The 72,089-nt window shown below is 34.0% G+C and overlaps 3 protein-coding genes and 2 pseudogenes across 6 annotated transcripts; 3 read left to right on the forward strand and 2 right to left on the reverse strand.

Moving 5' to 3' along the window:
- Positions 1 to 4,713: 4,713 nt before the first annotated feature.
- LOC114412460 (subtilisin-like protease SBT1.7) lies at positions 4,714 to 7,774 on the reverse strand. Of its 3 annotated transcripts, none has more exons than XM_028376366.1 (2): positions 5,125 to 7,774; positions 4,714 to 5,007 (listed from the first exon to the last, which is right to left on the reverse strand). In XM_028376366.1, exon 1 carries the CDS (start codon positions 7,396 to 7,398, stop codon positions 5,131 to 5,133), a length of 2,268 nt encoding a protein of 755 aa, XP_028232167.1. In that variant the 5' UTR covers positions 7,399 to 7,774; the 3' UTR covers positions 4,714 to 5,007; positions 5,125 to 5,130. The 3 variants fall into 3 exon arrangements, with proteins under 3 accessions (XP_028232167.1, XP_028232166.1, XP_028232165.1); XM_028376365.1 differs by having other exon boundaries at positions 5,101 to 7,774; XM_028376364.1 differs by having other exon boundaries at positions 5,087 to 7,774.
- An 8,239-nt stretch (positions 7,775 to 16,013) lies between these two features.
- On the forward strand, positions 16,014 to 37,207 carry LOC114412461. 2 transcript variants are annotated; one of them, XM_028376369.1, is made up of 13 exons: positions 16,014 to 17,081; positions 17,171 to 17,306; positions 21,639 to 21,698; positions 22,294 to 22,451; positions 25,316 to 25,428; positions 34,638 to 34,957; positions 35,052 to 35,727; positions 35,825 to 36,032; positions 36,165 to 36,306; positions 36,403 to 36,507; positions 36,602 to 36,633; positions 36,765 to 36,861; positions 36,956 to 37,207. In XM_028376369.1, the coding sequence occupies exons 7-12, from the start codon at positions 35,485 to 35,487 to the stop codon at positions 36,827 to 36,829; spliced, it is 795 nt and encodes a 264-aa protein (XP_028232170.1). In that variant the 5' UTR covers positions 16,014 to 17,081; positions 17,171 to 17,306; positions 21,639 to 21,698; positions 22,294 to 22,451; positions 25,316 to 25,428; positions 34,638 to 34,957; positions 35,052 to 35,484; the 3' UTR covers positions 36,830 to 36,861; positions 36,956 to 37,207. The 2 variants fall into 2 exon arrangements, with proteins under 2 accessions (XP_028232170.1, XP_028232169.1); XM_028376368.1 differs by lacking the exon at positions 25,316 to 25,428 and adding an exon at positions 19,158 to 19,256 and having other exon boundaries at positions 16,015 to 17,081.
- Positions 26,712 to 29,295, reverse strand: LOC114411267 (annotated as a pseudogene).
- Positions 37,208 to 56,133: 18,926 nt separating the features above from the next.
- Positions 56,134 to 62,422, forward strand: LOC114411268 (annotated as a pseudogene).
- A 5,544-nt stretch (positions 62,423 to 67,966) lies between these two features.
- LOC114412462 (LOB domain-containing protein 38-like) lies at positions 67,967 to 69,473 on the forward strand. The gene is made up of 2 exons (XM_028376370.1): positions 67,967 to 68,395; positions 68,651 to 69,473. Exons 1-2 carry the CDS (start codon positions 68,212 to 68,214, stop codon positions 69,148 to 69,150), a joined length of 684 nt encoding a protein of 227 aa, XP_028232171.1. The 5' UTR covers positions 67,967 to 68,211; the 3' UTR covers positions 69,151 to 69,473.
- The last annotated feature ends 2,616 nt before the right edge of the window (positions 69,474 to 72,089 follow it).

Raw genomic sequence — 72,089 nt, forward strand, 5'->3', positions numbered from 1 at the left:
TCAAAAAGAGATTACGTGAATTGTAAAACATCAAAAGAAAATAAAAAAGCATTGTTTAAGAATCTACAACCAATGAAGATTTAGCATATCGAATAAAATGACTCTGTTTCAATTCATTAAAGGCATCGATCCATGTAGATAAGGCATTCATAGACTCCTTTTGAGCAAACTCGAGGTGTCTGCACTTCTTGAGAGGGCCCCTTTAGCTCTTACACTATGTCTTTAGCAGATGAGTACAAAAAATCTTTATTCTTCTCATTAGTTTCTTTGGTAGATCAAAGTTCTTCAAGCTTAAGGCAAGTGGAATGAAGTTCTTCCTGAATAGGTCTAAGTTTCTCCAAAAGATTTTCTTCTTTCTTGACTAATTCTGCCTCAAATCTATCTATTTTCTTAGTTGGCCCTTGTATTAGCATAAGATTCTATTTGGCATTCTAAGGACCTTCTCGAGCTTGAATTAAGTTATTTCAATCCTGCTCTATAAGAGACTTAATTTATCTCAACAATATCAGCAATGTGTTGACTATATAATTGATGATCTTTGAAGGCATTGTTGAAGATATTAAGGAGATACTCTATTTCCTTTCGAATCTCATCAACCACTAAGTCGTTAAACTTAAAGACCTCATTTATTTACTACTGAAGTTGAGGCTTGTAATCTGGATTAGAAAGAGAGTCTTTAAGAGGTTGATCAAACACCAGCCTTCGAAATTTTGCCACAACTTCATCAAAATATGTAAATGTTCTATTATAGCTAGATTCAAAAGCTTTAGATGGCATTGAATCAAAATACCAAACGTCTATGAAGGAAAGGGGATCAACATCCAATGGATCTGTTTCCCCTTGAGGATTTCCTACATCCACAATGGGAGATTCTTTGACAATAGCTGTAACCAAAACAAAGTAGAGTTTAATTCGATCATCAAAATAAAATAAAGGAATGTTAGTATTCTCGATGGTTACATACTTTGATCAATTAGAGGCTCATTGGTTTTGACAACTAAAATAGAAACAAAAACATCAACAGGATCTATGAACCCAAGTCCCTCTTCTGCAAGTAGGGTGTGTTGTTCAACGTCATGATTCAAAAAATGATCAATATTTGAATCCACCTTGACGGTGTTTTGTTCAACCATTGGCTCTGAGAGTGACACTGATTTCGATGGGGGAGGATTCACCGTGGCTTTGAGCATCCTCTTGTTCTTCTAGATCTTCTGACGCTTCAACATTGCTTGCATCCGTTGTCGAAACGTGTATATCTGAATCCTTTGGAGAAGAAAACATATTTATTAATGCAGATTTTTGAGATCTAAATTAAAGTATTGGAAAATAATAAGGGATCAAAATATATACCAAGTGTTTCCTTGTTTACATTTTTCGCACTAGAGTTGACTGTTGGGGTATCTTCAATTTCTTTTTTCCAATCAAAAGTTAATACGTTAGGTCTATGGTTCTTAATAGAATTTGGTAGCGGGAAAAGGATTCATAATTGCTTAAGAAATTCACTATGCCATCACGAACTTAAGAAGGATCTTGAGAGGAAGAGAGGTCCATTATTTTGTCATCCTACAATGTAGAAAGCTATGATTTATCCTTTAATATTCCATTCCAAAGATATGTCTCAAGAAATTCTCTAAATCAAGATCATGTGAAATAAATTTCCCTCAATTTCTTGGAATACCTTTCGCTTGGTCTTAGCAAAAGAGGTCAGTTTAAAGGAAGAATTGGTAGGCATGTCTTCATCATAATCATCTAATCCCTTTGAAACTTTGGACTTTGAAGGTTGAGAGGAAGTAGACTGGAATAATAGTAAAATTGGCAAGTTGTGTGAATCAAAGAAATAAGTTATGTTGAAATGGAAAGGATTGAACCTTTAATGGTTGTTGGAATTTGGGTGATCTTGGTGGAAACTTTACTCTATCATCACTCTTGGTCTTGGTAGCTTTCTTCGATTCTTGAAAGAAAGTTAATTCTGTTAACAGAAGATTACTAATAATAAAAGCTAGTTGATTAGAAATTTGGTATACCTTGTCATCAGTATTGCTGGAAGAAAGAGTTTTCCTCTTTCTAGAAGATTTTTTCAAAGTCCTCTGATCCTCATCCTCCTAATCCTCATTATCTCCTTGATGGGGAATCTTGATAGGGATAGCTAAAAATTGAAATCGAAAGCATTAAAACATTAAGTGAGAATTGTTTTGAAAACTTTAATATGACATAAAATGAAATTTACCATTTATTTGTTTAGTTTTGATTTCTACCCATTCTTGTGGTATAATTCCTTTTGGATAACAAAGGTAATCTCCAAGATAATTTTGATAAAGGTAGCTTTTTGAGAAGAAGGAGCGTTTTCAAGTTTGTACATGTTTGAAAAAGGTAATAGTTCTCAAACCCAAGTAGGATTTCAAAGACTTTTGCTTAAAACAAAATAGGCTTTTGGGAAAAGATGAAGATTTTTAGGACAGTATCGAGAAAATTTGGTGTCTCCTTTCGAATTAATCATTCTACCATTGATTTTATTTTTCTCTATTTTTTCTCTAAGGGAAAATATGACTTCTCGAAAAGTGGCTTTGGGACAACTTGGATGATAACAAATATGATATAAATTTTCGAAGCGAGTAATTTCAACAAAGAGTTCGTGTTTACCTTTACTCTTTTTGATAGTGTCCTGCACATAACCATGAAATTTAATTAGTTTCTCTGAGCAAGTCATGATGGAAATAGGTCTTTGAGAATAATAATTTGTCCACCATGAATGGAAATCTTATGTGCTTAGAAAACAGTTCTGGAGAGAGGATGGTTGGAATTGCAACTTCACTTTGGGGATTTTGTTTCTGATGACTTTAGGAATTAACACTCCTTCGATTTTAATATCAAAATGGTCAGGAATGTCCATTTTTTGGGAGTTAGGTGATTGGCTAAGATGGCATTTAACCATAATTGCACAATCCATAAAGGCCCAACAATGTGTTGCCTCTTCCTTGGAGTGTCCATGATTTCGATAGCTTCTTCCATTACCTTATAAATAGAAGCAAGTAGAAATTCGCTAAGGCAGATGTCTTCTTCGAAATGAAGGGCTTGAGCTAAATTGTAGTTGTACATGGGAATTTGAAGGGAACAAGTACAAATAAGATGCAAGGACACCCAATACATTAAAAATGTTATATGCTCTTCATCAAAAATTTCTTTAGTGTATTTTGCATTTTTCTCAATGAAAGCCCCATAAGACTTAGCACTAAAGTCTATATCTATCCCACTCCTTTCTATTTGATCCTCAATACATAGGTTTTACCTAAAGGTTTAAGACCAGTAATTGCAGCTATATCCATTAAGGTTAAAGTGATTGGACAACAAGGAAGTTCCAAAGCATGTAAGCTTCTATTCCAGATTAAGAAAGAAGCCATCAACATAGGCATATCTAAACTAACAACATCGTAATCAAATCAAGGCCCTTGTTTGATGTCGTCATCGTTACTATCAGTATCAGAATTGGAATGCTTCTCTCAGAGTTAGCAGAAGCATCTTGGTCTGTGGAGGTATTGAGTTGAGAAGGAGCCGTCATTGGCAAGAGTAACGAGGAATGTGAGGGAGAATGCTCAAGAAAGGGAAGAGCAAAGGCTTGTGAGCTAGGGATTGCAAAGAAGAAACAATGGAAGTATAGCTGACATTTGGGTTATATATAGGGTTTAAAAGATTTCAAAATTTGAATAAATTAAATATCTTTTAAACCAATGATGTGATCTTAATGTGACACATTAATAGGATAGGTAATCATATCCCTAAAAAGGGTAACCATGCTCATATTGGTTAGCATGAAAATTGCAACCATGATTGGATTATGTTTCCAACATATTTGATGAGGCTTAGAGTGTTAATTGATTAAGATATTAAAGCAATATCTAAATATTTGCTACAAAAATATTGTATTCTCGAAAGATGGTACTCGAACACAATATTTTTGGGGGGCATTTGTGACCTTCGTTATGTAAAATTTGTCTAACTAATGAAACTTATATATAATTTTGATGAACTTGTCTAAAGAGGAATCAAAAAGTCCATTCAAAAGCGATCAAAATGTGGACTAAAATTTGAGAAATTGAATGGCCCATCAAAGAAAGTTTATTTTGATTGGAATTGACAATTTCGATAACTTCATTAAGACATGCAAGATTGGAAAGCGCTCAAAAGCACGATCTTCGAAATTCGAAATACCAATTGAAGCAATTACAAAGAAGTTATAAGAAAACATTTAATAACACTAGATCTATGTATTCAAGAATATCATTGTACATGTGTCGAAATCATATAATACAACCGTTAGTATTAAAAGTCCATAAATAAGACCTCTACCAGCAAATTTTGTGGAAGTTAAAATACTATCACCTAATTCCTCAAACACCAACAATGCTTACCATCAAAATTGATTACAAGTTCTACCGTTCATCATGTATATATTTAATTTCCACCTTTTACGAATTCATGTCATTTTACTTTATTACATCTTTTTAAACCCTTTCCTTTTTCAATCTACATTTTTATATACTTCTAAAATTGATATTTCTACATTTGATGATTTCAGAACTTGCACTGTTGCAGCACTGGCTTCATTTCTCCAAAAACCATCAACGTCAATTTTTTAGTCCACAGCGCAATTGCAACCGTTTATTGATATAGACATAAAAAGTTCATTAATGAAACTAACATCAGCTACTTTGAAAATACCATTAATGTAGATCTATATAGCGTACGAGAATGGTTACAACTACTAGTGGCTTTGATGCAAACATTAAATTAAAATGGAAAGTTAAATGAATTCACTTTAAAGTAGTTGAACATAAACTTTAATGTCAAGATGGTCGACGAAAAATATTCATCAATGATTAGAACGCTGTACACCGGGAAGAAAAGAAACACATGAGCCAAACATTTTTTCCCCTTTGCAACATTTCTCCCAGGGAACAAACAGAACCAACACCAATCAAGCACGAGGTCCCCGCTATCATCAATGTCAACCTGGATAAACCCAACATTTTTGTTTGCAAAAAAAGTTAAATAATAATAATAGTAACATATAAATACTATAATCACTAACCAATCAAGACACACCCCCTATTCGAGTGAGTGATGAACCTTGCATCAACCCCAATTAATCGAAATTGGGGTTCCAACCACGTGCTTCCCATCGGACCATTCTACCCTTCCAAAAGCGTTCACTCTTTGCTGTGGCGAACCCGAGGATGAAAATGTGACCGTGAATGATTTTTTTTCATTTTCCTTGAAACTCAGCACTTGCGGTTCAACCGAGATTTTCACGGAAGCCATATCTGACGTTACTGAAGCTTTGTAAGTTCCCGCGGGCCCCACGTTCGTGAGAGTCCGCGTGTGCTTAACCACGCCCCCAGATTCAAACAACACCGCAAACGAAGGGTAGTTGAGGTCGGTCACACTGTACTGCTTGCCCGCGTCGCACTGGAATTTTCTCTTGGCCAATGTGTTGATCTCGGAAGCTGAGTAGTTTAACGCGCAGAGAAAACCTAAATAATCATCCACCGTTAGATCGTAGACGAGTCCTGGATTGAGGGCAGCGACGGGGTCCACGTGTCCGGAACCGTGATCGAACGGCGTGGAGGGCTTTCCCGTTGCGCTGTCTTGCAGCTTCTCACCGGTTTTGTAAACTGTGTAAGCCGTTGTCATAAGAGCCGATCGGACCGCGGCTGGGCTCCAATCAGGGTGAGCCGACTTGATCAGCGCGGCTAAGCCGCTCACGTGAGGGCACGACATGGACGTGCCAGAAATGATGTTGAAATCCACGCGCCTGTTATCAACGGGTAACCCGGTGGGTCCCACCGCCTTGGACCACCCGGCTAGGATGTTGACACCTGGCGCGATAAGATCTGGCTTAAGGATCTGCGGGGTGATCGAGTTGGGTCCTCTAGAGCTAAACGCTGCCACCACAGGAGATGGCTGAATCCCCAACTTTGTGCCTTCAAACAAAATCTTCACCGTCGGTTTCGCATCAGAAAACAAATACTTCTTAATAGCGTCACCGGCTTTCTGCCCAACCGCGGTGGCAGGTAACAAATGAGCATCCGCCACCAGCTCCTCGCCGTTGGCAGCGGTGTTGCTGAGCACCATGCCCAACGCTCCGGCGGATTTCACCACGGAGCCTTTCTGAACCCTAGCAGTTAACCCACGGTCACACAAAACAATCTTCCCAGCAACTTTCTCAGGAGACAACGTTCCCGTGATACACAAGTTCCCATTCATAGCGCCGTTACTCACATTACCCGCATAAACAAAAGGCAGAGGAGAATCCGGCACAGCGTTACCGCGATAGAGCGAAACGCCGGAGAAGTTAAGGCCATTCCCGAGCGCAACGTAAGCGGGGAAGTCACGATCCAGTGTACCAGCGCCCACGGTAGTTATCCATGGAGCCACATTGGAGAGACTGTAGGGACTGGGGCCCGCGTTCCCAGCGGAGCATGAAACTAAAATCCCATTCTCCATAGCGGAAAAAGCTCCAATAGCGACACTGTCTCTGTAATAATCCGACATGCCACCACCGAGCGACAGAGACAGAACGTTTACGTTGTCCAATATTGCCCTCTCGATAGCGGCAAGAATGTCGGAGCTGAAGCATCCTCCCTTCCAGCACACCTTGTATGCAGCAACTCTAGCGCGCGTGGCCATCCCACGTGCTGTCCCGGACGCGTAGCCGAAGAGGCTCGCGTCGGATACCACCGACCCCGCGGCTGTGCTGGCCGTGTGGGTGCCGTGGCCGTCGTCGTCGCGCGCTGATCTCGACTCCTCGGTTTCATTAATAGGACCAAGAATGGCTTCAACACCCTTCGAGAAAAACCTCGCTCCGATCAGCTTTCTGTTACAATTCGACGCGGTGAAATTCGTTCCCGTCTCGCACGCGCCTTTCCAGGTGCTCGGAACAGGCCCAAGTCCCGTGTCGTCGAAGCTCTTGCTCTCCGGCCAGACGCCGGTGTCGAGGACTCCGATGATGACGTCACTCCCGGAACTCGACTCGGGGAACATGTCGGCGCTCTTGTCGAGTCCGAGGAACATGGGCGTCCTCGTAGTGTGAAGCTCGTACCTCGTCTCCGGGAGGACAGCCAGAATCCCCGCTTGGGTCTCGAGCAAACGCGCTTCCTCAGCGGTTAGCCTCGTCGCGTAGCCGTGGATCGCGTTGTCGTAGGTGTACATAATCTCCGCCGAGTCAGACACGGTCTTGAGCGACGACTCGTACCACAGCGCGTGGTGCTCGAAGCTCTCCGGCATCTCCGATTTCGCCACGTGTACAATGTATGTGCTCTTCTCTGGTTCCGCTGCCTCATGGAGACCCAGAAACAGAACAACCCAGAGAATGGCCACGAAGGGTTTACGAAACGAACTCATGGGAAGAGTGTGTGAGTAGAATGGGAATGGGAAATGGAAATTAGATGAAGCTGGCTTTAACTAGTGGTGGTGTTTTCAATGCCTAATTTATGCCAGTTTATGCAAAGGGTGTGAGAAATAGTAAGGAAGCGGTGGGTGGTTGTCTGGTTCTCAAAATAATTGCGTTGAGACAAAAACAAAAGGTGGAAGAGAGAGAGAGTCAGGGTGGTAGTGAGAAGTAAGAGTAAGGATAGAAAAACATTTCAATTAGCTAATTCAAGATACTTTTCATTTCGTTCACATGTGCGTTTAGTTGACGACGGTTCTCAACCCTCTCGAGTGTGCTACTTTCTTTTATTATTATTTTATGATAAATATTAGCCAGTATTTTTACTGGGATGCATAATATTGTATTTTTATGGGTTTTATTATTATTTTTTTTGCAATAAATAATTTCTTTAAAGATATAAATGGTTGGATTATTGAGATCGAAGAGAAAAAATTATTAATTTAGAAAAAAAATTCCAAATATAACGTGAGTTTCATATCTCTTTATTTCTATTTTAATTCAACTTTTTTTAATTTTCTTTTATTTTGTTTTTTTATTTCTTTTGGATTGAAGAAAAGAAAATGGAGAAAAAAGAAAATTTTAAATTTGAATTAAAAGAAAGAAAATTCTAAATTTCTATTAATACACATTAACATTTCTTTCCAATTTTTTTTCTCATTTTTTCTAACTAAATAAAAGAAATACATCATTATTTATATTTTTTTTCTTTTCTATTTCTTCCTTTCATCCAATGATACCATAAAAAAGAAGGAAATAAAAAAAACGTCGTTTTAATTTTCTTTATTAATAAAATTAATATTTTAATAATTAATATGCTTAAAAAATAATTTTTTTTAATAATATGGACAATGATCAGCAAGACCTTTGTTTTTTTATTATTACTTTTTTTTTTCTCTTCTCCTTTTTGCCTTTTTGCCCTGGTCTTTTCAAATTAAAACTTCATTATACTTTGCCTTTTAACAGTTCCCTGCAGACCATCCGTCACATTTCCACGTTCTCCAAACATAACTTCATACACCAATTCTTAACCTACTAACCTTGAATTCCCAACTGCGTCTTTTTGCCGATATTTTATATACGTGGGACAGTAATATGGAATATACATGCATACTGTGTCTGTGCTTGACAGTGTAGAAGATAAGGTGAAGCTCAAAATATTGTAAATTAAGCGTTTCTATTCACTGGTATTTTATTTTTAGTGGCCATTTATACAATTACACAATCTCCACTTCAGCTTTATTAAATGCAAGATATTTTTATATTTTACTAGTAAGGTTTGGACCTTATCGTCTCTATATGTATACCATCCAACCATGAACCAACCAAGTTTTATTTTTTATTTATTTTTTCTTTCCATTTCCTTAAGAAACAAGTTCACGGATTACCAATACGAAGAAATTTCAGTCACGGGCTTACTTCTGTGCTGGGGAATTTTTACGGGAGTTGACGAGAGAGGATGATTTGTTACTTAAACATCGAATTTTTTCTGTTTTTAATAAATATTTTAATTTAGATGAGTGTTTTTGAGATTTTTGTTATCGAGACTTATTTTGTTTCTACTCCTATAGCTTTTGTGATGTGAATTTACTTTGGCCTTGGACTAATTTGACTCGAGCAAAATGATTCACTTTTTTTTTTCTTATTCGTACATATCAAATCAAAATCTTATTTAATTATAATCAAAGTGTTGGTCCTCAAATCAGTATTGGTAGTTGGAACAACCTATTAATATTTATTAAGTAATTAATTATATATCTTATAATGTAGTATTACTTTTTTTAATTCATCGTAAATTTAAAAATATAAATTATTTTTTTTAAATTAAGAATTTAATTTTCACATAATTAGGGATAAGTTTATACTAGGGTTGGAAAGTTGATAGGATATGACTTGTCAAAAAATAAAAAGAAAAAGAAAAATTTATAATATTTAAAAGATTTAAAAGCTAAAAACATTATAAAAAAAAAAAGATTTAAGCTCCTACTAGCTAGTTATTATTATTTCCCTTGCCCAGTTGCCCACCTAATGATTTTAATTGCATTATTCTATCTAGCTTTTCTAACTGTTTTATACACATTTTGAAATACATTACTCATAACAAATGAGTCTTTAATGTCAAAGGTACAACTGGTAGCCTATAAGGCTCTAACCAAACATGTTATTTGTCTCTAAAAGAAATTGTCCGAAACAGATATTTACCTTTATTGAAATTACATGTTAAATACATTCTCAATTAATTCAAGTTTACGTGTTTTGCTTTTAAAATAATATCACACTGACCCAATAAAAATTATACTCCCCTTTCTTTGTCTTGTTACAATTGTGGTTTTAGATTGTTTTACATAAATAAAATAATAATAATAAATAAATAAAAGAGAATAAAAATTTTATAAAATTAATTTTATATTATCATTAATTTATCTATGGATTTTTTTGTTTATCTTTAATATTATAAAAAATGTAAATAAAAAAATAATTAATATGACACTAAAAAATCAAAATGATAATTATTTTAAGATAATTTTTTTGTCTTATATGACTAGAGAGAGGAAATAATCATCATATGTTTTAAATATACTTTCAACTAAAAAGTGTATATACTTATTTTAAATTACAAAGTCAAGCTGTACCAGACAAAATAGTACAAAGTGAAGTCATTTAGATGTACAAAATTTTATGCTTATGAAAATCGATATAAACATATAGAAATTTACGAACTATACTTATTTTTATCTTACTCGCGTTGGCTACAAGCGAAAGATTCTCCGGTTTAAAAAAAAAAAAATACTCAGTGGTATAAATTTTCAAATACAGTATGATATTATTTAATTTTGTAAGCGTCATTCCCCAAAAATTTAAAAATTTATTTATTTTGTATTTTTCAATAAAAATTCCTAGTTTCATTTTCTTAATTAGTCTTAACTTTTAAAAAGTTACTCTGTTAAGGTTATTTCTATCTCAGTAACCTTTTGTTATTTTTTTTTTTTGGAGTTCTTGAATATGTAGTATACATTACTTATATAGCTACTTTTAACAATTTAAGTAACTCATTTTTTCCAATCTTGCAAGTCTAAATAATTTACTAAATATATTCCACATATAGTCTCACAACCTTACATTTTATTACTATATTATAAAAATTGACATTTTCAAGAATTAAAATTTTATCTTAATTCCTTTAAATTTTTCTTGTAATATAAATATTAAAATTTATTGAAGATTAAGATTTCATCTAGTGATAATTAATGTCGTTGGGAAGTATTTATTCTCGGCCAGACACATATTGGCCAGCGCATCGAAAATCATAACCATCTTTATTTTATAAACACTTTATCAACTTATTATTTTTATATTTTTTTACATCAGTAACATATTATCTACTATACTTAAATGTGTTTTAGTGAGAGTTAAAATTAATTTTAAATGAAATTAATTTTGTTAAAATGATTTTAGTTTAAATTAATTTTTAATAACGTAATTAAGGTTTGGATACTTTTATCGTAAAAGTAATCTTGTTTTAAAACTTAGCATAAATTTAATAATAATTAAAAATTTAGTATGTTTTTATAAAATCAAATTTAACTAATTAAATTCATAAAAAGAAAAAAATTATGTTTGAACAGTGGAAATTATAATTTAGCACATGTTTAAAAATTAGAATGTGTTGCTTTTTGAAAAAAAAATCTCTCAAAATTATTAAGATATTCATTTATTTATACATAGTACATATATTTATTATTATAAATATGAATGAAATTATGTATTTTATAAATCAGATTCTATGAAAGCCAACCACGTATCTATGTTTTAATTTCTAATAGAACTTTCTATTACTTTTTGCTAGTGATGTTGTAATACACACAAGAAATGTGGAATCTGATACTCCGATGCATTGTTCAACAACGTGGACAGCCCACCTTAACATGAGCATTAATCATAGGGAAGGGAATTGTCTAATAAACTTTTTTAAAAAATCAATAGAAGTTTTAATTCAATCACTGTATATAAATAACGTCAAAATATTTAAGAATTAGATTATATTTTAGTTAAATGAAATTTTTTAATTTTATTATAATTAATATTAATATTATATTATTATTTATTTAACTATTAAAATAGTTATTCTATATTTTAATAATTATAAAAATATAAAATAATTATGTAATTATATAATTAACCATTACATATAACATATATAATAATAAATTATATATAAATATATAATTACATTATTTATAATTATAAAAAAATATACGTAGGAAGGCGAAGGTGATATACTAGATCTTACTTTCGTCCCTGTCCCGCTTTTTCAAGTGGCGGAAAATTTGACCCTAACCCAATCAAAGTAGGTTTTCTATCAAACTCGAGATAGGGTTAGATAACTACTCATGGGTTCAATTTTTATTTTAATGCCTACTATCAAACACCTCTAGTAGATGTGGAATTATTTTAGCTCAGAGATTTTGAATTTAAATTTTAATATATAATTATATTAAATACTTAAAAATAAAATTTTATTGTGCATAATAATTCTAACTCATTTAAACATAATTATCTATATTCTAGAAGAAAAAAAAAAGATAAAACAGATTTTATTAAGCATCAATTGCGCTGGAAAAAGCTGCCAAGAGCCTCTCTTTGCTCGCAGGGATAATGAAACGTCTTTTGCTGCTAGCCAGTACTGGGTCGCACCTCATATTTTCACAGCTTGATGACACGTTTTCTAAATGTCTTCGTAGTTACACACTTACACGCTAACAAGAAGTATCAGTGTATCACTTAGATTTTAGAAATACTTGTTGGGTCATGTTAGGTATTGTGTAATTGTGATGGTATTGATCTCCTTCACCAACTCATTTTCATTTTGACGATTTTTCCTTTTCCTAGAAAGGGCACTGATGAGATAAAACGACCCAAAAAATGAAAAAGCCTTTGACGTGTTATATGTATCACAATCACATGGCCAAAGAACATAACCATCACAAGCTTTGTATAATCTGAGATACTAGTCTAAAATACTACCAGATCGAATTTATAAAACCATCTTTCTTAAATAATTGAGGTTCATAATCATTAGTTTTTTTTTAAATGATATATGAACAGTGCAGCTTTTTTGTCTTGGTTATAATTGCATTGATCCATACCACTTGGTTACGAGCTTGCTTAGAAATTTCAATAATTATGAGCTACTTGATATTATTGTGTAATTTTTTTGAAACTGATTGCGAGGACACTGTCAGCAACTCAGCATATATTCTTCTTCTTTTTTCATTAACTATCAGCATATATTCTATATTTCCAAATTTTAGTGGACGATATATAATAGTTTGATATTTTGATTCATAGTCTTCTATGTGTCAGTGTATTTATTATACATGCCCCGGCCTTTTCTTAGCTCGGGGACCAAGTTCTACGTAAATTACAATTATATATTTTTATTTTTTTAAAAAGGAAATTACAATTAGAGATAATATCTATATATATGGATCTAATTATCAATCAGCGTTTTGAGAGAAACTTCATTGGAAGGTTTTTAATTTGCTTTTTCCATTAAGGAGTTATACTTTTATAAGATGTACCATCAGAGTGCATTAAGTAACCATAAGTTATTTAGTAAGCATTGCTTATATAATACTATATCTACTCACAAAATGATAAAAAGCGGGTTGGTTTGGAAGTAAATTTTGTATTATTAACGTACTGTAAAGTTGTCATGTTGATTTTTTAAAAGTAAAGTTGTCATGTCGATGAAACATTAAGAAGTAGAATAATTTTTGAGTTTCATTTTGTATTATTGGAGTTGAGAATTGTTTAAATTCTATGAAGTAAAAAAATAATTACTACCAAAAGAAGTAAAAAAAAATAATATGTTATGATGAAACTTATTTAAATATTATATATGATAAAATTGTAAGTAACTATTTGATTACATTATTAGAGATATTCTAAAGAGAAAGATAAAACAGATAAAGAAGAATTTAATTTTGGTTTATATAATATTTTCACATTTTTTTAAGTCAGTATTCTTTTCTCTTTAAGCTCTGCATAAATATTCACAAACTCTCCAAAATTTGAAAGAAAAAAGAAACCTAGATTATCGTTTAATATAACTCAAGTACATTAAATATTTTTAAAGTATAAACTATGTTTATAGTTCTTAAACTTTTTTACATTTCTGTTTTTAATTCTTAAACTTTTCATTGATGGGTTAAAGTCTTTCAATTTTTTATCTTAAGTTTTGATCCTCGTCTACCACTGGAACACTAAATAATGACATAATGTTAATTTTATTATATTTTGTAGACATTCATTTTCAAATTGCTCGGATAAAATATTTATTAATTAGGTATTAAATAATATTTTACAATTAAAAACTGTCAAAATATACTTCACTTGAACCCACCTATCTTCTACCAAATCCCTACACAATCCCAAACCTTCTTCACGAGATTAAGAATAGAAATAAATGTAACAAATGAAATTTTGCAAAGCCATATATTATGTGAGAAGACTAATATTAAACTAAATATAATAAACAAGAATAAAATATTTTACTTTATAAATATGATTCTTTGACAATAATATATATATATATATATATATATATGTGTGTGTTTTTTTTTATAATTCTTAACAGATGGTTTAGTCTCCCAACTATTAGAAATTTTAATTTTTAGTCCCCAACTAATTTTTTATTGGTCTTGCTCCTCAAAGTATTGTTTCATTTTCTTTTTCATCCAACTTCTCCATTAGGTAAATTGTTGTCTAAGTTGGTGAATTAGTGGATGTCACGTGTCAAAATTGCTGACATGTGTATAAAAAAAATTCTATATCATATTTTGTAGTTTAATAATTTTAGAAATTATTGTAAAAATATTTTTCTTTTTAATTTCTTTTACTAAATATTATTAATTGGTAAAGTGTTGTGTACACTTCATAAGGGAGCAAAGCTACGTTGGTGGTGGAGCCCTAGCTTAGACAAGAAGTGGGAGGCTGCTCAAACTCGTCGTCAGAGGAGAAGTGGTCATCGAAGAATGCTAGGTCAAAGAGATTATCATGCTGATCAAATTGTCGAGGTCGAGGGATGTTCCTTCTTTAGAATCTTCGTCGATCTCCGTTGTTGAGAGTTGGAAGAAATGTCTTTGTAGAGATAGAGAAATGTTGGTAACTTCTCCTGATGCAAAGAACAAGAAGGTTGTTTTGGGGATGCCCTAATTGGAAGGTAATTAGGCGTTTTGTTACTGTTTTATCTGTAAGAATTAATGACAGTGTTAAAGAACTTACATTAATGTTTGGATCATTTTACCCTAAAAGTATATTTTAGGATCTTATTAACAATGTCATTAGAACATTAGTTAATGAATTAAAAGAAGAAAACATTTAGTATGAATATTATAAGAAAGCATAAAAAAATAATGAACAACACAATTTTATTAATTCTAATGAAATTTTTTTTCTTTTAATTCTTTAACCAATGTTATATGGCCACTTCCTATTGTTTCTTTTTTTAAACTTAGCACGAATTTAATAATAAGTAAACATTTATATTTTTATAAAAACAAAATAAACGTTTAACTTGAAATTTTTACCCTAACATGAATCACACTTTAATTTATCTCACTTCCAATTTTTTCTCTCCAATAGAGTGATGCATGCAATATTTTCTAAATTTCTAAACATCTAAACATAGAGATAAAACAGATTCTGTTTAGCATCAATTGCGCGGGAAAAAGCTGCCCAGACCGAGAGTCTCTCTTTGCGCGCAGGGATAATGAAATGTCTTCTTCTGCTAGCCAGTGGCTCGCACTCGCATGTCACTGTCGTCGCACCTCATGTTTTCACACAGCTTGATGACGCGTTTTCTCAATGCGTTTGTAGTTACACACTTACTACGTTAACAACGATTATTAGTGTTATCACTTAGATTTAAGAAATACTTGTTGCATCGACGTTACGTATTGTCTGATTTGTGATGGTTTATCTCTTTTACCAATTCTTTTGACGATGTCTCCTTTTCCTGGAAGAGAAAGGGCACACAGATGAGATAATTTTGTCCAAAAAATGAAAAATTCATTCACGAGTTCTTCCACATATATTGATTAAAAAAAAAAATGACATATACCTTGCATACAGACATAAATTATTATAGGTAAAAATCAAAAAATATTTATACCTACAATTATTTATCATAAGTAAAATTAAAAAATTTGTACTTACTATTATTTGGTATAGATAAAACTCAAAATAATTTCTACTTATAAATGTTTAGTGTTCGTAAAATTTCAAAAAATATATACCTATGATTACTTGGTGTTGATAAATCCTATAAAACTTTTATCCACAATTTATTGGTGTACATAAAGTTTAAAAAGTTTCTACAATAGTGTAGGGAAAATCACATAAAATAAATACATATTAAAATAGTTATTTTAAGAAAGTTTATCAAAAACTCAACAACATACATTATTCTCACTATTTTTTAATAATTATTAATATAATGAAGAACCACGCTTCAAATCATTTATGTATGTTCTTTAACATAATCCATTTAAGGCAGAAATTTATAATAAACCTTTTCTTTTGTTGTCTCGGACTCAACCCAACCCAGAGTGTTATCTCTCTCTCTATAATCTCTCTTTCTCTCTCTTCCTTTGTAGCTTTCACTTTCATTTTTCTGGTTCTGATTTAGGGCACCCGAACTCGGTCTTTGACTTAGAACTAGCTCTGATTTGCTCCTTAAGTACTCTCTCTTCCTCTTTGAGTTGATTCCAACTTCAATCTACTTTGCTTTTCACTTCATCATTGTATTCCTTTAGATCCTCGTTACTCTTCCCTCACCCCTTCGCAACTCTGCACATTTTTGTTTTTCAGCTTCTCCAACTTTGAATTTTGGTGTAGGTTTTTATTCCTAACAGTTAATTCGATTCCGTGGACTGAAACCTATAGGTTACCAATGGTTTATGGTATAGCGTGTTTATCTGTGTAATGATTTGCATGTTCTTTTTTGGTTTACGATGTGAAAGGATTGAGGAATACGCAATTGAAAATTTAGCGCGACTTTGTTTTTGTAACTAGTTGCTGCTCTTGATTTATCAGTGCGTCGGCAATAATTTTTGGCTATGGTTTCTGCTTTGAATTTGTATGTATGTATGTTCTTTAACATAATTCATTTAAGGCAAAAATTCTTTATCAAATTTATTTTCAATGAAGAGAACAATTAGAGTACTATTATAATGTTTTATTTTACTTTTCATTCTCTAATATCATGACTATTTCACTTTATTGAGGAAATGAAAACTTTAGCTCCGATGCACTATAGCTCGATATAGATCTGATGGTTTGTTCAAGAACATGATAACAATTCTGTCAATATCGATGTTAATTGATTGAATTGCCCTATGCTTGAGGGAACATGTTTGTGGGGTTAATATGTAAAAGTAATTTTTTGGAAGACTTCATCTCGCGAGTGATTGCAACGATGTTGAGTTTCTTGTGTAGACTCTAGGTGAGTGTTGCTCCTATGGTTCTTGTGCAACTAATAGGTGTGTTGAATGTGGGAAGAGTTCTATTGCGGGTGTGCTTTCTACAATTAAAGGGCCTTGGGCTATCATCTACTAGCAGGTAACACCAAGTGGTAAGTTTCTTTGTGTTTGAATCTTTTGCTGTATAGTTTGTGTTGATGTGGTGTCAAAGGTGGTGCTTTCATTGTGTTTTGTTTTGTAGGATAGTTCGAGGACTCTTTGGTTTGGCTGAGATGCATTTGGTAGGCGAAGCCTCCTTGTTCACTAGCCGACAGTAGATAACTCAACCTTTCTGCTTTCTTTTGTGTCACCTATTTCACCAGTTCAACAGGCCTCTGGTATGTAATACATGAAACACCTATAGTTATCTTGCACTTATGTTTCAATTTTTGTGCACTTGAACTAGAGTGATCTGAGTAGAGTCTATTGCCATGTAGTGAACTATTGACTGTTATTTTAGTTTAGTGCTGGGGGGAATGTACTGTAAAGTGTAAACTATTCAGTATTCACTCAATATGGTCTTGATATAGATGGTTATATGAAAGACACACAGAAAAGGGTGTGTCTGATTTTAGGATATTTTTTGCTTTCGTATGTGATGCTACTTGGATGACTCCTGTGTCTTGTTCTTTTGATATATATGAAGGTTTTGAACAGATGGGAAATGGTGGTTAAGAGAAAACTATAATCTTATAGTAAGTAAATAAAAAAAATTCAGAAGAAGTGCTCATTTTCTGGAAGATCCGGTAGATCACTATCCCTTACCATAATTTTCTTCCTTGCTCTCCTCCCCCCAGTCCTTATCTCAATCCACCTTTGCTTATCTCCAGAATATTTTCCTCCTCTACTAGGCTGCTATCTAACCATTTTATTACATTCCAATTCTTTGTCATCAACAACTACCTCTTTTGGCATGCCATCTTTGACAACATTCCCTTGTTGCCCTTTCTGGCCTTTTTCATATCCACTTGCATATTGGGCTTTCTCTCTTTTTATAGACTTGTACTATGGGAGGCCTATCACAATGTAAGCTCTTCATTTGAGTTCAAGCTGTCAATCTTTGCAGCTTGAAATTTAGTCAAGCCATACCATTTTTGGGGGTTAAACCCAACACCAATTTGATAACTCTGGAACTCTAATGAATTCTTTATTGAGAATTATGAAACAATGGATGAAAGGCTTTACAAAATGTTATATATCACTTCTTTATATGTTTTTTCCCCTCTTTCTCACTTATGCTTTTAGTTGTCAAGGACCAACTCTGCTTAAGCTGTTAGATTTCTTAGATTTAAGTTCATGATTGATTTTATATCACTAATATTAATTTATAGAGTTCCTTTGTGCTCCCCTTATATTATTTGGCTTTTCTTGTTAGTTACATATTTGTAAACCTGGACTAGTGGAGGAATCAATATGAGGGATAATTAGGTTAACTATTTGACTGTTGGTCTGGTCTAGCTAAAAATTCCAACTTGAGAAGAAAAGGAAAAAAGAAAAAAAAATCACAAAAAGGTAAATATCCTGGTTTAATTCTAACAAATACCCCTGGTTTTCCTAGTTTAACACATTTAAGCACATGTTTAGGTCTCTGTTTGGCAACCCTTGAACATGTATTTGTAAAAGGAACTCCTTGGTTACTTTGGGACTCAACGTACATTCAGAGTGTGCTTACTGGTTTTCCAAGCAAACGTTAATCTGCTGGCCTGGGCTAGGTTTTGAAACTATAGTTAGTTATGTCAGACATTCTGTCACAAGTTATCCTTGGGGCAACATGCTAAGCATAAGCCTTCTTCATAGCCAGTTCCAAATGAAACAAGTGATTAATGTTAAATAGTACCAGAATGCTCCATTTAGTTATTCAATACTGTTGAGAATCAGGAATAAATGTTATATGTTTACTCTATAGTGATTTGAAATATGATTTGGAGGAAACATATTTGATTTAGAGGAAACTGAATATCTTGTAATTATGTGTAATTAATACGATCATTCTATATAAACCAGTACTGTAATGTCATTTAGTCATACGGTTTCAACCTAATATGCCTTTGATTTATGCTATTTAACGAATACTTTAATTTTTGTTCTTATACATTCTAGTTCCTTACTTATTGTAGCATAGTTTGGAAACTCTATTCTAGCTTTTAAGTCTTACCAAGTTGTGACACATCTTTGTCTTCATTAAGCAGGCTCAATTCAACCTGAAATTCCAATGCCAGCTCATATTTTTTCTAAATGCTTTAAAGGAATCTGTGTTATAGCGCACTTCAATGTATACTATTTATCAGGTACCAACTTAATTGGGCCAGTTACAAGTTTTGTATTCATATGTCACTGATAATATGTCTTATCAGTTTTTATATTGTTAAGACTGAAGACATTTTCATCTGTGGGGATGTTTCTTATCTTTTTGATGAATGAATTTGAGTCTTAAATTATATTCTTTATTAGATTCAGCTTGAGGCTACAAGTCTATGACTACACATTGGTTTGTCTGGTAACAATTTTTGGCCGACTTAATGTAATTGACACGGGGGAATTTATATGTTGCTTCTTGAATGGTTGCATCATATAGAAGTGCCAATGGTTGCATGACACCACATATTGCTGTGAAAATCAAGGCACCTTACTTAGATGGGCTGATAAACCTTTGACAATAAATCATAATTAATCTTACACGATGCAATAACTTTTTATTTGATGTTTTTCTCACTAAATCCAGTTTTGGTAATGGATAGTAAGTTCCATCCCATAGAAATATCTGTAAAATTTCTTAATCCAAATTGTATACTTATATCGAAAATTCCAAATATAAGGATGAATCAATTGACTACAGTAAAAATCAAAATAATCTTACATGGTTAAATAACTTTCTATCATATGCTTTCTCATAAAATCTATTATTATTAGTGAAAAATCTAGCATTCTCTTGTATTTATTTTTTATTTATAAATTTTAACTAAATTCAAACATACCTGTGCAACACATGGGAAGCTTGATAGTATTATTTATATTTGTATGACTTATGATAAATCTTTGGATTTGATTGCATAGGCTGTGATATCTGGTATTAGACAAGAAAAATTTGTTCCTGTGGTAATTCTTTTCTTTGCTGGCCTGGACTCTATGATACTTGCAACGTTATTGGATTAATGTCTGAATCTTAGTTGTGAGTGATTTCAAATTAACTTAATTTACCTACTCCTATGCTCAGTATATATGGTACAATCTTAATTAGTTCCTTGTTTTACCTATAGTTGGAGATTGTAGGTACAAGTTAATATTTTTACCTATAGTTAAAGGTTGTAGATATAAATTAATGACTTTTACCTACGCACATTGTGAATTATAGGTGAAAGTAAATTCATAGGTAAAACCAATACTGATAGACGATAATCCATCACTGTACGCCCCCTCAAAGTTGACGACCAAAATGTCTGTAGGACAAAGTCTTTATTACATTTACCTATGCATTTTTAACATCTAGTGATGGTTTTTTTTTCGTAGAAATAAGTCAGTCATTTTTCTTGTAGTGATTATATTATGTATCACAATCACAAGAGGATAACCATCACGAGCTTTTTATAAACTAAGATAAAAGTACTATAATTGTCTAAGATACCACCAGATCGAATTTATAATATGATCTTTCTTAAATAATTAAGGTTCATAATCATTGTTTTTTAAAAAACTAGGATGAGACCTATGCTCATTCACGGTTTTAAAAATAATCAAAAGAAAGAGAGATCGATTGAAAGAGAAACAATGAAAGTGAGAAATTAAAAAATGTAAATTTTGTGTCCAGCCCAAAATTTCAGAAAAAATAGAAATAAAACCTGATATTTTTAGAAACGTCAAAAAAATATCATATCTGTAAACTCTTTTTTTAAAGTTAAACAAAAATTTATTCTCAATAATTGAAATAAACACTACTAGAAAGTTGGTATTCTACGACGTGGTTTTGACAATTGTTTTGCAAAAACCATCGTTGTTTACGAGACGATGACACTTTAGTAAATACTGTTTGTACTTCAACAACATTTTTGTTGAAAACGACATCGAATTCACATTACAAAGATGGGTTTATTGGACACCGTCGTTGAACTGGATTGTTCAAAGACTCTTTTTATAAACACCGTCTTTGAAATTGAAGTAATTTAATTAATTTTCATCTTTTTCCCTCGCTCAGTCGTGCTACCCTAACCCCTGTCTGTCATTTTGCGCCCTTTGTCTCTGTTTGTGTTAGTCGTCGTGAAGGCTTTCCAGCACTATCGTGGTTATTGTTGACGGTGATCGTCAAAGGTCATTTTCCAGGTCATTGTTGTCGTTGACGGTCATTGTGAAAGGTCATTTTCCAGCATTGTCGTGGTTTTCCAGCACTGCCGTGGTACCATTTGTGTTTTGTTTTCCAGTAAGTAAGATACACAAGTATCCTTTCGTCCATGTGTATTTGTCTGTCTACTTTTTTCTGATTCGAAAGGTTTTTCAATGGAATATTTGAGGGTCGAGCTCAATAGAATATCTTGTCTTATGACATTTGTAATTTACAAGTTGATTCTAGTGGATTTGTTAGTAACTCATTACCTACTATGATGATAGTTTTCAATTTTGTTTGAATATGAAAATTTCAGTTTAATTGTAATACTTGGTGTGCAAATATTTACTTTCAGACTGTGAATACAAGTGGTAGAGCTCCATTTCATCACACTGACTCAAGTCGTTGACTTCAAGTAAGTTATTTATAGTAGCAAAATCGGTGTTTGTCTCTGTGCTTTAAATTACTTACTACAGTTTATGAGTTTACAGATTTATCCTGATTTTTTTAACCCTCTATAGATGCATAATTATTTATTTGCACTTTAATATATTTACGTTCATTTTTAATGGTTTGGTATTATATAATGAATATATTCATAAGACTCATAGATTATAAGGGCCCTTCTATTGTGTACCAGTGCATAGCATAGACAAGAGTAATCATTTCTTCAGTGTTGGGAATGTGGTATCCAAAATCACTGCTCTAGTGGCTGTTGTGAACTAAGAAGGGTATTATTAGACTAAAGTAAGGAAGGTATGGCTAAAACAAAACCCCTTATGCATATATTTCTGTTAGAACATCCTAATCCAAAAGGGAGGTATAATTTTTCAGAGTGTATGGTAACTTTTAAAAGGATTTCTAAACTTGTTTCTGCCTAATACCATGAATTTCAACTATAGACGATGGAACCAGCTTCCATTGCACTTCATGTTGTTACACACTTGGCATTCTTCTTCATTTAATTAAATGATTTTTCTTTGATTTCATTGCAAACAAAAAATTTGCAGTTTTCTTCTCATAGCTCGTCCAAGCAAATTGAAGGTATCAGGCTACTAGATTTATCGTCAAAGAAGCTGATAGATGCTGGATTTATGTACAAGTATGAACTTAATGAAATGCTTCATGGTTCAATCAAATGCTGCAAAGAAAAAGGGTTTCCTGTGAGGTAGTGGTTTACCCTTTTATATATCAAAGGATGAGGATGGTTATCCATACAATAAGAGAATAGTTATCTGTGCTAAAACATTATTGTTCAAGCTAGCATTTGGACTTGAATGTTTTTGGGATTGGACTGCACAGGAAATAGAAACCACTGTTATTACCAGTGTAATATGGTTTGTATTAAATAAATCTTGTAACATGTAGTGTATTGATTGTGACAAATGTACATATATTTCACCAAAGTAATTAAGCTGTTAGAGTTTTCACAGACTTTTAGAAATACTTTTATAGGAATATGCATTTCAATTTCACCAGTTAGTTAGTACTTAATTAATTAGTACCTATATAGAGGCTAGAGGAGTCACTTTTTGTACTCACCCCTTCTCATTATTAGTATAATCCATTTTCAGTTAGTTACATTTTTTTTTTCCAATTCTCTCTTCTATCTTGAACTGAACCATGAATTCTAGCAAACAAGAATGTTTTTTTGTCTAATTTGAGGTAGGGCGATGTGAAGACATAATTGAATTGCAGAAACAAGAAAAATAGCTCTGGTTAAGAATTAGCTAGATGAGTCTTAGGGCATCAAATTTTCGAATTCCACCAGTTGAGTTTTGTCCAAGTTGTAAACTGAAAGTCACCATGCATACCAAAGGTCACGAGGAGGCAAAGTTCGATTCTGTCCTCTAGCATTTTTTATATAAAAATTTTGTATAAAATTAGTTTTGATCCTTTACATTGGTTTTAGATCTTATAAAATTTAATACATTCCTGGTTGTTTGTATATTTTCACATAAACACATATTTTTAAGTCTTGCTAGGACTAATAATATACTAATTATTGCACCGAAAACTAAAATTGAATCTCAAAATATTTTAAGAGAACAAAAGTTTTATTAAAGGATTTGCCTATATATAGCTACTGAATGTGCCAATTTCATAAATTTTCACTTGAACAGAGACAAAAATATAGGCATCAATTATTGGTAAGTTAGGACAATCAAGGAAATCTCTAGTAGCCTATTAGACATAAACAGGAGGCAGTAATGCCTATTATGTAGCAAGCTATGTCAGAAGGCTAAGAGAGGTAAAAAAATAGCCATGTAGAAACAATATAGAGACGCATATATATGCGTTATGATTCCTAGACCTATAGCTATATTTGTTTTATTATAACTAGCTAGCTCTACAAAATGGTTTGATTTAGAAAAAGTTTGTGCTATTCCACAACATGCATAGGTGTTGTTAACCACTGTTATAGTCTTTTGGTTTGAAGAAAGAGGTCATGGTAAGTGTAAAAAGACATTAGCGGGGTTTTTTTTTCCGGTAATACATGTTATATGTCAAAACCAAAATTAGTGCGTCCGTAAAATTTAATCATTTTGGTCCTGCTTGAAGCTCAAATCACACATTTTTTGTATTTTTGGAATAAACGAAGTCTTGACATTTGGTAAATTAGATAATGAAAAGCCCAACCATACAAAATGGAGCATCACACTGCAAAGGTATGGCCAAACCTTGTAGTATATTAATTATGACCAACATATTGATTGTGTTTATTAGCCATGTAGTTAATATGCACTTTCAAGGTCCAACAATAGAGGCTAACTTTTTGGCTAAATGGTATTCATATATAATATGTGGTTGCAGCCTATTGACTTGGTTTTCCACTCCACTAGGACATTCATAATGATGTGAGTAGAAAAATCAAGTACATTCAATAGCTAGTACTTTGTAGGGATTTTTTGCACAAAGTTGTGAGTATCTACATCCTATTTTTGGTTAGTGAGAGTCTCAATGAGTGGATCTATCAGGTGAGCACAGGACTAGTTGAAAGTGTACACACAACCTTATATGAGGCTTATATGTCATTACAAACATAACTTGATACTCTGTTAGCAATAAATTGTCTTTTGCTCATTATAGCTAGCAATGGGAGATTGATGTAGCAACATGATTGACTATGGGTCTCTGAATATATCATGCAATTATATAACACTTGTGCTACACTCATTGTCAATATATTGATTAATATAATTTACTTTTTCCTTTTTGGAAAAAAGTACAGTTTTTTTAAATTGTACAGTAATAGAAATAACCTTTTATGAATTCTGATGATCAAAATACTTGAAATTGACATGTTGTTCAGTGAAGCCTTATACTAAAGGCTCCTTAGTTTATTTGATATTCAGGTAGAATTGATGTGATTTCAGTCTTTGTATAAGGTAAACAAAAGTTGGAACAAAACACACAAAAAGAGAAAGAAATTAAATAGACAGAAACATGTAATTTTATTGCATAAAACATGTGTTTGGATCACAGTAGACTGAAAACTTGTCTTTTGATTCCCCACTTCCCAAATTTATACGAGACATTAATATCCAATTACAAAATTCCTGAACATATTCCTCTTCACATGGCTTTCCTCTTCTACTACCTGTGTACCTTGTTCCCTTTTATATAATATTCCAGACATGTTGCAATTAACTGACGAGGTATTGCGTGTGAACATAGTTACGTGCTTAACTCCAACACATATTGCATGAGTTGGTTTTGTTTTTGATACTGTGCATGGTGCAAGGACACTAGGATAAGATTATCATAGTAGTGGCATGTAGGAAATTGACTATTGAAGGTGATTCGAACCTTCACACTTTAAATTTAGTGGTTCTGCACTTGGTAATGATGAATGACTTAACAATATCAATTGTGTGTATTTTCGCTAGTAATGTCTGCTTTAGTACAGAGCTTAGTTATGAACTAGTTGGGCTAGAAAACTTTTTACAAGTAGTACCTATTTTAAGTTTGGTTTGCCACGAACAAACTACAAAGGCATGTTGTTTTACTAATATTTAACTACCTGTGCAGGAGTTGATATTGTGTACAGTTTAAACTCCTTTTACTCTGTCATAAGCTGAATACTTGTTAAGAACTGCTTGTGTCTTTGAAGCCCTTCTCACCATTTTGAAAGTTGAAACCAGGTTTGAATTAATGTCTAAAATTTGAAGTATTAAATTCTTAATTGTGCTTCTATTGTGACTCATAGTTCATAATTGACTATGGTTTTGTAGTATATGTGTTTGGTGCTTTGTCTTTATTTGGTTGGCCACCAATGGTGGGTAAGAGGCTTTGTACATTAAGGTAATGGCATAGTGGGTTCATGATAAATGACAGTATATGTATGTTGCCCATAGTCTTTTAATTATATTAAGATAATGCCACATCTTCCATTGATTGATTGAGGTAGATGTAAAAGGATTATGCACACTTTTTTATTCATTAACTCTATAAGTGTACTGATAGTTTTTAACCCAATCTATCATAGGATGCTACTGCAAACCCAGTAAAATTCAGGCAAAAGTTGCAAAAGTTCTACGAATAAAAAATTCATTAAACTAAATACCATTGAATTAAAACAAAGAGAAAGTAGAAAGCTGGGATTAATGTTGAATTTTTGGGTGGAATATGCTTGCCACTCAAAAGATCAAGCAAGACTGTGCCAAAATTGTATATTACAGTTCTGTGGGGTGATTGTTGCTGCCTATATCTAATTTGAAACATCTGCGTTGCCTAGGTTAAAAAATTTGATAAGTCAGAATGCATGGACATATGAAAATAGATATGGCCCTGTTCCAACTTCCAACAAATAACAAGGTACATCAATGTTGAAATAAACACTTTTTTCTACAAGTAGACAAATTGTAAGAACATAATGCCTATACCAATGAATATGTATACTCATTTTACTTATATTAATTGAAGACAAAACACAACTTCTGGTTAAAAAGATGAATGCAGGATAAATTGAATACAAAGATAGTAATACTATATAATTTACCTAGCTAGGGTACAACAATGTTAATTGTTTTTTGATAGCATTGAACATCTCCTTAGGACAGTCACAAATAAATGAGTACATGTCCTCAAATACTCAGGTGAGGTGAAACATACCTATCCCTAAATGATTCATGTGCTAATAATTATTTCCATAAGATATCTTATGTACGTCAAAATGATAATGATAAAAACTTGGCAATTATCATGACACTTTATGTTGAGAGTTTTTAAAACTAGTGTAAGATTCCTCAAATTATACCAAGTCAGCAACTAAATATTTCAATCTTATAATTTTAGGGACTAAAAAAATAGTTTACTCATAAGGCACACACAGAATACTAATGGGCAAAAGCAATATATTTGTTAGTTAGGATACAAAAAGATTAAGCAAAAGCAAATAAATTTAGGAAACAAAAAAATTTGGAAGTCACTCACCTGGAGCAATATAGCCAAATGACCCAATCACAACTGACATGGTGTTAAGTTCCCCTGGCTTAATTAACATCTTAGCGAGTCCAAAACCACCAACTTTTGCATTGAATTGAGTATCCAAAATGATGTTGCTTGTTTTTATATCTCTATGAACCATATGTGGTGAACAGTCATGGTGCATATAGCTTAAACCTTGAACAAATGCAATGGCTATTTTCAACCAAGGCCAATCAAGGACCACTTTACTTACTGAACCTGACTTAACCTTCTTGTGCAACCACCTATCTAGGTTGTGATTTTCTAGATACTCATACACAAGGAGCATAGAATCCTCATTAGAGATACAACACATCAATCTCAAAATGTTGGTATGACGAATATTGCTCAGTTTTCTAACTTCTGCACGGAAGGACTTCTCGAGCTTCTTTTCTAACTTTCTATTATTCCAAACCTTTTTGACAGCAACATAGCCTGAACCAACATCAATGCGGTATACTATACCGTATCCATGACTACCAATGATGTTTTGTTCTATCATTGATGAGACAGTGCTTGATTCTGTGAAATTAAGCCTCTTTTAGGAAATGAGCTTCCATGAGTTAACCAATCCATGTTTTCTTTTTCTGTTAAATGTAATAAACAATAGTGATAGCAAAAGGGTCAGTAACAAGGCTACTATCACCAAACTTATAACCAAACCAACAGACCAACATGGGCCTTTGTTTTTTCTTTGAAGGCCAGAATTTCTTAAGGTAAGGTTCAGTGCTGGGATATCAATTTAAAAGCCAGAATTACCCAAAAAGCTACTAGCAAACACAGAATTTTCAAATTCACTTGGAATCCTCCCGGTCAAATGATTAAAAGACAAATTGAGATTGGTGAGTCTAGGGGGTAGACAAGGAACTTCGCCAGAGAATTCATTTTTTGATAGATCAAGTTGACTAAGGGCAGGTAACTGATCAATTGCATGAGGGATTTGTCCATAGAGTTGGTTTTGGCTCTAATTCAGAGCTACTAGGGATTTCCATGATATTATATCTGATGGAAGTGCCCCAGTGAGTTTGTTCTGATCAAGCAACAAGGTTGTTAACTTAGAAAAGTTGTTAGCTATCGTGGAATACTTTTGCTAACATTGTTCTTACTTGCATCAAACACTACCAAATTAGTCCATGATGACACTCCACTTGGAATTCCACCAGAAAATTGGTTGTAACTTATTTATTTACACTATATATTTATACTATTTTATTTTAATTCTTTTAAAAAAAAATAGGATGCTGACATGTAGATGATTATTATTCACTATTTCATTTATTGGTAGCAATTAGTTTATTTAAGTATATTCTTCTTGTTCAAAAAAAAAAAAAAGAAACAATATGTACATTGTAAATATAGCTGCCTTTTTCTTTAGTACTCCTACTTCTAACATAAAGATATAGTAAACTGGAACAATAAAATTTATGTAGCTGACTACCTCATTGAATTGAAAAACAAAATTAATACGTGTAGCACCCAATGGATTGACAACATTTTCACCATGAGGGTGAGAATTAATGACTGATTAACCATGATTAAATCTTATTTCTTTCTAGCAAAATTATATAAAATTATCAAACTTAGTACAATCAATATTTAATTTTGTCAGCTTTAATTTTAGTTGTTAGCAACACCCAATCCTAGGCACAATTGATTGAAGAACCTGCAACAATTTTTAAAAATTAAGTTGTATGTATGTATCACTTGTTTTTTTAGGTCAACAGATAGAAAAAAATAAAATTACTCAAAACTCGGTGTTTAATTACGCAATCATGTGTTTATAGCCACCATGAATTACATAAATACAACTTTTTTAACAACACTTATGTACCATTTGAGTAGAAAATATATAAAGTCACATATCAAAAAAGTACAATTACACACAAGCAATTAATACATGATACAATTGAAATCCATAGGAAGTTTTTAGATCAGATATTCATGTAGCTGGTCTTTTGGATCATGTTAACTTCCACACCCAATTAAGGCACCAAACCATACTAAAAAGGTACCTACGGCCACACCTTCACTGTTGTATGCTCCCATTAATTAATGCTGAACTACAGTCATGTACCGTTGCATTCAAACATATTGATATACAAACAACGAGTTGCAAGTCACATGGGATGTTTATATGCTCCCCATTTGATGAAAAATTGTATTTATGGGAAACAGCCTTGGGATTTGGCTTATTTTATTCTCTTAATCTTGACTTCATTCCTTAATCATCGAGTTTGTAGTCACATGACATGTTTATAATGCATTCTAAAACAGATATGGTAGTGTATTTGTTTTGTTTTTTGTTTTATTTGTTTCACTTTATTGGCTTGGCCTTACACAAGCAACTAAAAAAAGAAGTTGGCTTACATTATATAACCTTAATTACGTTTCAATCTCTAACAATGTGTTTTGGTTGTAGTACAACTTTTAGACAAAAATTTAGGAAGTAAATTCTTCTTTGACGACCATTGTACTTCAATCTTGACTGTTGTGTAGAGCATACCATTGCTCTTATCACACTCGTTGTTGTTGTTAGTGACCATATTTCGAGGTATATATTTCTTTGACTCACACCAGTGATTATTACATGGTTGTTGATATATGACAACTGTATTATATAAGCAGTTATGTGCATTGCGAGTGAACCTTAGTTTCCTGTTTGAGATTCTATACAATGATTAATACGGAAAGTTTGAATTAATCGATGTATTGAATCTTGAATCTTCCATTTGGACAACTTGGGAAGACTCATTTTTTATAGTAGATTCATATGTATAGGTTAACTGCCTTTTCTTAAATTTGACGATATTTCGGTATAGTGCATTTCACTTTGTTCTTCGAGTGCATAGTTGAATGTGGTGGATGATGACATGCCATCGCTTTACTGCTGAAATTTTATAAAATTTAGAAAAGACAAGTAACTTGTACTATTGAATCTACTATAAAAAATGTCTTCCTGAATGGGATAGGACCACACCTTTAATGAAAAAAGTGAGGTTTACATGCATGTCGGATAACTTTATGAAGTGTCACGGCAAAGGGGAAACATGGATCAAAGTTGGATGAAAGCATCACACATTAGTGACGAGTATGGGAATGAGGCTGAACAATTCCTCTAATTTACTGAACTTAATGCACCATGTTTGCATGGGAAATTTTTCCATCCATGTGTTAAATATTGAAATGGGAGACACCAATCAATAAATGACATAAGATCACATCTTATATGTCACGGGATCATTCCAAAGTACACAAAATGGATATGGCATGGGAAATTGCCAGACATATCATCAATCTCTCACACTGAGCCGGTCGATGTAGACATCAGACATCGTATAGAAGACATGATTCACGATCTTGGGCAAGACAGATTTCAGCAAGCACATGCACCTTTGTATGAGAAAATAGAAAATGATTCAAAGAAACCTTTGTATTATGGGTGCACAGCTTTCACAAGGTTGTCAGCAGTGTTAGCTTTGGTCAACTTGAAGTCACGATTTGGCTGGAGTGACAAAAGCTTCACTAAATTGCTTGTGTTATTGAAAAAATTGCTTCCTGAAGATAACACGTTGTTGAAGAATCAATGCGAGGCGAAGAAGATTTTATGTCCATTGGGAATGGAGTACCAAAAAATCCATGCATGTCCAAATGATTGCATATTCTACAGAAATCAGTTTGCAGAAATGTGCAAGTGTCCCACATGTGGTGTATCACGGTACAAGGTCAACGATGACAAATGCAGTGATGCTGCAACCACAAACAGCATTCATCCAACAAAGGTGTGTTGGTATCTTCCAATAATTCCAAGGTTTAATTGATTATGTGCTAATGGACATGATGCAAAAAACTTGACATGGCATGCAAACGGCAGAAAAAGTGATAGATTGCTCCGACATCTGACTGATAGTCTGCAATAGAAGGCAATCGATCGTTTGTATCCAGATTTTGGGGTTGGGCCAAGAAATCTAAGGCTTGGTCTTGCTTTGGATGGAATGAATCCTTTTGGTAACTTAAGCACTAACCACAATTCATGGCCTATTTTGCTGATGATTTACAACCTCCCTCCTTGGTTGTGCATCACGCGAAAGTACATAATGCTTTGTATGATGATAGTGGGTCCAAGGCAGCCAAGGAATGATATTGATGTTTATCTGACTCTGTTGATTGAAGACTTGACAAAATTGTGGGAAGACGGGGTTGATGTGTGGGATGGGAATCTGCAACAGACCTTTAGGTTGCGTGGAATGGTTTTTTTTGTACCATTAATGACTATCCAACATATGACAATTTAAGTGGTTGTAGTGTCAAAGGCACACATGTCCTATATGTGAGAAAAATCGAGCTTCTTCCAACTAAAACATGGAAAGAAGACAGTATATACAAGGCACCGAAGATTTCTCAAACATTATCATCCATATCAGCGATTGAAGAAAGCTTTTAAGGGAACTCAGGAAAATGAAAGTGCGCCGAAACCATTAGATGGCAAAGAAGTTCATGATTGGGTAAAGGAAATCATAACTATCTTTGGGAAGACACAAAAAAACCCATCATCTGAGACAAACATATGGAAGAAAAGGTAAATATTCTTTGATCTTCCATATTGGTCCAATCTTGATGTTAGACATTGTATAGACGTCATGCATGTGGAGAAAAATGTTTGTAATAGTTTAATTGATACCCTTCTTAACATTAAAGGCAAGACAAAGGATGGTTTGAAGTGTCATCAAGACTTGGTTGAGATGGGTATACGAGAGTAGTTGCATCCAATCTCACAAGGTTCGCGAACGTATCTACCCCCAATATGTCACACAATGTCAACAAAAGAGAAGAGGAGTTTTTATCAATGCCCGCATAATCTAAAAGTCCCACAAGGATACTCTTCAAATATCTAGAGCCTTGTATCTGTCAATGATCTTAAATTGGTTGGCTTGAAATCTCATGATTATCATGTATTAATGCAATAACTATTGCTTGTAGCGATTCATGGTATCTTGCCTGACAAAGTTAAGGTTGCCATAACTTGTTTGTGCTTTCTTTTTAATGTTATCTGTAGCAAAGTTATTAACCCTAGAAAACTGGATGAATTGGAGAATGAGGCTACCATTGTCCTTTGTCAAATGGAGATGTATTTTCCTCAATCATTTTTTGACATAATGTTTCACTTAATTGTTCATCTGGTGAGGGAGATCCGGTTGTGTGGTCTTGTCTTTTTATGGTGGATGTATCCAATTGAGTGGTACATGAAAGTGTTAAAGGGTTATACCAGTAATCAATATCGACCAGAAGCTTTGATTATCAAAAGGTACGTTGCTGAAGAATGTATTGAGTTTTGCTCCCAAATACATTGAAATTGTTAAATCTATAAGCTTTCCTGAAACTCATCATGGTCGAACATAAGGGGGCAAGGGTACACGAGGATACAATGTTGTGAAAATGACTCGGCAAGAGGTCTCACAAGTGCATCTATATATATTAAACAACACAACAGAGGTGATTCCATACATAGATGTTCATAAAAAAAACTCACAACAACGAACCCAAAAATGAACATGGTGAGGGTTTTGCAAGAGCACAATAGAACTTTCATTAACTGGTTTAGAGAAACAATATTTGTTGATGATTGTGCTTCCAAAACATTAAGATTGTTAGCTTCTAGGCCAAATCTCAATGTACCCACTTCGAAAGGATATGATATCAACAATTATTCCTTCTACACCTAGTCACAAGATGATAAAAGTTTGGTGCAGAACAGTGGGGTGATTGTTGATGCTAATTCCGATCACTTTTGCAGTGCATTAGACAACAACCCGATTCGAGCATCCATGCCGTACTTTGGAGTGATTGAACAAATATGGAAGCTTGATTACAGTGAATTTAGAGTGCATGTTTTTAAGTTTAAGTGGGTCAATGACAATACCGATGTCCGTCAAGATCAATTGGAATTTACTTTAGTAGACCTAAATAAGATGGCTTACATGGACGAACCTTTCATTATGGTAGAACAAGCCAAAAAAGTGTTTTATATCCAAGATCCATGCAATTCAAGATTTTTAGTGGTTCTACAAGGAAGACCCAGCAGTTTCAATCACCCACATGATGATTCAACACTTGACATTTATGAGACACCGGCTTTTTCCATTAGAATGCCATCTATAAATGAGTCACACAATGTTGATGATGTACATGCAAATCGTAATGAACATGATGAAGGATTATGGGAGAACATTCTTGTAAAATCAAGCTTCATGATGATGAACCAAGCAATTTTGATGATGCCAAAAGCCCAAGTGATTGATTCAAGACTTCAAGATCAAGCATCAAGAATCTAATCCAAGATTCAAGAGAAGAAATCAAGAAGCAACAAGTCAAGACTTCATATAGGATAAGTATTAAAAGAATTTTTCAAAAACCAAATAGCACAGTTTTGTTTTACAAAAGAATTTTCTCAAATTTTCTAAGTTACCAGAGTGATTACTCTCTGGTACTCGATTACCAGTTTGCACTAATCGATTACCAGTGACCAGTTTGGTTTACAAAATGTTTTCAAATGATTTTTAACGTTCCAAAATTATTTACAAATAGTGTAATCGATTACATTATATTAGTAATCGATTACAAGTGAATCTGAACGTTGAAATTCAAATCCAATTGTGAAGAGTCACAACTTTTCATAAAATATATTGTGTAATCGACTACACCTTTGTGGTAATCGATTACCAGTGAATAGTTTTGAAGAAAAAAGTTAAGAGTTATAACTCTCAACATGGTTTTCTCAAAAGTCATAACTCTTCCAATGGTTTCTTTGACCAGACATGAAGAGTCTATAAAAGCATGACTTTGGCACATGTTCAATATGTGTGATATTCTTCCAAACAATCCTTTTTCACAATCTTTCTCTAACCATTGCCCATTATTTTTTTCTTTGCCAAAAAGCTTTCTAAACTTTGTTTCAAAACTTTGTTTTTTCTGCAAGTGGAAATTCTGCCGAAAACAAAAGTGTGCTATCTTTTCTTCCTTCTCCCTCTTGCCAAAAGATTCAAAGGACTAACCGCCTGAGAATTCTTTTGATTCTTCCTCCTCCCTCTTGCCAAAATATTCAAAGGACTAACCGCCTGAGAATTCTTTTGATTCTTCCTCTTTCATTTAAACAAAAGATTTCAAAGGACTAACCGCTTGAGATATCTTTTGTTTCCCCTTACAAAGATTCAAGGGACTAACCGCCTAAGAATTCTTTGTCTTAACACATTGGAGGGTACATCCTTTGTGGTACAAGTAGAGCGTACATCTACTTGGGTTGTAATACTGAGAACAAGAGAGGGAACATCTCTTGTGGATCAGTTCAAGTGGAGGGTACATCCACTTGGTTGTTCAAAGAGAACAAGGGAGGGTACATCCTTTGTGGATCTTTGCTTGTAAAGGATTTTACAAGGTTATTGGAAATCTCAAGAACCGGTGGTTGCTTGGGGAATGGATGTAGGCACGGGTTGTTGCCGAACCAGTATAAAAACTTGTGTTTGTTTTTCTCTTCCCTACACTCTTTAATTTCCGCTGTGCACTTTTTATTTACGCTGTACTTTTGTCTAAGTTATTATTTTTTGTTAGTTACTTTCTCATAACTTAGTAGTAAAGCCTAATTGAATCTAGTAACATTAAGAAGGATAAATTTTTAATTAGTCGAGACACGTTCATAATTAATTCAGCCCCCCTTATTAATTATTCCGAGGCCACTTGATCCAACAATTATGACGTATTTGCTTTCTATCATAGTAATGTACAACTTATTGCTTTATTTGTTTTGTAATTTATTAATGTTCATATTTCCAATTTGTTACGTATATGCTATTTGTAAGTCCTTATGATTAATAAATTTGTTTTATTTTCACAGGCTCATGGGAACACCACCAGGGTCCCTCCGCAGCTGGATGGTCAGTCAGAGGCTATGTCTATGAAGACTAGACAATCCACACAGTTAAGAAGGTTGACTTTAAGAACCTTGGATCAGCCCAAACCAATTATTAACATCGATGCTGCAACTAGGCGAGGATTAGGCCGCCATAAAGAGAAGTTTAACAACTATCTGGGAATACACCACAGATTGACTACCCCTCATCTCTCATTGAAAGACATGTTAAGTGGAAGTTGACATGCACAAAGCGATATGGACAAATGACATCTCAAGTGGCACAAGAAATATCTAATAAAATTGTGAGTTTGTGTTTTACATATAATTGCAATTACTTGTTTTTTTATTAATAACAATGACCTCATTTGATGGTTGTCCATATGGTGCTTGATAAAGGACTCGTTAGAAGAACAGACAACATAGGATACTTTTGTTCACCATGGTCTTGACAACATACTTAACATTGCCATTGGACAACTGGATCATGGAGGTCATGTTCATGCAGCGGGGTATGGTGACTCAATACTATGGAAGGGCATCACATGGCTCTAGCAACTCATCCACATCCATCACCCAACAACAAAGGAATGAGATTAAGGAAGAAGTCAGGAATGAGATTGGAGAAGAAAACAAATGAAGTCTAGAGAAATTGAAACAGGAGTTGAAGGAGGCCATCAAAATTGAGTTTTCGCAAACGGGATCGCAATACTCATCCCCGATTGAGGCAAATATACATGTGTTAGGTTCACAGGCTTGCACAAAGGGGAGCAATGCTGAAACTAATGCGAACCCATCTAGGGAAGAACATGTTTCTCATGTGATACCAACTATGGGGTTGTATGTGCAACGTCAGCATTCTACACACTTGGTAGCCTTGGGAAAAATATATGAGGGAGGGTCTACCATACACAACATGGCATATGCAGATGATATCGTAAGGGTTAGTGTTGAAAAAGTTATTGATGGTGATGCTCAAGTCTCGTTGCCGATGTCAGAAATTCAGTATGTCAGGCAGACCCTTCACACATTCATTGCATGGCCGAAACCTCTTGTAAAACTGGTATCAAATGAGGTAATTTTGATTTTGTTTAACATATATTAAGACATTCATACATATATATAAATTAGCAACTAACATTAGTTTAATTTTTTTTTCGTTAACCATATAGGATTCAACTATTACTCCAAATAAAGTGATTGAAATTGTTCAAAGGTCAAATGATGCTACTGTAGATGATCCCTTGCATGACTTGATTAAGATCGTGTATGACATTTACGAGAAGCCTATTGAGTTGTTGTGGGATGCGACTAAATTTGGGATTCCAAATGTAGATGCCTTCTTGTTAACATATGCTGATGTCAATGAAATAATCTCAGGTGACAAATGTTTGAACATAGTTATACTATAGTTGTGGATGATGTAAGTAAATTCCATATCATTGACTAATGAATCCATATTCGTGAGCTATATACATCATGTTAACTTTTCTTTTCAAATGTTCAAAATAGGTTTATGGATGAGTGGAGTTCTAGCTTGGGTCATGGTTCGATGTATGGATTCCTTGAGCCTCATTCAATACACAATACAAAGGATAGACGTGGTCAATGTCAAGATTACATTGAAAGATGTGTTAAGGAATCCCAACGAGAGGTCTACCTAGGAGTTTATTTGAATCGGTTAGTAATATTTATTATATCCCTGTAAACAATGTTTGTGTTATTGATACCTAATTATTGTCGAATTCAGGGCCCGTTGGCAACTGGTTGTTTTGTGTCCTACAAACAATGTTGTCGTGTGGTTTTGTTCGTTGTGTAAGAAGCCTGATGTTCATATCAAACCTGCAATTAATAAGTTAAGTTTTATATTATAAGTCATTTAATGTATTTTAAATATGGATACATGAATAGTTTTGTCCTCATTTATACGTCCAAATCTTTCTATTCAGTGCGTTGAAGACATTAAAGACTACTTCTAACGGTAAGATTGATCAACCTACACCTTAGTGGATTGAAGTAATGGTTAGTCATACAATTAATGGTTATTTGCGACTGCTGATGTTGTGTAACATCTGAATCATAAGATTGAATTATTTTTCATATTTAATGTAGAGCCACATTCAAAGCGGGGGGCTATGAGTGTGACTATTATGTCGTGCATTGGATGTGGAACATAGTAAGCGGGGAGTTAAAGGATGATTGGAGCATGGTATATTTACTTTTGTAAAAAAATTTACTTGAGTAACACTTTTTATTCCTTTGTGAAATGAAAATCACTAATTTTAATATTTTATAATTTGTAGTGGTTTGGTGATGACACACTACTAAACATCGAGACCACAACAACAATACACAAAAAATGGGCAACATATTTTTTAAGAGTTAAAAGCATCCAATGTAGAAAGCTTTAAATGAGATTCAAACAAGCACTATGGTGAATTTGATGTCTTTCTTTAAATGTTATAAATAATTTTGTAGCTGTAATGACTATTATTTGAGAATAAAAATACATATTTGTTTATTTCATTTTGGTTTGCACCAAAAGATTTAGACAATGCATTGTATTCGCAATGGGTATTTGTGTCGATAGGATATGTGTTTTTTGTGCAACCAAGCTGGCCATTTTTGCAGGTGTTTGTCAAGGTACGAATTTCGATACTCCTGATGATAGCACAATTTTTGCAGTCTAATATGAGGTGTGGTGGGGGTATATAACATCACTCTATAGCACCTAAAAATCATTATTGCTTGTGGATTCATGATGGGCAAGTGGATTCTTCTGAAGTCAAAGTGAGACTTTTACTTGAAAATCATTATTGCTTGTGTTTCGACTTTGTCATTGATAACTACTAAATATGAATTATTTTTTATAATAAAAATATATTGAAAATATCTTTAACAATATTTATTTACCAGTTATTTTTTGCTTAAATATTAGGAATTGATATTTTTCTTATTTATGGCTTGCAAATATGAAAAGGAGGGATTCAAAGCAAAAAAATCCAAAAAATATAAAAAATATGAATAAGGAATATTTTTGGCATCAGGCCTAAGTCCACTCCAACAACTATAAAATGGGAGTCAAGCCAAGGAGAAAACACACCACCCTGGAGACTCAGAGCTCTCTAATGAATACATCCTAAGCCCGAGTATCTCTAGTAGGGGAAATCTTTCTTTTTATGTCCTTTTTCCATCCCTTCTCTTCCATTATTTTCTAAACCCCTTTTCAAGTGTAAGGCCCCTTATGGCTATGAGAGGCTAAACCCTTAGTCATGGCCTGACAGGCCTAAAAAATCAAAAGATGTATTGTACACTTCATATTTATCAATGCAAACATGTGTTTTCTTTCCTATTATCCTTTCTTATTTTAATTTCATATATCATTCATCATTGCATCATCTTTAGGGGTTAGTTGCTCGACGAGGGAAATCCTTAATAGAAATACAAAGAAGGACATACATGCATCAGTTTTAAGGATTAGTCGCTCGACAGAGGGTAATTTCTAATAAAACTAAAAGGAAGGGGTATCTTAATAAAACCATTGCTAGACATAGAGTGATTGCATTATGCTCATGCATCAAAGAAAACATCTAGAATTAGAACTTCATGCATCTAATCTATTGAGTCTTTGCAAAGGCATTTAGGATATAAATAGGTAAAATAGGCTTGTCTTCAGAAGATATCAGGGGCAAGTATTCTAACAAATGTGGGTAGAAAAAAATTCACCAAATTGATAGAAAAAATCTAAAATAATACATCTTAGGAAAATAAGGTAGGCTAGGTCCCAACATTATCACATTCTGAATTTATCTTTCTTTATCTTCATCTTAATCTTTTATTTTTCTTATATTTTACTTTTCTTATCTTATCTTTTTTTATCTTCTATTTTTATCTTTATCTTTACCATCTTTTAATTTAAATCTTTTATCTTTTCTATCTTGTATTTTTATCTTTAAATCTTTATCTTATCTCCTACCTTTCTTTATCTGTTATTTTAAATTCCTTATCTCTTTCCTGTAAATCGAGTTTGCATCAATCTAAATATAAATAAAGTCTCTATGGATTCAACACTCGGACTTCCGAGTACATTACTACTTGTGACAAATTTGGTGCACTTGCCAACGAGTTAAAAGGTTTTTGGCGCCGTTGCCGGGGACTTTGTTCTTTGTACTTGGTTGTTGCATATTCCAATTTTAAAACAATCAATTTTAAAACAATCAATTTTATTTTATTTTATTTCAAAAAAAAAATCTTGTGAGTCTATGCTTGTAGGGTGGAACCTCAAAAGATCTTGATCCATGTAAGACATTTTAAAGATGGAAGATCTTTCTAAGAGGTGAACTGAGCATCTGGACAACACACGATCAAGGGTCAGTCAACCACCACCGATAAATTGTGATTTTTTTGGAGGAGAGCATTTCAATGACAACTGTCATCTCTACTCCATGAAAAACTATTGGTGGGGACAGGAGTTACACCCTTATAATTAATATGAAGAAGAAAGAACTCCTAATCTTGAGAGTGTGTTTACGGAATTCATGGCATACCATGCTAGCTCTAAAACCAATCAAAACTCGGTGGGAGCAAGAGTTACAACCCTACAATCAATCTAAAGAAGAAAGGATTTCTAATCTTGATAATTTGTTGATGCAATTCAAGGAATTAATTGAATATACTCAACAAGCATTTAAAAGTCTAGAAATTCAAGTAGGTAAGCTAGCAAAAGAAGTGGCTAAATTTATGGCCACAAGGAAGAAAACTTTGTAGAGGTTGAAGCTCATGAGGAAAGCCTAGTAGAAGAGCGTGATTCAAGAGAAAAAGATAAAGAAAAAAGTGAGGAGAAAGCACAACAATGGGAGAAGTGCTCACAAGTAGAAATTCAACAAGAAAGTATTCTCCAAGTCAATACTCCTCCCCATCAATTGATTGTCAAGGAAGAAAGGCATGGAGAACATGAGAAAGCCTTAAGTGTCATTCTTTCCTTGATCACTAGCACTTCTCTTGCAATGATATGGATGGTGTTTCCGGAATACATGAGTTTCATGGAGTCTCTAGCTAAGAAGCAAAAATGCAAGGAAGATGTGTTTTATGTGACCTTCATGCCACCTTGAAGGCATTTGACCCATCAACTAATGACGTTAAAGAAGTGCTTATTGGGAGGCAACCCATGATTTCTTACCCTATCTCTCTTTTAGTTAATTGCATTGTGTTTTTTTAGGATAGTTGTGTTATTTCTTTTCTTTATTTATGATTTTGTGCATTTTAATTCTAGTAGTTTAAATTCAGTCATTGAATAAAAATTGCATGATATTTATGAAGTCATTGCCAAAGTTTTTTTTGAAGGACTCAAACACTTGAAATGTTGCATACCATTTTTGTGAAAATGCTGGTTCCATGATGGCAAGCGTCAGTTCAAGTAATGGAGTATGAATCACAACAAAGAGAGAAAAGGTTAGTCTGTCTGGAAGAAATCATGGTATGGTAAGCCAACAACTTTGTCTTGTCCCGGTGAGTTGTGTGAAACCTACTTGTGAGAGAACATCTGTTTTTATTTTCTTGATTTTGCATCATTCTTAGACTGTTAGATTAATTACATGAGGTGGAAGTAATCAAGGCCATGTTTTTGTTTCTTCTTATTTTCAGACACTTAGCCAAAAAGCTAACCTTTGATAAAAATTTAACCCTTGCACCTTATTTGAGCCAAAAATGATAATCATGTCTTTTGTAAAACCCCTAAGCCTACTTTAATCATCTCTTACCTTGTTTTAGGGTTTAAGAGAGCATAAGGGTTTAGTCTTTGTGAAAGCAAAGCTTTCCAAGTTTATTTTGATGATGCCAAAGACTCAAGTCAAGAATCAAGAGTCAAACAAGTTTCAAGAATCAAGATTCAAGTGAAGATTCAAGAGAAGACTCAAGATATGCAAGAACTTCAATAAAAGCATCAAGATAAGTATAAAAAAGATTTTTTTTTAAAAAGAAAAGATTGAATAACACAATTTGTCCAAAAGAATTTTTCAAAGAAAAATCTTTTACCAGAGTTTTTACTCTCTGGTAATCGATTACCAAAAGGCAGTAATCGATTACCAGAAGCACAAATAGTTTTATAACTGTTTTACATAGTAGTAATCGATTACCATGAGCATGTAATCGATTACCAATGTTTTTAAATGTTGGATTTCAAATTTCAAGAGTCACAACTTGTGACAAAACATTTTCAAACTTGTGTAATCGATTACACAACATTTGTAATCGATTACAGTGTTTCTAAACGTTGATTTTCAAATTTAAACATGAAGAGTCACATCTGTTGATGAGTAATCGATTACACTATAATGGTAATCGATTACTAGTGACTGGTTTTGAAAAATAAATTGCCAAGAGTCACGATTTTTAAAGTGACTAGTTTTTGAAGAATTTGCCAAGAGTCACAACTTTTAAAGTGACTAGTTTTGAAGAAATTGTCAAGAGTCACAACTTTTAACATGATTTCTTCAAAAGCCATCAAATGGCTATAAATATGTGACCATGGCACGAATTTAAAAAGATACTGATTACTGAATCATTCTCAACATCTTTCTAAGAGTTTTTGTTCAATACTTGCTTTGTCAAGAAAAGTTCATTGGGCAAAAACTTGTGCTTATTCTATTTTCTTCTTCTTTTTTTCCTTCTCCCTCTTGCCAAAAGAATTCAAAGAACTAACCATCTGAGAATTCTTTGCCCAAACACTGAATTCAAAGAACTAACCGTCTGAGAATTCTGTGTAAGAAGCGGGTAGCTTCTTGGTTGTAATAGTGAACACAAGGGAGGGTACATCTACTTGGTTGTTAAAAGAGAACAAGGAAGGGTGCATCCTTTGTGGCTCTTTACTTGTAAAGGTTTTTACAAGGTTATTAGAAATCTCAAGAACCGTGAGTTGCTTGGGGACTGGATGTAGGCACGGGTCATTACCGAACCTGTATAAATCTTGTGTTTGCTTTCTTCTTTCCTATGCTCTTTACTTTTCCGTTGTGTACTTTTTATTTCCGCTTTACTTTTGTCTAAGTTGTTATTTTTGTTCTTTACTTTCTCATAACTTAGTAGTAAAGCCTAATTGTATCTAGTAACATTAAAAAACTTCGTACCCCATTGCCCAGAGGCTCTTCGCTATGCGAAGGTATGGGGGAGGGATATTGTACGCAGTCTTACCCTTGCATATGCAAAGAGGCTGTTTCCGGATTCGAACCCATGACCAACAAGTCACCAAGGCACAACTTTACCGCTGCACCAGGGCTCGCCCTCGTATCTAGTAACATTAAGAAGGATAAAATTTTAATTAGTCAAGACACGTTCATAATTAATTCAACCCCCCATTCTTAATTATTCCGAGGCGACTTGTTCCAACAGTCATGATATGACCCTAATTTGGGGGAGGGTTAAGGTAAAAATTGTCTCAGGATGGTAAAACAACACACAATAAGGCATCCTCAAAAAGCTTGTAAGCCCAAAGTTTTAAAAAAAAGGGGCAGAAAATAAATAGGTGCCATAAGTGTTGTTAAAATAAATAAATAAATTGAGGCTAAAAAATAAATAAGCCTAGGCAGAATAAGTGGAAGTTTTTCTAGGATAAATGCTCTCTTATAACCCTAATTTTTGAAATCCCAGAAAAAAACATAATTTCTTTGATTAGCCAGGCCACATTAGAAGCCAATAAAAGTCTTTAGTGATCCACCAAGTGTAAGTAGGATAACTTTAACTGAGATGAAGTGCGAAATTGGGAAAATTAATTACAGGTCATAGAATTTTAAACACTCACCCAAGACACTTCTGCGTAGAGAGAAACACTAAAGCCTTGTGAGGAAAAGTGAGGCAAGCCGACCTGATTGATTTATGCTACTAACCAATTCTATCTCAATGTTTGTTTGTGCTTCCATTGTGAGATCATGGCAAATGCAAGAAGTTTCAGCTAAGGGAATTTGAAAATTTGCAGCTATTGAAAGTGTTGGAGCATTCAGAGCCTGCTCTCATTTTTGTTTTTGCTTGAGGACAAGCAAAGTTTTTAATTAGGGGGATTTTGATAACTGCTAAATATGAGTTATTTTTTATAATAAAAATATATTGAAAACATATTTAAATATATTTATTTAGCAGTTATTTTTTGCTTAAATATTAGGAATTGATATTTTTTGTATTTATGGCTTGCAGATATGAAAAGGAGGGATTAAAAGTGAAAAAGATCTAGAAAATATCAAAAATATGAATAAGGAAGATTTTTGGCATCAGGCCTAAGTCCACTCCAACAACTATAAAAAGGGAGTCAAGCCAAGGAGAAAATACACCCCCCTGGAGACTTAGAGCTCTCTAATGAATAAAGCCTGAGTATCTCTAGTAGGGGAAATCTTTCTTTTTATGTCCTTTTTCCATCCCTTCTCTTCCATCAGTTTCTAAACCCCTTTTCAAGTGTAAGGTCCCTTATGGTTATAAGAGGCTAAACCCTTAGTTAGAGCCTGACAAACCTAAAAAGTCAAAAGATGTATTGTACACTTCATATTTATCAATGCAAACAAATGTTTTCTTTCCTATTATCTTTTCTTATTTTAATTTGATGTATCATTCATCCTTGCATCATATTTAGGGGTTAGGTGCTCGACAAAGGATAATCCTTAATAGGAATACAAGGAAGGTCTTACATGCATCATTTTTAGGGATTTGTCGCTCAACATAAGGTAATTTCTAATAGAACTAAAAGGAAGATGTATCTTAATAAAACCATTGCTAGACATAGAGTGATTGCATTGTGCCTATGCATCAAAGCAAACATCTAGAATTAGAACTTCATGCATTTTATCCATTGAGTCTTTGCAAAGGCATTTGGGAGATAGATAGGTAAAATATACTTGTCATTGTGAGACATCGGGGGCAAGTATTCTAACAAATGTGGGTAGAAAAATTCACCAAATTGATAGAGAAAAATCTAAAATAATACATCTTAGACAAATAAGACAGGCTAGGTCCCAACATTATCACATTCTGAATTTATCTTTCTTTATCTTCATCTTAATCTTTTATTTTTCTTATCTTTTACTTTTTTTCATCTTATCTTTTTTATCTTCTATTTTTATCTTTATCTTTATCATCTTTTAATTTAAATCTTTTATCTTTTCTATCTTGTATTTTTATCTTTAAATCTTTATCTTATCTCCTACCTTTCTTTATCTGTTATCTTAAATTCCTTATCTCTTGCTTGTAATTGGGTTTGCATCAATCTAAGTACAAACAAAGTCCCTGTGGATTTGGCACTCGTACTTTTGAGTACTTTACTACTTGTGACAAATTTGGTGCGCTTGCCAACGAGTTAACAATCATGATTGGTGTCTAAATGTGTTTGTTAATTTTCGCAACGAGTCTGGAACTTCTACACAACCACTAGTTACATCAGCTGATGTGGAGCACCTTAGAAATAGTTTTTGGAGGCTTCTTTTACAACAAGAGATGTCATAGATAAATTCCAAATTGTTGCAGAGAAGGTTGTTACTGAACTTGACATTGTTGTGATATTTTAATGTGTATCCCATTGTAGAAGGTTATTGACAACCTTTGTGCTATTGGTATCAATTGGAAGCTATGGTCACCAATGATTCTAGGGATGGAAAAATACAGGTATAATGCTATGGTTCACACTTTTTCAAATTAGACGGTGTTTACTATTATGCCTATTAGGAATTGCTATTACTACTATTGTTTTTTTTACCTTGATAATTTTTTTGCCACGTTTTAATATTTGTTTTATGTTCTTATGTTTAGGGTGTCATTTCTGAAGTTCCTGAGATCATAGTTAGATAAGTTAGTCGAGACGAGGCAACTTTAAACTTTGATATTTTTTATTTTTTTATTCAAGTGTGTTGTGTTTGTTGGTTTTTTAGGTGAGATTTTCAGTTTTTGGTAGGAGGAGACAAGCCTAAGGAGTTGGTTTTGTCTTTTCGATATTTCCATTTTCTGGGATTTTAACTTATATGCCTAATTGCATTTTATTAACAGTTGTTCTCTTCCTTACACAATAATTAGTCTGTTCAGTACTACACAATACTAATGGGTTCTTTTTGCTACTTTTCTAATTGTGATATTTCGTGTGAAGAAAAAGGGAAAAGGAAAATGTTGTCAAAAATTTCTTTTTTCTTCTTTTTTTTTTGGTCTTACTTTTGCCCTATGGCTCTACCACTACCACCTCACCATTTTTGGGTTTGGTTGTTGAAACAAGGGTGTCTTGTTGGATTCTTAAGTTTTGCATAGGAATAGTAATAATGTTTGTATCCTTTAACAATGCATGTACCATATAGTTTTCACATCATACCATTACCAATATGTTACTTTATGCATTAGTCCATTGAGAACACAACCTCTAACAATTAAGTCTTACTTTTTGGGTTCTTACTTTACAACAATTACTACTCATTAGATTTCCATCTTTGTTTGTTTGTTTGTTTGTTCCTGCCTGAAGCAATTGGCACTATTTTGCTGTTATAAGCAAAAACTAAACGTTAAAAACTGGTCCTCTCTTTGACAAAGTGTGCTTATTCTTTTATGTGTATTCATTGGCCAACACTCACAAAAGGTGAACATGCCAGTGAGACAAATGAGTGAGGGCTCAGAACAACACCTTGTGATCAAACCCCATTTGCAGAACCCCATCAATGGAGCTAAAAAGGTTCCTAGAGCTGTTGAAAATGGCAAAGGTCCACCACCATCACTGTCGCAACCTGCCCTCCGGCGGGGGCGTTAAAAGGCCTCTCGTATGGGCCAATGGTGCGTCTTCCATTGAAGGAAAACGCGTGAAGTCACCACCAACATTTATTTGAGGAAAACGCTAGAAAAACCAAAAAGACAAAGGTCTGCGTATTTTGAAAATGAGGATTTAGGAGTTGTTTACGCACGAGGAAGGTATTAGCACCCCACGCACTCGTCACAAGGGACGACAACCTCTAATCGAGTGCGCAAATCATGACTTCACCTCCCTTTTTTATGTTATCTTTTTCCCTTTTTATGTCTTTTTTACTTTTGTTCCTTTTTATGTTTTTTTACTTTTTTGGGGTCGACAAGGGTATTGCCTTCGCTCCTACGTATCCTCGGGTGCGATGAAAAATTAGACCTACGTAGTTCTTTAAGAGCTGAACGTTGGTTAAATTGCTTTTTTTTTTATCTTTTTTGAAAGATTGATTTTAACCGAACAAAAGTCGTTTAAGGTGTTGGACCTCGAAACGATCTTTTGATTTTTGAAAGGAGAGAATCGTTAAGGTGTTGGACCTTAAAACGATCTCTTGATTTTTGAAAATAGGAGAAAGAGTCGTCTAGGTGTTGGACCTTGAAACGATCTTCTCAAGTTTGAAAGGCAAGAATCGTTAAGGCGTTGGACCTTTGAACGATCTCTTGATTTTTTTTGTGAAATGAAGAAGTTTATGAATTGGTTTTATTTGATTTTGGCTCATTAATCTTCAATCCTTTTTTAGAGATAACTTGTGGTGCTAATGACCGGTTAAAACTTATTTTACATTGATGAAAAGAGTTTACGACGCAAATGATCAGTTGAAACTTATTTAAACAGTGATTAAGTGAGATTACAACATAAACGATCGGTCAAATTTTATTTTAATGGTGATTAAACGAGATTAGGGTATGAACGATCGGTCGAAACTCGCTTTAAACAAAAAAAAAAAAGATCACTGATGATCAAAGAAGGAGATGAAGATGCACAAACAATAAAGAGGAACCCCTAAGGGTCCATAAATCAAGTTCAAATCCTTAAAAGCAAACACAAACCGGATGAAGAATGAAGAACGATAAAGAACAACAAAGAACGGCCGAAGAACGAATGATGAACGGTGTAGGAATCGATCACAAATGCGATTCGGAAGCATTTGGCCTTGTTTTCTCTTCTTTCTTCCTCTTTATAGCAAAATGAAGCATTTGGGCTGAAGGTAGCTCGCCCAGGCGAGCTGATAACTTCATCCTGAAGCAACTTGCTCGCCCAAGTGAGCTGGTTACTTAATCATGAAGTTATCTAGGTGGCTTATGGGCTGAAAAATGCCCCTAAAGTGACCCTTTAGCCCTCCTTTTGAGTAACTTGCACATTTCCTTTCGAAACGTCGAAAAATCTTACGGAATATTCAACAATTGGTGTTAAGCAGCTCAATTCGGCTGGCAAGAATCCAAATGTTTGCAAATGATCATCCCCGGACGAAATTAGGGTAGGATAGTTGCCCCTCTTTACTTATCTTTTATTGGAAATAAAAGGGGAAGTAAAGATAAAGACACTAATTTCGTTCGAGGGATCTCACCATCCAACCGACCACTAGCGAAAGTCTAAGCAGTAAAACCCGTGAAAGCATGAAGACATTGAAGTTCTTTGAAATGTAAATGAGGGTCATTGTCAGCTTTTGAAAGCATGCAATGACTGAAGACATTGTCGCCTTTTAAAAGCATGCAATGACTGAAGACATTATCGTCTTCGAAATGTAAATAAAGGCATTGTCGCCTTTTGAAAGCATGCAATGACTGAAGACATTGTCGTCTTTGAAATTCAAATGAAGACATTGTCGCCTTTTAAAAGCATGCAATGACTAAAGACATTGTCGCCTTTTAAAAGCATGCAATGACTGAAGACATTGTCGTCTTTGAAATGTAAATAAGGGCATTGTCGCCTTTTGAAAGCATGCAATGACTGAAGACATTGTCGCCTTTTAAAAGCCTTCAATGACTGAAGACATTGTCGTCTTCGAAATGTAAATGAAGACATTTTCACCTTTTGAAAGCATGCAATGACTGAAGACATTGTCGTCTTTGAAATATAAATGAAGACATTGTCGCCTTTTGAAAGCATGCAATGACTAAAGACATTGTCATCTTCAAAATTTAAATGAGGGTCATTGTCGTCTTTTGAATGCATGCAATGACTGAAGACATTTTTGTCTTTGAAATGTAAATGAGGGTCATTGTTGCCTTTTGAAAGCATGCAATGACTGAAGACATTGTCATCTTCGAAATGTAAATGAGGGTCATTGTCAGCTTTTGAAAGCATGCAATGACTGAAGACATTGTCGCCTTTTAAAAGCATGCATTGACTGAAGACATTGTCTTATTCGAAATGTAAATGAAGACATTGTCACCGTTTGAAAGCATGCAATGACTAAAGACATTGTCGTCTTTGAAATGTAAATGAAGACATTGTCGCCTTTTGAAAGCATACAATGACCGAAGACATTGTCGTCTTTGAAATGTAAATGATGACATTGTCTCCTTTTGAAATCATGCAATGACTGAAGACATTGTTGTCTTCGAAATGCAAATGAAGACATTATCACCTTTTGAAAGCATGCAATGACTAAAGACATTGTCGTCTTTGAAAAGGGGCAGATGATCATAATTTGTCTCTGCGTGCCATCAGACTTGCATGTCTCTGGATAGCAAAGAGGGTGCAGATGACCATAATTTGTCTCTGCATGCCATCAGACTTGATTGTCTCTAGATAGCAAAAGTGTGCGGATGACCATAATTTGTCTTCGCGTGCCATCGGACTTGCTTGTCTCTGGATAGCAAAGAGGGTGCGAATGACCATAATTTGTCTCCGCGTGCCATCCGACTTGATTGTCTCTGGATAGCAAAGGTGTGTGGATGACCATAATTTGTCTTCGCGTGCCATCAGACTCAATTTTCTCTAGATGGTGAAAAGCGTGCGGATGACCATAATTTGTCTCTGCGTGCCATCGGACTCGATTGTCTCTGAATGGCGAAGGTGTGCGGATGATCATAATTTGTCTCCGTGTGCCATCGGACTCGATTGTCTCTGGATGGCAAAAAGGGTGCGGATGACCATAATTTGTCTCCGCATGCCATCAGACTCGATTGTCTCTGGATGGCAAAAGTGTGCGGATGACCATAATTTGTCTCCATGTGCCATCGAACTCGCTTGTCTCTAGATAGCAAAGAAGGTGTGGATGACCATAATTTTTCTCTGTGTGTAATCGGACTTGATTGTCTCTGGATAGCAAAGGTGTGCAGATGACCATAATTTGTCTCCATGTGCCATCAGACTCGATTGTCTCTAGATGGCGAAAGAGACTGTAATAGTCTCGGTCGAAAAGTAAATGACAGAGGACTTTGAGTCCTATGAAAGCATAAAAGCAAGGACTTTGAGTCCTATGAAGGCGAGGACTTTGAGTCCTATAAAGGCGAGCCAATAGGTACAAGTACCAAAGGGCCTTAACCTTATGAGAAAGCAAGATGTTGACTCTTTGAGAGGGCCCCTCATCTATGCGCTTATTGCCTAATATGAACATGATTTTCGAGGATGCAGATGTATGTAACCTTCATCTTGAAATGTAGTAAATGCAGGCTTTGTATGCAATAATGCAATGCAATGGAAAATTATACAATGTTCATGACATTCTTTGTGATTTTGATTTTGATTTGATTTTTTTTAAAACATAGATTGATTGTTTTTTTTTCTAAGATGTGATAATTCATGCAACCTCATCCTGTTTTTTTTTTCAAATCTCATCGAGGACTCCCTCAAAGTGTATGTTCTGTTTGATTTAGTCACTTTCCAATTTTGGAGTGATGACGATGAAGCCGTTTGACATTTAATCAATCACTTGAAATATTGATCCTAGGGTTTTCCCCCTCTTCTTTTGTTTATTTAAAACATCAATTGCTCTGCACAACAAGAGAAATATAAGGTTTTGGGACCAATCGCATGCCCCCATTGAATGATGGAAATGGATTGTTACACTTTGGTATATGACCATGTGAAACTTTCTTGATTTAGGGTCATAGAGTAATGCCATGTGTCTTTTGACTCCACTGAAACTTGATGACATGGGTTGATCTTGAAAGAATTTATCTAGCGAAGGCTACCCTTGGATTCGAAAGAAATCCCAAAGGAGTCTGCATGAGAGACTAACATCAGATACACCCTATTATCATAACTGTCTTTGGACTTTTCCCATGAGCTTTTGGTTGAATGAGTTTTCTTCTCAAATGTGCAAGTGCGAACCTTAGGGGATTCTCCTTTTCTTTATATATATATATATATATATATATATATATATATATATATATATATATATATATATATATATATATTAACAATCACAAGTGCGCGCGGGTTTCATTCCAGAATCCCAACTTAAAAGAAAATTAGTCGTTCCTTGATCCACATGGGCTTTATTGGGCTTGTAACGTGGTCAGGGGTAAGAGTGCTATGAAAGAAAGGATTAGACAGGCTCAAAGAGTGTTTGAGGGTTATATTGAGCAAGAACCTTGAGAGCATTGCTTGTACCTTTGGGTTGGGCTCTATTCCTTTTGTCTTATTCATTAATTTCCCATCGCACTTTCGTGCCTTTCTTGCAAAATTTGGAGATCTTTCGTCTCTCTTTTTCTTTCTTTACTCGCCTTTGGCAGATTTTATTTTCTTTTTCATTGTTGCATAACTTCATGCATGTGTTGTTTGCATTGCTTTTCCCTCTGGTTTAGCGGTGGTTCTTACTTGGGGTTCTTATTTTGTTTTTGTTTTTAGAAAACGAATATGCTTTGGCTCGAAGGGGGTAGCAAAGGATAAACTAGTGTTTGGGATATTGAAACATGACCATGTGTCATTTCAAATCTTAACTTAGATCCTTTTGTAGTTTGGATTTTGGGACCAAACCTTAACAACACGCCCCTGATTGTTTTTTTTTCTATCACCCTAATTTTTGCTTAGGCCGCCCTTTCGGGTTTTAAACCTACCGGGTGAGAACTTTTTATTTGCCCCTAGGTTTGCTTAAGCTCATGCATGGTGTCTCTCATTGCCCCAGTGTAGGGCTTGAGGTATCTATTGTTTTCTTTTGTCACAACCTTGTAGCAAGGAAAAATGAAAGAAACTGTGCAGATTCTCGAAAATGAAATTTCAAGGACGAGAAACATTTAAAGGATTTTTCAATTGACAGATTAAGCCGAATGACTCTTGTTCTTGACAACTCACATTTCTCTCAAAAAGACAAACTTTCAGGAATGATAAAATGAATGTATATACCTTTTTTTATTTGAAAGACAGTCAATCAAACGTTTTTCTGTTCTTTTTTTTTACCTTTTTTTGTTTTGAATTTTACTTGTCATTTTACGGCACCCTCACCAAACGTGTAGAACGAGTAATTTCTTATTGAACAGTCTTGGAAGTCAAAACTCAGGAGCGTAGGTCGCTTGAACAAATAAACCAATGGCTTACACTCATATTCCAGTGAAAGTCAAATAAGCAAAGATGTAATTGTGAGAGGATGAGAGACAAGGATGTTAAATTTATCCATATTATTAGCATTGTAACTATGGTTTACAATAATGGCATAAACTTGAAAATCCTAATGAGTCATTAGAGACATCTAATAACAACCTTCAAATTGCCCCATGTATAGTGTCATTTGCCAACGTCAGAATTCACAAGCAATTCTCTTCAAATTTCAGTCAGCCCGCATCAATTAGACCTTGCACCTTATGTTTCAGGGTCCTACAATGCTCAATGGAATGCCCCAGAACTCCTTCATGATAAGCACATGTTACGTTCAAGTCATATCCTCAGAAAAATGGAGGTTGAGGAACCTTGGCTAGGGTTATGGCTACCATTGAATTATCAAGTAGATATGGGAGCAAGTTAGCATAGGACACCAAAATTAGGGTGAATTCTACAGGTTTTGTCGTTGGAAAATTCCTTTCCTAGTTGGTGTTTTGGTTTGTATTAAGGGTGGTGTTTGGCAACGAATATGCGGCAGGCAGACTTTGAGGCTGATTTAGGGATGACCTTTGTGGATGATTGGGTGGTGGGTAATGAGAAGGGCTAATATTGAGTAATGATATTGTTGAGCTGGTGGGGATTTGGCCATGTAGGAATGACAATTACAACATAGGTTCCTCCCTCCTTCTCATTCTCTCCATTTGCCCCAGTTTTCTCATTCATCAAAGTAGGATAATCAAATTTGTCTCTTTTCAGACCCATTTCGATCCTTTCGCCGGTGAAAACTAAATCGGCAAAGCTTGAAGGCGTGTAACCCACCATCTTTTTATAGTAAAACACTGGTAATGTGTCTACTATCATTGTTATCATCTCCTTCTATGTCATTTGGGGCGCCACTTGGGCTGCCGGGTCCTTCCACCTTTGGGTATATTATTTGAAAGATTTGTGCCCCTTTTTGCCCATGTTCTGTAGCTGCATCCTATTTGGAGCCATATTAGAATTATACTGATACTGCATAACAAAACCAACCATTAGGTTCTTCCAAGAACGGACTCGGGAAGGTTCCAAGTTAGTATACCAGGTGACGGCTGCCCCAATAAGGCTTTCTTGGAAGAAATGCATAAGCAGTCATCTTTCGCGTATGCCCCCATCTTCTGACAGTACAGTTTCAAGTGATTCTTGGGGCAAGTAGTCTCGTTGTACTTATCGAAGTCAGGCACCTTGAATTTCAGAGGGATGATGACATAAGCACTAGGCACAATTCTGCCATGCCAGCAAAGGCATGATCTTCGCCTCTTTCAATGGCCCTGAGCCTTTCCTCTATATGTCCCAATTTTCCCTTTTATGCCATACCAGGAGGGATTCTTCCCGCCTTACAATGCAAGGGTTGAGGTTGTGGGCAAAATTAGGGGCCCTCCAAAGTGTTTGGCAGGGGTACACCACCAACTGCTTGTCCCTCGGTAGCGTATCCGAGGCGAGACTTGAAGTCGACTAGATCGTGGTGGGGTATTTCATGTGTCTCCCCCATGGGTTGAGAGACATGTGCATGATTAGATTGAGGTTGTTGGCTCTCAACGAGTATGGGATTGGAGTTATTGATATTCTCACCGGGAGTATGCGCCACATTGGGTGGCATATAGTTCGGAGGTAAGCCATATGGCGAGAAGGGATGCTCGTTTTGAACTTGCACAAAATGGGGACCGCCCACACTTCCCAACTCTTTGCCTCCCCAACCTACCATATTCGAGGTTGGATGATTTATTTGGTTGAGGCCAGAGAGGGGAGTCAGGTCCACCTCAGCAACGGTGCTGGTAACGGCAGCTGCACCCGCATTGACTTTCGTTATCTTCTTCATGCTCATCATGGGCTCCATCATTGTGACCATTTACTCTTTCATGGCCTGCATGTTGGCCTTCATCCGCTCTTGCACCTCCTCTATTTCACCCATTACTCTAGTTCTAACACGCATTCGGTAAGGGCACCGTAAAGCGCATTCTTTCCTTTTGATAACAATGATTACAGTTATGATTTCAAGGAAAGAATGCAATGAGCAATGCAACCAATGAAAAGCATGGATGTATGTGAATGATGCATTGTCAAAGTATTGCAAATTTCACGCAAGACATAGGGTTGAATCAATTTTAGATTTTCATTTAAACCATAGTCCATCACGTCTTTGTCAAAGTGAAACTGGAAATAACACATGGACATTGACAATCCTCAATTTTTTTGTAAATTGGCATAATTATGTGTTGGCAGTAGACAAAGAAACGATGTAACTCGATCCATCTTTTGCCCCAATTTTTGCAAGTCAATTACTTCCATACTTGACCTTGACTCGATTAACCTTTTCTTAAAAGCATGTGCTTGGTTCAACCCCATAATCCAAGGAATAGCAATTTTGATCGCCAATACTTCGACCACGTCTCATAGAGACGAATGACTCAGGCATACTTATGCTATGCATGGAAAATGCAACTATGAGATTAAGATGCCTGAAGAACCATCATTTTCCTAGTTTAACCATGCATTAGGTACCACATTCACATGATTTTCAATCATCATCTTTTTTTTTATAGAGAAATGGGTGTATAATCCCAACATGGTTGGTTTATAGCCATCTTCATGGTACCCAACACATGTAACTAAGAATGTAGTGAGACTTTCATTCTTCATTGTGACTTTCTTTTTGTTTTGTTTTTGTGTTTTTTTTTACATGCAGAGGAAAATGCAAGGATCATGCATGAGTGAACATCATGTGAATGATGAAAATAGAATGTATGCAATTGGCATGCTAAATGAAGGTGTATGATAATGTCGTGATTTATGCAAATGTAATGCACGAATATGATACAGGAATGATACACCTATTACGATGCTATGAAGAGACGCATGATGCCATCAAGGAATATGTTGGAGTAAGTTTGCTGCATGCCCCTTAATTGAGGAACCTAATGGAAATGATCCAAAAGTCCACTTCTAGTGATAACTCCAAAGGGTGGTTTCAAGTAACTTTACTAGCTTCTAAAGATATCATCCTCTTAGGTAATACATTGTGGTGATAGGGACTATCAGCGACAATGCATCACTAAAAGAGGAAAACTCTAGATGAGGCTTCAATGTCATCAAGCAAGTCAGAGACCCAGCATGACCACAGATAAACCTCCACTCCTTATGGCTGACATAGACCCGGGTATAGGGCTTAACATCTCAATGTGTGTGTGAGGTGTAGGTGTCATGTGTGTGTAGAAAAAGTATTTCTAACTATGAATGTAATCGATAGACAAGCACACACCAAACACAACAACATAGCAAAGGTTATGTACAAATATGGACAAAAACCAAAGATAAAAGGGAAGAGAGAGCATAAATAAAGAAGAAGTCATGATGAGATGTTGCACGCTGATTGATTGACCTAACTCTCTAAAAATAGTCCCCAGAGGAGTCGCCAACTGTCACAACCTGCCCTCCGGCGGGGGCGCGAAAAGGCCTCTCGTATGGGCCAATGGTGCGTCTTCAATTGAAGGAAAACACGTGGAGTCGCCACCAACGTTTATTCGAGGAAAACGCTAGAAAAACCAAAAAGACAAAGGTCTGCGTATTTTGAAAATGAGGGTTCAATAGTTGTTTACACATAGGGAAGGTATTAGCACCCCACACGCCTGTCACAATAGCCTCTAATCGAGTGTGCAAATCATGACTTCAAAACTATGTATTTTCCCTTTTTATATTATCTTTTTCCCTTTTTATGTTTTCTTACTTTTTTTTCCTTTTTGCTTTTTTTACTTTTTTTCCCTCGCTCCTACGTATCCTCGGGTGTGATGAGAAAATCAGACCTACATAGTTCTTTAAGAACTGAACGGTGGTTAAATTGTTTTTTTATCTTTTTTGAAAGATTGATTTTAACCGAGCAAAATTCGTTTAAGGTGTTGGACCCCATGCGCATGGGGAAGGTATTAGCACGTCACGTGCCCGTCACAAGGGACGACAACCTCTAATCGAGTGTGCAAATCATGACTTCACCTCCCTTTTTATGTTATCTTTTTCCCTTTTTATGTCTTTTTTACTTTTGCTCCTTTTTATGTTTTTTACTTTTTTGGAGTCGACAAGGGTATTACCCTCGCTCCTACGTATCCTTGGGTGCGATGAGAAAATCAGACATAGGTAGTTCTTTAAGAACTGAACGTTGGTTAAATTGTTTTTTTATCTTTTTTGAAAGATTGATTTTAACCGAGCAAAAGTCGTTTAAGGCGTTGGACCTTGAAACGATCTTTTGATTTTTGAAAGGAGAGAATCGTTAAGGCGTTGGACCTTTGAACAATCTCTTTTTTTTTTATGAAATGAAGAAGTTTATGAGTTGGTTTTATTTGGTTTTGGCTCATTAATCTTCAATCCATTTTTAGAGATAACTTGCCACGCTAATGACCAGTTAAAACTTATTTTACATTGATGAAAAGAGTTTACAACACAAATGATCGGTCAAAACTTATTTAAACAGTGATTTAGTGTGATTACAACATAAATGATTGGTTGAATTTTATTTTAATGGTGATTAAACAAGATTACAGTATGAACGATCGGTCGAAACTCGCTTTAAACAAAGAAAAAGATCACCGATGATCGAAGAAGGAGATAAAGATGCACAAACAATAAAGGGGAACCCCTAAGGGTCCATAAATCAAGTTCAAATCCTTAAAACCAAACACTAACCGGATGAAGAACGAAGAACAATGAAGAATGATGAAGAACAGCTGAAGAACGAATGACAAACGGTGTAGGAATCGATCATGGATGCGATTCAAAAGTGTTTCGGCCTTGTTTTCTCTTTTTTCTTCTTATTTTCTCTTCTTTCTTCTTCTTTCTGGTCCTCTGGACTTCATGGACCCTTTACTTCAGCCTTCCCACGCCTATTTATAGCAAAATGAAGCATTTGGGTTAAAGGTAGCTTGCCCAGGCGAGCTGATAACTTCATCCTGAAGCAACTTGCTCGCCTAGGTGAGCTAGTTACTTCATCATGAAGTTATCTAGGTGGCTTAGGGGCTGAAAAATGCCCCTAAAGTGACCATATTTCCCTCCTTTTGAGTAATTTTTACATTTCCTTTCGAAATGTCAAAAAATCTTACGGAATACGCGGTAATTGGTGTTAAGCAGCTCAATTCGACTGGCAAGAATCCAAATGTTTGCAAATGATCGTCCTAGGAAAAAATTAGGGTATGATAACCACCACTGCCACAACAGGAACTACCTCAAAACCAAACTTCACCTCATGCAAGGAACAACAGGAGAAGAAGGAGCAGAGGTGGAGGGAGAAAATTTGATCAAGGAGATATTTTGATGGAACCTATTGTGACTAGTGGTGTTGAAAATGGAAACACCATGTGTGGTGAAAAAGAGATGAGTTACCTTACTTTAAGCAAGTCTTTGAGCTTTGCTCCTAGACCTAGCTATGGACAAGTTAGAAGAAAGTGCATTGTGAAGGCTAACCACTTCTTTCCAAAGTTACTAGACAAGGACTTGAACCAGTATGATGTAAGGATCATTTTGCTTGCTTGGTCTTTATGTGACTATTGTAGCCTTGTGCAAGGAAAAATTATGTTGGGGTTATGTGACTTATTGTGAGTGACTCACACAACTAATGTAGCCCTTTAAGGAAGTGTTTAAGTTCTTATATCTGTCGTTCAATTGCATAAAGATATGGTTTTTGTGTCCTTTTTTCCTAGTAGTAACGTTTACGACTCCTTAAAAATTTGGCCTGAAGTTTTATTCTTATTGTTTGTTGCCTTTGCCGTGTTTTGTAGGTCAGTATTACCCCTGAAGTGTCTTCCAAAGCAATGAACAAGTCCATTATAGTAGAACTAGTGAGACTATATAAAGAGTCTGACCTTGGGATGAGGCTTCCAGCATATGATGGCACAAAAAGTTTGTACATTGCAAGGACACTTCCCTTTTCAAGGAGAAATTTTAAGATAAAGGTTGTGGATGATAAGGATGGAGTTAATGGCTCCAAGTAAGATTTAGTCTTGGATAGTAATTCCATACTTCTATTTGGCTTCAAAACATAAACTAGATGGACTGTGTGTGTGTGTGTGTTTGTGTGTATGTGTGTGTGTGTGTACATGTGTGTGTGTGTGTAAGCATTCAAATTAAGCTCAATTTCCAACTGACACTTGCACCATTTTCAAAAGGGAAAGAGAATATAGAGTGGTGATCAAGTTTGTTGCCACGGCAAATTTGCATAACTTGGGCTAGTTTCTGGCTAGTAAATATGTTGATGCTCCACAAGAGACACTCCAAATTGTTGACATTGTATTAAGAGAACTATCATCTAAGAGGTAGTTTTGCAAAATAATTGAAAGAAAATGTGAAACTTGAAGTTTTTTTTCATCTCACAGCTTCATTTTCTAAAGGTTTTGCCCAATTGGGAGGTCTTTCTTTTCACCTGATATTAGAACACCACAACAACTTGGAGAGGGTTTGGAATCGTGGTGTGCATTTTACCAAAGCATAAGGCCTACTCAGATGGGTCTTTCCCCCAATATTGGTATATTACTCACCATAGATATCATTTTATATTCATGCTTTTATTACAAATAAACGAGAAAAAAGTATTTAGTATTATTTGTGAACATAAAATTATATTAGATATATGTCTCACCATTAATAAATGGATTGGGATTGTTATTGCAATGGTAAAACCAATTTAACATTATCGTTTATTTAATGAATGTTTTAATATACAGAAAACAAAGCCAACTCAACACAATGTCCGCCAACTTAGAGGGTTAGGGTTGACCCCAAATCTTCTTGCTTGTTGTAGTTCAAAAATATTTCTATTGCTTTTCTACTTTTTATTTTTATCTTGTTGGTTCCACATAATAATGATTGAATATTTTTGTTTTATCATCTGCAGGAACTTCATGACAATGTTAAGGAAAAACTTTCTCAGTTTTGTCATGTTCCGATAATATCATATAAATGTTGACAATTTTCACCTTGCTTAACTTTATATCATTGCATATATTCTCAAAGGAATCTTTTGTATATGCAGTCATCAAGCATACTAACTCTCTACGATGTTCCAAATATTTGGGACATTCCTTTGCTATTAAGAGTAAGTAATTTTGTGGTATTTTTTGAAACTGCTTTTTGTGGTTGTCTTTTTGTGTATTACTGGAACATTGTTTACAAAGTTTTAAATTGCTTAGATTGTGGTTTAGTATCCTTTTGCCTAGACAGTTGAAGTGCATTATTTTTCAGTTTTCACTAAGTGATGTGAGTCATATAATAACCAGATTTTTTTTTCCATTTGATATTCTTTTACTAATAGGACCAAAAGGTGCATGAGGCAATCCTGAAAACATTAAACCTGCGAGGGTTTGTTTGACAAACTCATTTTCTTGATTATCTTGATGTGCTGATGTAGTGATGTTCTGGGAGTTTATTATTAGTGATGGGCTGTTACTTAAAGTGCTTCTATCATTCCACTAATTATACTTGGAATCCTATTTGCAGTGTTGATACAGAGCCTAATTTTAAGGAGTGAATTGCAACAACAAAAGTATATGACAAATTTCATGAAACAGTGAATTTAAACATTTTCTGATATATCATCTAAAAAAGCTAATTTATTTCATGAATGCATGAGTTCCAATATTCAACTCTTTATAGTGGCTAGTACTGAGCTCACAACTATTTTGTTTTTCACAGGTTAGAATTGCAATGGTGGGAAAATATACTAACCTCTCATATGCATATCTTTTTTTATTGAAGGTACATCGTCTCTAATTTATTTTCCATGTTTGGTAGTAATACATTAAAACTCCCATTGCAATACCTATAACTAGCCCTTTTAGTTCTTAGAATTTGATAATACAGGCATGGAGGACTTTTAAGTATGATTACTTTTTTTGTCACTATACATTGATACATAGTAGTTGTCTGCAACTTAAATATCATGAAAGTGGGAAAGAAAAGAATTGTTTACCCCAAGTTGGTCAGTGGAATATGAAGAACAAGGTAGTGTACATTGATATTACAATGATCTATTTTCAAACAGTTGTGAAATGCAACTATTTTTCCTTGTTTTTGAAAAAATAAAGGGAAATGCTGATATTTTTAATAGTAATTTATAACAATATTATTTTTGCTCAACTCTTTGGTCCAATTTAATTTAAATTATGAAATTCCTAGGTATGTGCTATTCCTGTTTAGTGCGGAATTTCATGTAATAACTATTAATACTGGTCACTTTGTCGGCTAATACTTGAATGATATAAAAAATGATAAATGGGATGATTGTCAGCTGGTGGGCATGCATAAATTTTTCACGAAGCGTACAAGACAATGTTGCTCACACTTTTTGTATTGAATTAGTCCAAATTTGGCAAGTATTTGGCATGGTAGATTTCCACCTATTCTGTTTTTTAGTGTTTGAAGTGTGGACAAATGCACTATATATTGTTTTTTTCTTGTAGGAAATTAATTCAAAGCCTGTTATCCCCATCTACAATGCCAAATAGGAACACATGGAGAAAGCTTTGAAGCATGTTTACCATGTGTCAACAAACAAAACAAAAGGAAAGGAATGGGAGCTTTTGTTAGCAATATTGCCCAACAACAATGGTTCTCTCTATGGTATGCCCCCTTTAATTATAATAAAAGTACATGATATATAAATTTGTGATTGTTATTTACTTCAATTATTGGGACAAGTAGCCTATGTTCTGAGTTAAATTGTAAATATTCATAACTTCATATAATTATATTTTGTTTTCAGGTAATCTCAAGCGTATTTGTGAAACAGACCTTGGTTTAATTTCTCAATGATGAATGATTAAGCATGTCTTTCAGATCATTAAGCAGTATTTGGCTAATGTTTCTTTGAAAATCAATGTGAAGGTTTGTTTTCTCACAAATCTCAGTGACATGAAATAGCTATTTCCTTTAAGTCTACTATCAATTTCTTCCAATTTATTTTTTATCAATGTATTGGTTATAAGTTGTTGGCAAGTCAAATCTTTCCTACCTTTTGTATTGGTTGGATTATCTGTGCCAACCTATTCATAGTTAAATTATAATTTTGGCACACGGTGTAATGAGCTGGTTAACTGACGTCCACCAGAAAACCTAAGCAGGGATGAGTTGGTTCTTATGAGTATCAACTTTGACTTGACCCAATGAAATTTTTTTTGTCTAAATAGAAATTAAGGAATTTCATAATGGATGGCAAAATTTGTGATCTATTAAAATTCATAAGATTGAATGTCTAGCGATTTATGATATTATTTTTGAAGTTTATTTGGTCATTGAAATTATAGGATTTAGGCCAAAGAAAACTAACATACCTTGGTGTCAAGAGGCTCCTCGCATGCGAAGGTATACGGAAGGTTTATTGTATACAGTCTTACCCTTGATTTAGATAGTGAGGGAGAAAAATAGGGAATTGAGATTCTAAATAATCAGATATTTGATTGATATAGTATGTTCATAACTTGATACTAAATATGGACCCTAAGGTCTTATTTTTATTAGAGTATAAGAGTATATTTTATTTTTGTACTCTTAATAAAGAGCACTACAGAGTAAAATATACTCTAATAATTTTATATACTAATAATCAGGTCAAGTACAATTGTGGTGTCATTAAGACTGGATGAAACCCACTAATATAGTATGATGATGACTACTACAAACCATAGTTACCACTTACTAGGTTTGTAGTACTCAACCTAATGAAATATTGGTATCTAGGGGTTATACATAGTCAATACGCTTAGGTATGCGACCAATAATTACATTGGCTAGCTTCATGTTTTGAGAGGTTACTGATACTGATAGGATATCTATATTTCCAGCCATATAGAGATCACATAAGCCAAATCATAATCATTACCAAGGTCATTGTATAGTATATACTATATACTATCTAATAGAGCAACATATAGGGAGTTCAATTGACAGTAAAGGCACTCCTTCCTCCAAATTGAAGAGCTTAACAACCCCATCCAAAGCCAAGAATGCTTAGCACCTAATCTAGCTCTAATCCAACAGGCTTTTCTATCTAATAAAGCTTGCACCCAATGGATTTGGTGATGATTCCATTACAATCCGACAACAAGAGCTCCTCATTGTTGACCTTGATGTCCTCCTTTCATGCCTTCATCACAAACATATTGTTCACTAAAATGCATGCAATGATGTCCACCCTTATGGACCTAGTAATGGGTTCCATATGTCAGTAGTTGACATATTTGACAAGTAATAAATATACATACATACATACATACATACATACATACATATATATATATATATATATATATATATATATATATATATATTTGTGCTTCAATAGTCAGTTAAGCTTTTAGCATAGTTGTGAGTGTTTTGACCTACAAAAATGATGATAAATTCCTGGTAGTTTATCCTGTTACTAAAATAAAGTGTCATGTTGGCCAATGTAGTCATCTCTGCTCTATGGATATTGTTGAAATTCCCGATATCTTTCCAACTACTAATTAATCATCATTTGACCTTTTCTTAATGCAGATGGGAGGTAGAAACATTGTTCTGGTTGATGCTATAAGCTGTAGAATACCATTGGTTAGTGACATATCAAGTATAATATTTGGAGCGGATGCTACCCATCCTAGAAATGGAGAAGACTCCAACCCTTCATTACTAGATGTAAGCTTATGATCCATTTGTCTTGATTTTTTAATTTTGCAGTGGTTCTTAAGGGTTTTGGTAGCTGATATATATTGTTGAATATGTAGGTAGTAGCATCTCAACACTGGCCTGAACTGAAAAAATGTGTTGGTTTAGTGTGTGCTCAAGCTCATAGACAAGAACTCATACAAGATTCCTACAAAATGTGGCATAACCTTGTTCATGCCTTAGTCAGTGGTGGTATGATCCAGTAATACAAGAAATATGACCTCCTAACTCTCTAATTCTTAATGGTGTTTATGTCATTTCATAAAAATGTTTTTATTATTTTAAATTAATTAATTTTTTTAAAAAAAATTACATTCTAAGACAATAATTACCTAAAAATCTTCTTAGAAAAGTACCTTTCTAAGACGATGCTTAGCTCACGACCGTCTTAGAAGGGTACCTTTCTAAGACGATGCTTAGCTCACTACTGTCTTAGAAAGGTTCCTTTCTAAGACGGTACTTAGCTCACGACCATCTTAGAAAGGTATCTTTCTTAGAAGGTCACGTTTTTCTAAGACTATTTTTTATGGAATCGTCGTCAAAAGTCTTAACTTTCAACGACGTTAGCTTCAAAGACAGTTCAAAATCGTCTTTGTATATTGTTTTTCACCTTCGTCATTTGTCTTTTTTGTAGCAGTGAAAAGGAACACAAAAATACAAACTAAAAAAATACATCCTGGTATCTTGTGTTGTGATTTGACTTTCTCTATTTTATATGGGATCAATATTAGTCCTTACAAAATTACTTTTGGTCCCTATCATGAATGTACAAATACTAAAATGTCATTTGACCTCTTTTCTCCCATATTGGTACCCACTTCACCCTTTCTAGCAAATCACTCATTGTGTTACATAAATTGTTACACAACAGAATCACAATTATGTTGTGTTACAAATTCGTCACATAACAAAATCACAATTATGTTGTGTAACATGAATTGTGACAAAACAGAATCATGACTGCATTATGTAATAATTAATGCAACGAAATCATACTTTCATTGTGTTTTTTTTAGAAAAAAATTATACAATAGAAGTCTAATTTCATTTATACTTGCATTGTACTTTCTTAATTAACTCACACTTGCATACCAAAATTGTGAATATGTTGTGCACTTTTTCCACATACCCAATTATGATATGAAAAAAAAATAATGAAATCATGACTTTGTTGTACATTATACAACAAAATCTTAATTTCATTATATAACATTTTTCACACCTTCACTAATACAATAAAAATGTATCTCCCTTGAAAAGATATCTTTAAAATTTAAAAATGTTAATAGGAGTCAAAAGTAATATGATTGGGACAAATAGCAACCTCTTTTATACTCGTTGAAGTTTGAATGACATGGCAACGCTGTGAAGCAAATGCAACATCTTCCTTTTAAAATATAAATTTTACTTAGCTAATCCCACCAATTCCCCCGCCCCCCTCCCTAAAAAAAAAATACTCCAGTGTTCGTTCATTTATTGAAACGTGGACTTGATTCTCCCATTTGCGTAAAAGATAAAATTTAATAAAGAATGGAATAAATTAAAAATAGCAAAAATTAGTTCACGGAATCTTAGAATTAATAAGCATGATAGTGAGACTAAGCTAAGCATGCATTGGGTGACGAGATAGATGAGAGCGAGGTGAAGAGATAGGTGAGAGAAAATTGGTAATAAGGCAATTACTATTTCCACTTTCTCTCTTTACTAATACATTTTTCTTTTCTTTTTATTTCCTTAAAATACCCTTGTAAATATATATTCCTCCCTCATCACTTTCTCCCTCATGATCTTGAGGAAAAGATATGCATTACTCATACCAGTCAACATTACACAATGAGACACATACCATAAAAGCCAACAATGTTCTTTACAACCCCCCCCCCCCCCCCCAGTTCCTACTATGTACGTGTATTATATTGGCACACACAAATTTTTCCGCTTGCTCTTGATAATGGATACTGAAACGTGTTGGCCTAATCCTCCAAAAAAACGCACACTATATGAATAAGTATCCCACATATTTGATCAAAAAATTATAATTCTTGAACCTTTTACAACTATAGGAAACATGGTATTGGTTCCAAGCGCCAAACACCAAGCATACAAAGAAACATTGAAGGAAGAGACAAGGGGTTTCTTTGATTGAAATGACATTTAGGGTTTGGTGAAATCAATTTAGAACAAGATTGACATTTGAGGCTTCACAGGATTGAGATTTTCTTCAGCATGACTCTTGTAAATGTTGAGATGCATGGTAGGGTACTAGGCACACAAGGCAAAACGTTGGAGGTATGATGCAATTGGTAAATTTGGAGATAAAGAGAGTGTTTTTTTTCTTTTTTTCAAAAGAACGTGAGGGAAAAAGTGACGAAGGAGGAGAGTATATTTACAAAGGATAATTTAGAAAATAAATAAAAAAAAAAAGGAATGGGTTTGGCCCAAAACTATATTCAACCCATTATTAACCCATTTGATTTATCATGTTTTGACTTATCGAAAAGCGAACTTGTAACGGGATGAAATGGGTCAACCCACCAGGCTAATTAATGCAAGATTTTAGGTCTCAATTTTAATTTGATATGAAGTTAGTCGTAATGTTTAAGTTAGGACTTAAGAGACAATAAATGAACGTAAAAGAAGTCTTTTATAACAATTTTGTTCATATAGGATACAAGATACATAAAAGAATTAAATATGAAATAATGTAACTAAAAACTATCAAATGAACAAATAAAAGAGATGATAAAATACCTATAAATAATATATCCATTTAACATCTCAACACTATAATAAAGTAAAATAATAAATCACAAATTTCACAATACCAAAATAGTTAAGTTTAGTAGTATATCACTACTAGATAAATTTAAACTACACCAAATAAAACATAAACAATAAGTTCACACAATTATAAAACATAAGTTCTTAAAATGATAACACTTAAATAACTAAAAAAGAATAAATGTTACTTAGATAATCCATAAATTAACATAAATCAATAAAGTGTTGTACATTATATGAACATTTTGTGTTAAATTTATAATTCAAAAAACTCATACTTAAACTCGCAAGTTTATCGAGTTTGTTCCAAGTTTATCAAATTTGCTATGAGTTTATTAAGTCTACCAAAAAAACAAGTTTGTTAACGAGTTTACTCAGAAGGTATGAGTTAACTCGCAAGTCTGAAAACCATGAAATACAAAAAACATTTTAAATTGGACCTTACAAAAAAGACCAAAAGACACTTTGATTTTGACCTTATAATAAGAATCGGTGATAGTATTATTTTTTAAAGTCAAATGAGTATTATGGTGTGCATTACCATGCCATGTTAATACCCATCGTTTTCTAGCCTGGGTTGGTGATTTAAGTTATTTTACTTATTAAAAAAACAAAAAAAGGTGAGCAAAATAATATAACGCTTGTTCTTATTAGATTTTTCCTATTTGAGTTGTTTAACTCCACATCTCTTTTTCAATGTTGATCTCTTAGTACCACAAATTGTTTATCAAAATCGAGGATTTGATTTCCAACTTGGACATGAAATCATGGCTGCAAGTACAACTTTACTCTAAAATGAGTTGACTAGATGAAAGGAGAATTAGTTGAATGCAAAAAAAGAATCTTAAATACTTGAGAGGCAAAATAACAGTTTGTTCAGGTTCACATTAGGTTAGTGGTGTATCTTTCCTTAGTTTGATTAAATGTTTAACTCACTCTCAAGGACAACCACCATCTAGCATCAATCATAATTAATCATACAACTTTCATTGTCAATCATGCAACTCTTATGAGTGATTGGGGCAAGTCTAAGTGTGAGAATACATTTGTTGCATTATACGATGGACCCTAGTAAAGGACATGACAAATTCATGAAGTGCCACCAAGCCTTCTAGCACTTCACCCATAAATATTGTGATAATTTAAACTAAGTACATACAATATCTATACGATATCAATTATTACTCTATTTTATTCTTACTTGAGCATTGAAGTCTTTATAGACACACTCTTCACTTTTAATTTTATAGTGATTTAAGAAACTTTTACTTCCAAACCAAGAAATGACCATGGTTAGAAAGAACTCTAACTATAAAATATCTTGATTGACTACTGCATCACACTTTTAGAACAACCACTAAGTATGATTTAACGCGTAAAAAAGTAAAATTATATATTAAATGACTTGTAGTTTTTATGTAATAATTTTTTTAATAAATATACAATAAAAATAAAAAATGAAAATAAAAGATGTGATATGATAATTAATAGTTTAAATTTGATATTCTATACTAATAATAAAGGAAATATTTTCATTTGGTGTACACATTTCACTAGATCACTTTATTTTTTGTTAATTTTTAAATTTTTATTACTTCTCTTTATAATTATCCACTATTTTCATGTTGTTAATTTTTTTTTAACTTCTAATTTTTTTTAGTTAAAATAAGTAGAGGCACATCTTCACTAGTATTATTAATATAAAATATCAACAACTCAAAATTCTCTTTCCTAACTTTTTAAAATAAGAGATATGCATTGATACCGGAAAGTATCCTTATATCGTCACTCAATCGAAATTCATTGTAGATGATAAATCTATTTACTTTAATAATAATTATTATAAGAGTAATGATATTCATATAACGATATTTACAAAGAGTATCACATCAACAAAAAAAATTAAATTTAAATTAAAAACAACACATTTTCTATTTTAATTAACAAGTTAGCAAAACACAATCAAATATTAATTTATCTTGATATCTTATAAATTTATAGTTGCTAATTCATAAGCTAAGTATATCACAAACTGAAAATATGAGCTGAAAGGTGCTGCAATATATTAAAACTATATTTGGATTGCCGGTAACACCATCTGTTTGTGACCAACCGTGGTTTGAAGGAAGCATCATCTTCCTTGTATTTTCCTCAAACGACGTGTTGTAACACATTCATTGGAGATCCAAACATGGACTAAATAATAATAAAAAAATGGATGAAGGAAGGTGCTAGATGCAGGGTACAAAAAATTTCAATTGCTCTTTTTCTGTATGGAGACAATGGACATAAGTTTGTGCTTGGAATGATAATTTGAAATTCTTGCATAGCAGATTTGGCATACATCACCAGGGAAGATTATATGATTATGTTATGAGAATTACAAGATGCTGAACACAATTACAGTGATCCCTTTTGTTGTTGATATTTACTCGGATTGACACTGGAAATGTTAATATTGTCACATTATTCACGAAGGACATCAAATTAAGTATAAATTAGAAACATAGTCTTTTTAATAGTGGGTGGCTAAACAAATGAATGAAGGAGATAAAAACCACTCAAGGATGGGAAAGAACGTCGGAAGGATGAGGAGGTGAATGAATTATTGTTATGACATTTCACGAGATTTTTTTATGTCAAATTTTATCTTTTTTTAGTTGGATTTGTTTCTTTTTTAAAATAGGATCAATTAAGATTTGATTTTTTTTCTAACCTGTTAATTAAGATAGGGAAATAAATTTTTAATTTAAATTTGATTTTTTTTCTGATGTTGCAGTCGTTTTACTCTAAATTTTTTCAACAATTAATACAATGATATATTTTATGTATATCTCTTTTATCTTTCCTATCATTTATTACATTTGAAATTCAATTTTTTCTCTCTTTTCTCTCTCATAGTGGTATATTTAGTTGTATAAGTATTATTTCTTTTTTTATTATTAGGTAACAATGTAAAAACTTAATTTTGTATTAACGAATTCATTCATTAAATTCTCATCCATTTATGGTTGTATAACTTTATATATATCATTTTCACTGAAATCAACCAAATTCAACACATAAAGGATTAGATTTTTTAAATATGTTCACAGAATTTTGATTTTTTGATTGTGGTATGAAAAAGACTTTATTATTATTATTATTATTGAAAAGACAAAATCCATTTTTTATTATCCAGAGATAATCTCATTACTTTCAAATATAAAAATATCTTACTTTCAGAACAAAAAATCTCTCTCACTAAATATATATAACTTTACAACAATTATAATTATAATAAAAATTTACAAATTCTATAATCCATACTTACAATAATACAGAAGATGTTTGAAATATGAATGTATTCCCACTAAGATGTTAAATAAAATAATCGACATTAGCAGCTGTGAAATGTATAGAATCCAACGGCGTAGGAAACATCCATGCGCGGAAACACGGAGCCGCTCACGCCAAAGACATTGGAATCTCACCCTTATGCAAACAGAAAATGTCAGTGTGCCCCGCAGAATTAAACACACACACGCACTCTCGCTTCCTCACATCTCTCTCCCACTATATCTTAACCCAACCATAGTTAACCACCAACCCCACTTCCCCCAACACCTGCTCTCCCCTCCCTTTATTTATATCCCACCCAAACTACCATTTGCATTCTCTCTCTCTCTCTCTTAGATAGCTAAATTTTTCATTAGTATTCCTTGTAGGCCACCTAGCTTTCCTCTCTTCTTACTATTTTTGTGTTCATGTGAAGGTTAATTGAAACATAAAGACACACTCACACACCCTGGGTTCATAAATTTCATTTTGCAGTAACAACAAAAAATAAGCATGAGTTGCAACGGGTGCCGCGTTCTTCGAAAGGGATGCAGCGAGTCCTGTATGTTGCGCCCTTGTTTGCAGTGGATCGAAACCGCCCAAGCTCAAGGCCACGCCACTGTCTTCGTCGCCAAATTCTTCGGCCGTGCCGGCCTCATGTCCTTCATTTCCAACGTTCCAGAAAATCAAAGACCCGGTAATAATTTAACCTTTTTTTCTTCTTTCTATGGAAGAAATTTGAACCCGCAATCTCTCTTCTTCTCTTCTTTTAACCATTAAGTCCTCTTTCCTATTGAAAGATGGAATAACTAGGATTTTATTCAAGTTTTCCAACCATCACGCTAAGCTTATATCTTCATTTAATTTTATTTAACTTTTTTTTTCCCTATATATCTCGTTTTCTAGAATATTCTTAACTGATGCTTCTTTTCTTTGCGTGATCTCTATGCAGCGCTGTTTCAGTCGCTGCTCTTCGAAGCGTGCGGGAGAACGGTGAACCCCGTGAACGGCGCCGTGGGACTTCTCTGGACCGGGAACTGGCACGTTTGCCAGGCCGCGGTGGAGACGGTGCTCCGCGGTGGCACGCTGAGGCCCATGCCGGAGCTCATGGGCCTCGACGCTCCCGCCGCCGCGGCCACCGATGAAGCATCGGAGGCCGAAGTGGCCTGCACCGACACGTGGAGGATCCGAAACCCGAACCCGAATTGCCGGTTCACAAGCTCGCGGTCCTCCGGCTGCGGCGGCGGCGGCAAACGCAAGCGGTCGGAGGAGCTGGCAAAGCTTCAGGCGCAGCCGAATCTCGATCTCCGGCTGACGCCGGTTTTTTCGCAGAAGGTTGAGAGCCGCCGGCCGGAATCTCCGTCGATGACATCGGTGGAATCCGGAACGACGACGGAGAACAGATTTGGGGATCAGTGGGGTCACCGGAAAGTTCTCAACCTTTTCATTTGAGAACTCTCCTATATGTTTCTTCGAGGGTTATGTTTTTTGTGAATCTAATTAACGAGTTATTATTAGTTTTGTTTTGTTGTTGTAATAGTCCTTTTGTTTTTGGAGGGGTTGTTCCCGGATTTGAAGTCCGGCGAGTTTTGGTGAGACACTGGCACAGGATTTCTCTAGAGAGAAAAATGAGAGTTAGTCGGTGGTGATCCCTTTTATTTTTTATTTTTTTTCTGTCAAACATGGAATATGTAAACAGTCCTGTGGTCGTCCGTGGCATGAATATTATTAATATGAAATTATGAATAAAGACTAGATATAACGTTTGTTTTTAATTGCTGTTTTAATTTTCTGGAAAACATTTAAGAACCTGTGAATTGGGTGAATATTCAGTTGTTTTAGTTCGGTTCGTGGGACAGAACTCAACTATGAATTTCCTCCTTACCACCTACTACGCCCCCGTAACATAAATATCTAATATGATCCGTTTAGGAAAGGCGTGGAGAGTCCAATGCTGCAAATGAAATAAATATCAGTGCTTTTTTCAATTTTGCTTTTTTTTTTTTTTGTTTACGTTTTCTTATATTTTTACAATAATTTTTTTCTCACTGTAATTCTTTAACCAGCCCACTGGTTGGTAAATAACCATTAATGATCAATCAATTGTATAACTACTAAAATAAAATCAGGTGATCCTATATTAGGAATCTGTTTATCTAACCTTGAAGCTGTCGAGATGATTCCATCATTCTTGTTCTAGAAAATGTTTTCTGATAGATGGAAGCAACATAGTTCAGAACACTTCAATGAAGTATATTCAAATGTTTTACCATATCCTACGAATCATGATATATAATTGTGTCTGGGCTAATTTGATGACGCATTCAGGCAGAACCAATGAGAGACAAGGATCGGCTCAAGGTTCAATTTGGAGGGAACTAAGTTATATCCAACCCGGAATTTGCAATTCTAAACAAAGTTTGACCTATAGCTGTAATAAACCAATAGGGTGAGGTGGGGTGCTAAAAAATTAAACATGTTGGAACTTTGACGTTACAAAAAATTGAGTACTAATAGTGGAGTCGCTAATTGAAACAACTTTGTGGTAAGTTATCAATCCCACCCAGCCTTGCTCTGAAGTGTGAGGACAGGCTAGTTGGATTATATGTCTGGGTAAATGAATAATATTAGTAGAAAGATAGAGACAGAATCAAAAGAGGAGTCACAAAGAGAGAGGAATTAGCTAAACAGTAACAGAAGCGACTTATGGAGGATGCAAAGAGGCGTACAAAGAAGGAGAAGGAATCAAGGGAAAAGGGTTTTTAAAATATTAATAAATAAATAAATATTGTAATAATTTAGGGCCTACAATAAAGCTGCTGTTTGCCTCTTGCGTAGGTGCGTATCCCTCCACCAATGGGAAAGCCAAAGTATACGGCTCGCGTCAGCGTCGAGTTTTAGCTGTCTTGATTGTGTTGTCCAGTTCTCACTTGTGTTGTGTGGAAGGTACTAGCACAGTACTACAACTAGTCAACTAGTAACATATTTTATCATAGTTTCATATACTCAATTTTCCATTAATTCTTATCTTATCTTATATACGGTTTCAATTTTGGATTTTGCATATGAAATTTTTAGTGACAGTTAACCCTGGTTCGATTTAAACAAGGTTACCTCTCAATATAAAATCATTACTATCTTGTAACGAGTTCCTACTAGTACTCTTACATCAATAAGCAAATTTTTATTCAAATTTTAATGTGTGGTTTAAATAAATTATAAATTTAATTCTTACCGTTTACCTTTTTAATTATTATTTCTTATGTATTTTAAAATTTGGGTTTTACAACTATAAATCATTTCTTATGTTTTTTCATTAATCTTCACAGTGATTTTAAGCAGGAGAAATTTGAAGTTTTTTTTTCATTTGTTTCAAATTATTTGTCAATTTAGCAGTTTTATTTTGCCTCAAAATATTTGTTTATATGTAATCATGATGTATCAAAGGCTTCTATTTGATATCTCCTTGAGTTAGTCCCCTTTAAAAGTAAATACTTTTAAATTAGAGATTTAACTTCAATCCTTAATTAAAAAATATAAATATTGAACCAATTGCATCAATTTTTTTTTATTATATAACATTACTTTAAGTTGATGGTTTACAAGTGGCTAAATTATGTCAACTACACATTTGTTTGAAAAAACTCCTATTATCAATAAACTATTATTTTTTTTTGCAAATAATATCAATAAACTTCATAATTACTTCAATAATATATGTAGATTCTGAGTTTAATTTTCGTATATAATGTGATTGTAAAGATTTTTATTGTACCAATCAAATAAAAATCATATTGTTAAATATGATTTTTAGTATAATTATTATATAAAAATAATTTTATTAGAGAAAATAAACTATATACTAATAATGTAAAATATTTTAATACGATTATCTAATTATAATTTATTATATATAATAAATTTATTGACTTTTATAATAATCACTTTAAAAATCATATCAATCATAATTTCTAATTAATGAATAGTGTAAAATTATTTTATATATATGACTATTAAACTCATTTTATTATACATAATAATTTATGATTAGATGATAATTTAAATATTTTATATTACTTCTATATGAATTATGAGACATTTTTAGTATCTTATAGGATTTTTTATTTATGAAAATGAGATAAATAAATATTGATTATTAGATTTTGCCATGAATAATCAAAATTAAAACATTCAAAATTATGACTTTAAAAAGAAAACATGAGACTAGACCAAGATAAACATAGACTCAATCTACTTCAATAGTAATCATTTCACCTCATCACCTACAGAAAAATGAGTACTTTTTTTTTTCCAAGGAAATAAGTTTAACTCAACTCATCCCTTAGTTTAGGATTAAGTTAAGTTAAACTGTTTAATTGAGTATTGACGAT

This window comes from Glycine soja, chromosome 5, assembly GCF_004193775.1.
Source record: "Glycine soja cultivar W05 chromosome 5, ASM419377v2, whole genome shotgun sequence".
In the NCBI taxonomy this organism is placed as follows: domain Eukaryota; kingdom Viridiplantae; phylum Streptophyta; class Magnoliopsida; order Fabales; family Fabaceae; genus Glycine; species Glycine soja.

Excerpts from the sequence above, each read along its gene's own strand:
- LOC114412460 (XM_028376366.1), bottom strand. The coding sequence starts at position 7,398 with ATGAGTTCGTTTCGTAAACCCTTCGTGGCCATTCTCTGGGTTGTTCTG.
- LOC114412462 (XM_028376370.1), top strand. The coding sequence starts at position 68,212 with ATGAGTTGCAACGGGTGCCGCGTTCTTCGAAAGGGATGCAGCGAGTCC. Across the intron at positions 68,396-68,650 it reads TCCAGAAAATCAAAGACCCG|CGCTGTTTCAGTCGCTGCTC; the intron begins GTAATAATTTAA and ends ATCTCTATGCAG.
- LOC114412461 (XM_028376369.1), top strand. The coding sequence starts at position 35,485 with ATGGGGTTGTATGTGCAACGTCAGCATTCTACACACTTGGTAGCCTTG. Across the intron at positions 35,728-35,824 it reads TAAAACTGGTATCAAATGAG|GATTCAACTATTACTCCAAA; the intron begins GTAATTTTGATT and ends TTAACCATATAG. Across the intron at positions 36,307-36,402 it reads TTAAGGAATCCCAACGAGAG|GGCCCGTTGGCAACTGGTTG; the intron begins GTCTACCTAGGA and ends TGTCGAATTCAG.